This window comes from Cupressus sempervirens, chromosome 11 (assembly GCF_028749045.1).
Source record: "Cupressus sempervirens isolate cs-2001-9-10 chromosome 11, ASM2874904v1, whole genome shotgun sequence".
NCBI classification, from domain to species: domain Eukaryota; kingdom Viridiplantae; phylum Streptophyta; class Pinopsida; order Cupressales; family Cupressaceae; genus Cupressus; species Cupressus sempervirens.
Genome location: NC_143128.1, coordinates 234,140,206 through 234,212,294, shown reverse-complemented (window position 1 = coordinate 234,212,294; position 72,089 = coordinate 234,140,206). Strand labels below are relative to the sequence as shown.

At 33.3% G+C, this 72,089-nt stretch overlaps 1 protein-coding gene across 1 annotated transcript; it reads right to left on the bottom strand.

Annotated features, from left to right (window-relative positions):
- Window positions 1-13,206: 13,206 nt before the first annotated feature.
- On the bottom strand, window positions 13,207-26,542 carry LOC149529020 (uncharacterized). Its single transcript, XM_089808099.1, has 2 exons — window positions 26,459-26,542; window positions 13,207-13,572 (listed from the first exon to the last, which is right to left on the bottom strand). The coding sequence occupies exons 1-2, from the start codon at window positions 26,540-26,542 to the stop codon at window positions 13,207-13,209; spliced, it is 450 nt and encodes a 149-aa protein (XP_089664225.1).
- Window positions 26,543-72,089: the final 45,547 nt, after the last annotated feature.

Genomic DNA, 72,089 nt, shown 5'->3' with positions numbered 1-72,089 from the left:
TGTCCTTTAGAGCAGGTCACTCTTTAGAAAGGATCAAGGAGTGATAATGTCTAGATGATATTTTGGTGTAAATCATCTAACAAGATCATATTAACAATATGTATGTAACTTGTAACAAGGCTAGCTCCTAGAGAGGTTACTGTAGAAGAGTGAAAATTTTGGCTTGTCATTCCCTAGTAGTTTTTCCCTTTATAGGGTTTCTATGTTAAAAATCTTGGTGTCAAATGTGTGATTGTTGTTATATTGTAAGTTGATTTAAATGTTATTTATGTTTTACTACAACTCGATAACAACTAATTTAATGGTTGGTAATAGTTAAATTTCATTATTGTGAGTCAGTAATAACATAACTATGAATGAATTGTTTGAAGTAAAGTGAGTGTATGAGCTAATTAAGAAGTTGAATGAGTGCACTGAGTGAATACTTCTAATGTTTATTAAGTTTGTTTGGTATTGAAATTTTTGGAAGGGACCGTAGGATAATTGAACATAACTAATTCACCTTCCTCCCCAAATTATCTAACTATGGGTTATCCTTCTCTTTAGTTTCATGCTCATGATGGGGAAGGATTGGTTTGGATCCATTTGGGGATATCTTTCTCATGTAGGGGCTTACATTTAGAGGGGTTTGTCCCTAAGGCTTTTTCTAGTTCCAATGATGGTGTGGCAGCTTCTAGTCCTTGGTGGCTTCCTGAGATTTTCAAAGATTGGGGGTTTGATTATGTGGGCTCTTCTACTTCTCATATTTGGTTCCCAAAAACCCATTTGATGTGTTTGTAGCTAATGACTTATAATTTTTGGGTGGGGAGTTTTATTTATGGCTCTTGATTTCCTCTTTATGTGGTTTCTATCCATTTGGACACGACTGGGCCTAAGTCTTGGCTAGGATTTTATAGGACTACAGCCAATTGTGGTGTATTTTGGCAAGATGATTCTCATAGGTATTATGTACATATTGTTGTTTTTCCACTTTCACACTTGTTTCTAGTTATTGGAATAGGGTTGAGAAAAAGCCTATGTATGATTTTGGGGTTTTAACCTAGATCTCTACCCATGGATTTGTTTTTATTGTGGGTAACATTTCACTTTCCAAAGGGTTTACTCCCTCAGTTGTTGAGGTAAATTATTTTTTTGCTTTGATTTTATCTATGGATTCAATGGTAGTAGTATGGTGCTACTATAGGGATTATTAGTTATGCTAATTCTATTAGAGGGACTTGGAGAACCTAATTTGTTGGTTACAACTTACTCTGGTAGTGAATTGTGGACATTGCACTTTGGGATTGTGATGGAGTCTCTACCTAGAACTTTGACCAGGTCTTTAAGGTTGGCCTGGGGTACTCTCTACTTGTAGAATATGGTTGTGGTTGGGGGAGTGTTGCTTGTTTGTCCAAGAGGTTTCCCTAGAGGAAATATTGGGGATTTTGATTTTGGTTTCCTAATGTTAGATACTCTAGATGTGTTCTTTGGTTGTACACCTAGGGGTTTTCTCAACACCATATTATTTGGTGGGCCTTTGTTTCTTTAGATGGTTGTTACTCCATTTGGGGGGGGGGGGGAGTAGATGGAAGCCAAAAGAAGATTTATTTCCTTTTGTTTTTTATGTGAACACTTGTAGTTGGATCTGAAAGCAACTTGGTAGACCTTAAAAATTCTTGTAAAAAATTCCTATTTCATGTCTTTTTGCCATTTCAAAATGGACAAGTTGACCAATCAGCAAAATAGCAAAATATTAGAATATCGGGAAAGCCAAGACAAAGGTCTCCAAAATCGTGATTTTAGAAGTACCCAAACCCTTTAAGTACAAAATGTGATTTCATTGGTGACTCTAAAGAATACTTCTAAGATCAAAATTTTTGCTGGTGACTTTGAAGAATTCTTCTAAGATCACAATTTTGCTAATGATTAAAAAAAGTGCTACCAAATTTGCGATTTTGGTGATGAAAGATTTTTTTTTAAATTGAAAGTACAATTTTGATAAGGATGCAAAATCCAATCCTTGGACAATGTTAAAAGGACTTATGAAGATTTTGAAAATTACCATTGTTGAAATGAGTTTATAACAAGGATGTGAGAGGGTGAACAAGACATTATTAAAATAAAAGTGCAAAGTACAAACCAAGTACTTAGTTGATGGGACACATGGATAATTTGTGAAGTGGGTATATGCACAAAAATTTATGAGCCATAAATGTAGGATGAAAGTGAACTAATCATCTTTGCAAAAAGGGCCTTTTTTATAACTTCATAAGAGCAGAGATGCCACACAAGATAATGAGGAAAATTTAGGAACAGACTAGGAGTTTATGGAAATAGTAAGTTTGAGATATTTTTTTTCCCTGGTTACTACTCATTTGATGAAAATGCCTATCAAGAAGGATTTTGAAGATTCTAAATAAGTTTTTATTGAGAAACATATTTAGAAAATGTCGTTAGATATCATTCTTGCTTCCTTGTTCAATGGTCAAAAGTCAATCTTCCTAGATAGTTTTTAGTATTCTAGGGATTCTAACATCCCATTACATGGCTAGGATTTATTCTAGTATTTATATGTAAATAAGGATAAGAAAGAGCCTAGAGATAACCCATGGAGGTTCGATTTAGGAAAGATTATGGTCCCAAATGTTTTTGTAGACTATGAGCTGATAGAAGTTGTAGTGAATCATTAGGAGCCAGCCAATAAGATTGTAAGGAAAATAGATGGAATGCCTTTCTTAGTTATCACAAAGTCCTACATTGAGGAATGTTTCAAATTGTACACTCAAGCCCTAACAAAAATAGACAAGGAACATTTCAAATCTTATTATTAGAAGACTATGAAGTTTGGAAAGTGTAGAGAAATTGCAAATTCCATGTATAGAGGGAATAACAATATAATTATGTACGTGGATCATATGGGTCCTCACTCGATTGATACCTATATGGATTTTTTCAAATAAACATTTTATTTTTGGCTTCAATTATTTGGAAAGGATGAAAAATAGAAAATCCCTCTAGATTACATGTACATGTGCATGAAAATACAAAACCCTCTTACGTATTTGGAGTTTGATTTCGCTAGTGAGATTGAAAGGGTTCTTCACAATAAATTGATTAGGTGGAAGACAACTGAGTCTTTCAAGACCTATTCCCTATTGTGTTATTAATTATTAATCAAAATTTTAGTTAGTTTAGATATTCCATGAAGTTGGCCACAATTGATGAGGAAGGAAGTAGATAACCTATTCAACTATGGTGTCAAATGTGGTCCACACATGCTAAGGATGGGGAACCCTCACCAAGATACCACAACTATTAGAAACTATAATTGGGACAATTTTTATGTTTTCATTGATGTCAAATCTTATTGGTGAGATATTTTACTATTTGATTTGAGTGTCATATCTATTTGATTGATGAAGAGGATTTTAGAATGTGGTCATAAAAAACCACCTAGAGGGAAAGGTTGAGTTATGAAGAGGAACCTATAAATGGACACTTGATTAGTTAGACTTTGACAAGGAGTTTTATTTTTCTAGTGAGATTGAAAGGGTTCTTCACAATAAATTCATTAGGTGGAAGACAACCAAACCTTGCAAGAACTATTCCCTATTATGTTATTAATTATTCATCAAAATTTTAGTCAGCTTAGAAATTCCATGAAGTTGGCCACAATTGGTGAGAAAGGTAGTAGACAACTCATTCAACTATGGTGTCAGATGTGGGACACACATGCTAAGGATGGGGATTTCATAATTTTCAGGGATGTGTTCATTTAGTGGATAATAAGAGAACTTGGGGAACCCTCACCAAGATACCACAACTATTGGAAACTATAATTAGAACAATTTTTATGTTGTCATTAACGTCAAACTTTATTGGTGAGATAGTTTAATATCTAATTTGAGTGTCATATCTATTTGATTGATGAAGAGGATTTTAGAATTTGGTCATAAATAAACCACCTAGAGGAAAAGGTTGAGTTATGAAGAGTAACCTACAAATGGACACTTGATTAGTTAGACTTTGACAAGATAAAGTGATTGTTTAATCATACTAGAAGAGAAGAAGACGGTTACATTGAAGCCGTGAAGAATCAATCAAAGATAGATCAAATGTATAGGCTTAACCGAAAAACAAAGTAGAAGATTAAGGAACTTGTAATACATGTTGAGTGATGCTAGTGTCGACCCATCTATAATAAGTGTCGAGTAGAAATAGTGTTGACCGAGCATCAATATTGACTGAGTAATAGTTTATGTGTCAAAAAATAAATTTAGTAGTGACTGTGTAATCTAGTGATGGCTAAGTGTCAAAATGCAATGATGGTTGAGGAACAACATCTTAAAATTTAATGAGAAATTGTATTTCCAGTCAATAGAATTAATTTCTTGAGATATGGAAAGCGTGTTGAAAATGAGGATGGATGACCTAGAAAATTTAAATCAAGGGAAACTATATTTGTACGTTTCTATGTAAGAATTTAAGGAGAAGTTTGGAGAAGTTTCTAGAACAAATAAAGAGGACACTAAATGTTGGAAGGATTCAATGAATCTGACCTAACCCTAAGATCTACGATGGTGTATATGAAGCAAAAGGTTAGAAGTACCTATTTAAGGAGGTAAATGTTTAACTTTCAAGGTTACTGAAGGTTGGAGTAGTTGATGATGTTATTGATTGGTGAACTTAAGAAGAAGGTTGAGAAGATTTGAGAAGAGTTGAAGAGTGATTGCTTGAAGGGTTGCCAAATGAATTAGAGATTGAGATGACAATAAAAGCTACCTAGTGGATCAAAATTTGAGCCAAACTAAGATTGAATTTTCAAAGTGAGTTGTATTTATTAGATCAAACCTATTATTACTTTCTAACCATTATATCATTATTTAAAATCCTTTAATCAAGGTTGACCTAATAGTCATATGTAAATCCTTTAATCAAGGTGGCATTCTAATAGAATGTCCTAAAGTCCTCTAACAAGGACACTCCTAATAGGGTGATTAAATCCTTTAACAAGGTAACATTTAACAATATTTTTTGTAACCTCTAACAAGGTTGGATCCTAATAGAGCTCACCTTAGAAGAGTGAAAAGTTGGTGACATGTTACTGGTGATTTTTCCCAAATTAGGTTTCCACATTAAATCTTAGTGTCAAACTTGTGTGAATTTTATATGTGATGATTTATTGTTGATGTTTATATTCTAAAAGTCTATTATATAGTGGACTAATACTTGATGTTACTAATTAAAATTATACTATAGAAATTGAGCTAATGAATGATAAGATCTGAAGTTGTTCTAGTATTTTCTTGTTCAATTGGTACATCTAGACATTGGATAATTGATTACCCCTCCCCCTCCTCTCAATTAGTCTAAACATTCTAACAATTGGTTTTAGATCTTTGATGCTTGTAGACAAAATTTTGAAGGTGCTTCAAGCTAAAGTTCATGATGTACAAAAAGGAGGTTCCAAGATTGAACAAAGAGAATTTTCCTACATGGAAAAGTTTGATGAGGCTAGATCTTGTAGGAATTGGTGATGATGTAATACATTTTTTGGATGATGTATTCATAGAGATAACGAAAAGCCTCTAACAGCCCAACAACTAAAAGAGAAATAAGAACACAATCAAGTTATGTTGGAGATTGTGTCAACACTAAGCTATGCCAAGTTTCATGACATTAAAGACTGCAAGACTGGCAAATAAATGTGGGAAACACTAAAGAACATCTATGGAGGAGAAAAGAATGCCTTAAGAGCCAAATCATAAAAATTAAGAGGTAAGTTTGATGAAATGAGAATGGTAGAAGGTGAGAATATAGTCCAATTTGTGCAAGAATCAAAGTGGTTGTTAATGCTATAAGAGGAGAAAATAGAAATATTGATGATAAAACTGTCATTAGCAAGGTATTGAGAAATCTACTTCCTATTTATCTTATTAGGGTCTCTACAATACAAGAATTTAGATGTACTCTAGGTAATGACCTAACTCTAGAAGGTGTGATTGGTAGACTTAGTGCTTTTGAAACATCAAATTTTGATAACTTTACTCCTACTATTTTGAATCTTCTTTTAGTCACAAATGGTCCTAAGCAAGAAAGGAAAAGGAAAACATGTGAAAAGTGACAGTGATACTTCTGATAAAGAACTTGATGAGCTTGAAGCACTGATGGCTAGCAGACTCCCAAGAGGCAAAGGAAAATATAAAGGTAAACTTCCTACAACTTGTTTTTCATGTAGCAGAGTTGTTCATATTGTCGCAAGATGTCTTGACAAAGAAGACAAAGATGAAACAAATGAAAGCAAGTACAAAGGAAGAAGAAATGACTAAGACAATAGGAGAAACAAGGACTACAAAGACTAAGGCAAGAAATCTTGGTACATTGCTAAAGAAGAAACTAACAATGAATCTGAAAGTAATTATAAAATTGTCTGTGTTGCTATGAAAGAAGATTCTAATGAAGATTTTGAGAAAATTGCAATAATCTCTTATGTGAACAAAAATGATAGATGGATAATTGATAGTGGTTGTTCAAATCACATTACTAGTGATACAAGTAAATTTTAGAAAATTGGACCATACAAGGGTAGTTGTGTTAAATTTGGTAATGATGTACCATGTCTTGTGAAAGGTAAAGGGTCAATACAACTAACTGACAAGATAAAATGTGGCAATGTTTACTAGGTTTAAGGTCTTAACTATAATTTGTTGAGTGTTTGATAGTTGAAAAAATCATTTTACAGAGTTGAATTCCATCATAGAAAGGAAAAGATATTTGATGTTGATGGTGAACTGATTGGAAGTGGTGATCAAACAAGAGGTAACTTGTTCTGTCTAAATTTATCTAATGAGACATATTTTTTTGCACAATATGATGATATATGGTTATGGCACAAGAGGTTATGTCATGTAATTTTTTACAATTTGGTTAGCATTAGTAAGATGAAAAGAGTGACAGGTTTGTGAAAACTAAAGAAGCTTGACAATGTTATGTGTAAACAATGTCAATTGGAAAAAATGACAAAGTCTACTTTCAAGAACAAGATATATTCATCCAAAGATATTTTGGAATTGCTTCATACTGATCTTTGTGGACCTATTGGTATTCAAATCTATTATGGAGACAAATATTTCATTCTATTTTTTGTTGACTACTCTAGAAAGATGATTGTGATGTTACTTAAAGAGAAACATATTGTTTTTCCATTATTTAAGTGGCTTTTAGCCAGAGTTGAAAAGGAGACATGAAATTTTTTGAAATGCTTGAGATTTGATAGAGGTGGTGAATTCATTTCCAATGAATTAAAGATATTTTGCAATGATAGAGAACTCAAAAGGTAGATATTAGCACCTAAGACCCCTCCTCAAAATAGAATAGTTTAAAGAAGAAATATATCGATCATGGATTGTGCTAGAACATTGATGATGGAGAGATATATGTCACATAAATATTGGAGAGAAGTTGTAAGTACAGTTGTCTATACATTGAATAAAGTGCAAGTCAATAAATGTACAAATGTTACACCTTTTGAATTATGGTATGGATATGCACCTAATGTAAAATATTTTAAATTTTTTGGAAGAAAAAGCTATATACTTAAGGATAATAGAAATGGAAAACATGATGCTAAAAGTGATGAAGGCATATTCCTAGGTTACTCCACTAAGACCGAATCTTATAAGTGTTTTAACTCTAACACTAACAAAGTTGTGGATAGTGAAAATGTGAAAGTTGATGAATATGTAGAAAAGAATGAAGTTGAATGCAAGATAGAACTTGAAGAAAATAATACATTCATATATGTGAATGAAGGTGTTGCCTACACCCCACCTGAACAAGAGAACAAAGCTCCAAGTTAACAAAAAACTAGGAATGTCGAGTTGAAATAGCTAGTTGCTTAACAACAAATTATGGATGCCAATAAATAGAAAAATGATGTCAAGTCATAGATAAAGGCAACCAAACATCATGAAGATAATACCAAGAAAGTTGAACGTAAACTTGAAACTAAACAAGAGAGAAAATGAACTTGAAATCATTTTTCAAGATGACCCTATAGAAATACAAAGAAGAAAATAACATGTACTAGAAAAATATGTAAGAACATTGTTAGAAATGTTTCGAATTGTTAAGTTTCAGGATTTGCACCAAGTACTGAACTAATAAAAGTTCAGTAATCCTTACTTAATATGGGATTCATTTCACTATGTGAGACCTGCTAATGAAATGAAACCTCTGAGTTCTAGGCCGGCTCCTATTGGATCTTTCAGTGAAAATCTCTAAAATACTTAATGAAAACTTGTAGCAGAAAAGGTAAGAAACTGCTGAAAGTAAAGCTAAACCTAAAGCTTAAACTAAGAAAAGGAGGTGATACACCAAAAGTGATTATGAAGACTTAAAAAAAACTTGACAGAGAGGATTATATAGCTATATGAAATAAAAATAAAGCACAACTTCCTGTAAAGACTTGCACAAATAATTTATGATAAGGTTCTAGTACTGAAACAACAAAAGGAGGTCAAAATAACACCTCTCTTTAATTAATTTCATCTTTAAACACATATCATAACCTATAAATAAACTTACTTTCCTATAAACAGGTGCTGGAATGAGATAGAAAGACAAGGAATAGTGAAACATTCTCAAGTTAACCCATCAAATCATTCAAAAGGATGCACACAGAATTTGCAGAAAGGAAAAAGGCTCAACAATGAACTCCACAAAGCATTATCACACTGCTGTCACTGGTATTAAGTCTCCAAAATGATGAATTATAGACTCTGTAACAAATCTTAAGACTTAGATAAGAAGTCTCCAAAACTCTATCATCAAATTAGAACCCTCTAAAAAATGAGTTAAAAAACCCACTAAGTACAATGCCTCGCTTCTTGGGTCATGTGCAGAATAATAGCCTCTAAATCAGGGCTTAGAAACTTCTAAAATGATGATTTTTTTCTCAAAAAAGCTCCTCAAGTCATAAAGAACCTTATGACTCACTCAAAACATCTCTAAAAATGCTCTAACAGTTAGCAAATATCTCTTAACTATCATGGTAAAGCCAAACTTGACTTCAAAAACCCTATATTTCCTCTAGATGTTCCCAATTGATTTTCCTCTTTAAGGCCATTACATGGGAATATAATGACTCATTTTCTTTTTGCATTTGTAAAAATAAGACTTAACACTTAATGATTTATAATTTATCATTAAATTTTGATTCTTTACAATATTTATAATTTATCATTAAATGTTGATTCTTTACAATATTGGATTTATTGCAAAGAAGAAAATAAAATCCTTTATTTTGCAGAATACAATCATTAAAAATGGTTAATCATTTTAATGGTTTATATTTAAAACCTATTCAAAACTAATAAAGGATTATCAAAGTTTCAAAGACATACATAATACATTTATACCCTCCACTTCAAATGTTAAAATGAGATAAAAATCCCATTTCCCGCGGACTTCAAATGATCTTTCCAAAATAGCAAAGGGCATAACATGTTGAAGAAAACCTAACTTATCTTATTTTCTCATTCTGGAGGTTTCGAATGAGGGTTCCTAGGAGTTTTGTTGAGACTTTTTTGGAAGTGTTCGCATGATATTACTGGTTGTTTTCATCATTATGAAAGAGATCTTTTGGTGTAAATTGATAGTTGCCATTATTGTAGCTTGAAGTAAAGAAGATCTATTATTTCCTTTTTAATAGCTTCTTTCTCCTTGTAATTGCCAAAGTTGTCATGCTTCTTAAAAAAAAATGTGTATTTGTTGCATATTGCATTTGTTGCTTGTGGACGTTCCATGTGCAAAGTTGAAGTTCAACTTACTTGTTTTACTTTGCCACTATGTCAAAACCCGAGTAAGGTTTACTTACTTTGCTGAAAGGTCTTCAAATCATTATAATTTTCTCTTCTGTTGTTTGAGATCATGCACCATGAGAAGGTGTTGAAGTTGTTATTTTTGCAAATACCTAGATGGGGTTTCTATGCATACCTTTATGCTATCTTTATCACCTGTTACTATGGTGTTTGTTAGTAGTAATCTGACTCTTCATACTCGAGCTTGTTGTTGGATTTTCTTTTGTTCTAGTTTCTAGTAATGTGCTTTTTTTCTAACTTGTATGCCACTGTAGAAGACCATTTTTGAATGGATTTGTAAGAAAACTCAGATGGGTTTATTATTTTTTGCCATGTGACCATTTTATCTCTACTGGTACTGGTAAAGGAACTTGTTCTGGGTTTTCTGTTTGGATTTTATTCATTGGAAGTGTTCTTTACCCATCTTGCACAAATCTTAAAACATTTCATGAGGGTCACTGGTAGTCGATGCTTCCAATTAACTATTGTGTGTATGAGTTTTTACAAGCTGTAGCTATTAATGTACCACCTGTGGCTCTATCAAGTTGTTCACATATAGTTACTAGAAATTGTACAAGGAGTTTCATTCATTGTTTATATATGAAATTGAACTAAACTGTTACAAGTTTCATGGCTTCCTTTTTTTGTTTGGGTTTCTAACATATTAAAACATGTATGTTTTAGTTCTTCTACACCTTCTTACACATGGGCTCAATTCCAGATTTAAGCTCCCATCGAGCCTCATAAAAGATACTAGATGTTTTCATTTCTATTTATTGAACTTGCTGCTTTGATCTTTGATTAAAAAGATTCATTATATAGGGAGCTAAATAAATAACTACATACACCAAGTACTGTCATATTCCTGTATCAAGCCAAGAAAATACCCAACCTAGCCAGTTGAAGTCAGAAATAAAGTTTATAATTCCCATTGCTGCATATCACATCCTCCATACTTTCTCCATCTTGATCATTGGGCTTATCCCGAGGATGGCTATTGCAAAGGGTGCTAACTGAAACTGAATATGCTCATCATCCATTATAGAATTGCTCATTTTCTTGAGTAGAACATACGAGGTTTCCATTTTATACACATTAAAGGTTGTAAGTCTGAGATGTAAGATCAACTGGGTCTTCATACAGTTGTTGCTTATGATTAATTTGTTATTACCTGTTCTTAAACATGTATTTTTCGCTACTTCAACATATTGTTGAAACCCCATACTGATAACACTTACAAGTGCATTTTGTATTTGTTCTGCATCTCATCTTCAAGGTAATAATGATGGAAGCCTCATCATTTCAGCATATAAAGCTCACTCAAATGCTTATTTGGCAACTTAATATGATAAGTTGCAACCTTTACATCAAACTTTCAAAGACAATTTACTAGCCTCATTGGTTCCTTTCTTGTGGGTGTGTATATGATACTCGGACCCAATCTTAGTACAGTGTTTTCTTCCTTCAAAATTGAATGTTCAACTGCTTTGTCTAGCCATGAATTCTTGTTTTTCTTCAAGTGAAGCTTTATGTAAATCTTCATCCATCTGCTCATCTTTGAGGTATTTAGCTGTCATCACTGATTTTCCTAAGAATCTTATTTATCTCCGCAAGTTACAGTATAATGAACATGATGATAATGGCTATGAGTTTTTTCTATATAAATCAGATTCATTAGGAGAGGATGTATCTGAATTGGAAGCATTTTCTCTTGCGAGTCCTTGTTTCTTTTCAAGAACATGTTGCACATTTTCAAGATGAAATCCTATTTTGTTTTTTGCTTCATTAAGTTCAGCACCTTTATTTTCTTTAACTTCAAATTTATTGGAATCTCTTTTAAATCAGCAATAAAGTTAAGATATGCACATCTTCTTTCTTCTTTTGCCATGTTATAGTTGAATTTCTTTTTTTTGCACTTTTCCATATGGATACTCTCTGTCTTTGCATGTTGAAATGATGCTCTCCTGACTGTTAGGATGCTCTAATTTTTTGATGATGTATAAACTGTATTTCATGAGGTTCAAGCATGGGCTTGCGATACTCATAAATAAAATTTATTTCTATTTCAACATTTCATTTCAATGTCATTGTTAATTTTCTTTTATGATGAAATGCATCGACAAATAGAGTATGTATAGAGTTATGCAGTCACTGCTTCAATCCTTCGGGATCTAACATCAATTTTCCCTCTTTTTTGTAGTTGTTGGAGAACGTGGAACTCAAAGTTGGATGAGTATGCCAAGGAAAGAGTTCATAACCAGTCAAAGGAATAGGCAATGATTGGTTATCTCTATTCCTATTTCTTTCATGCATATAAATTTCTCTGTTGATGTATTTCTTTATGAAAGAAAATTAGCTAGCTATACTCATGGCTTGTGTGAGATCTTTTCAGCATATCAATCATTTCATTTTTTTGAAAACATCAATGTATATTTGAAAGTAAATAATACAAAGACATTTCTATTTGTTTTTTAAAATGAAATGAATTGCACTTATGTACTTTCATTACATGTATACTTAAATTTTACACGTGCAAAATTTTAGTAACATTTTTTGGTGACCTCTGCTATTTGTCTACCTGCTTGACATTTGACTAGTTGTTCTTATTCATTGGGCATAGAGTTTTATTATGCATTCCTAGCACCTAGACCTGACACAAAGTGACTTCTAAAGTTGTTGGTTCAGTTTTGAATGTATGCTCGTGAGTTTGGTAAGATCAAAAACTCGTATTAAATTGATGCATATGCAGGGTCAGAACACAAGTGTCAACTTTAGGAGTCAAAACCATCATAGTTGACCATTTGGTTTGTGTATGGGTAAATGTATGGGCTTAAATAAATGCATGTATGTAGCATATGCATGGCTATGCAAATATGTATGGCTAGCAGCTAGACATATTTATTTGTAGCGATATGTATGTGTGTATGTATGTGTGTGTTGGATATGTGTATGTGTTTAAGCACACATATTTATGCATGCATGGATGAAATGGATGGATATGACTACATAACAAGATAAACCAACAACTTGACTAACTAAACTACAAAACAAAATAGGAGGCTAACCTAAAACAAAAACTAAACTAAACTAAATGCAGATGCATTTATTGAAAACAAGGGAAACTAACCTAGTATGTACAAGGTAGGATTGAAACTCATACCTCAAAGCATTTTTTGAGGTGGATCTAATTCATAGGGATCAGTAGTATGTCTCCTTCCATGGTAGCCAATTGGTAAGCATTATGTTGTTTACACTTAGAAATCTGAAATGGCCTAGCCCACATATGATCAAACTTACTGTGTTGCTCGGGCCTACTCTTGAGAACATCCCACTTTAGTACCATGTCACCAACATGGAATTTTCAGGCTCAAGCTCTTCTATCAATGCTCTTATTTATCTGCATTTGCTGATACTCCATAGTTTCCATGGCTTTTTTCCTAGTTTCTTCTAACTCCATCAACTGGGCACACTGCACTAGCATAGGGTCACCTTCCTCAAACAAAACCAGCTGTGTAGCAAGATCAAGAGCTAGTAATTCTATCTCAATTGAAAATCTGGCTTCTTTCCCATAGACAAGCTTATAAGGCAAGTTCCCAATGACTTTCTTTGGGGTGATCTTGTCAACACATAAGGTAGCCTTCAATTTTGAATGCCAATCTCTCTGATTCTCTTGAAAATTATGCTTGATGATCCTTATGAGGTTCTTATTGGAAGACTCAACTAATCCATTACCCTGTGGGTAATAATTAGAGCTTATGTTAAGTTATATCCCATGTTTAAAGGCCTAATCAATTACTTTCATTCCAATGAAAGAAAGAGCATTATTAAAAATAATGGAATCAGGCACTCCAAACCTGTTTACAATGTCGTCATAAAAATTTAGGACTGCTATTTCATTTACATCCTTTAATGCTACTGCCTCAGTCCAACGCATGAAATAATCAGTGGCTGTAATGATCCACTTGTGATCCGTACTTGATGGAGGGTTAATGGGCCCTATAAAATCAATGCCCCATTTCTGAAAGGGTTGTTCGGTCTTAATTGGCTACAAAGGCAAAGCTGGTAGCCTCTCTTTTCCTGCAAACATGGCGCATTTAGTGCATTTTCTGACATGTGCATGATAGTCAAACAAATCAGGCCAATAATAGCCAACTCGAAGAATCTTATAAGCTATTGTCCTAGGAGAAAAATGTCCTCCTAAATGTCCATCATGAAATTCATGCAATATTTGAGCAATTTGATCTGAATCTATGCATCTGAGAAGGACTCCATTGAAGTCTTTATAGTACAAAATGTCATTAATTAACACAAAAGGGACTAAATGCAAGCGATAATATCTTCACTTTTCTCGATCTAAAGTGGTTGGATATTGACTAGTTTTCAAAAAATGTATCATACATTTTAACCAGCTTGTTGTTCTGTCATTGTTTCCAGCAACATGAATCAGCAAAATTGTATTTGCTTGCTCTTCAAGTTCTGAAATGTCTTTATTTGCAATTTTTTCACACAATCCCTTTCCTCTAACCAACTTTGTTATCTGAATATCCACATCATACTCCACGACATGTGTGATCTGGCTAGCTCTCTTCTTATTTAGATCTTTACTTAGGAGGAACTCCTTGACACTTGGGTGTGTGACATGCAAAATGAGCTTGTTATGTGTCAACAAGTGTCTTAATTTCTTAAGGCTTTTTACAACTACAAGGACATGTTTTTCAACAAAACTATACTGTTGTTCATACTCTTTGAGTCCTTTGCTAAAGAATGATTGGTTGTTGCAATCCCTCTGCATTTTTTTGTACCAGCGTAACTGAAATCATGTCATAACCACCATATGCAAAAAGAATAAAATCCTTACTAAGATTAGGATTGATTAGGATGGGTGTTGCTACTAATGCATCTATAATAGCCTAAAAATTCTCTTTGGCTTCTTTTGTCCATGCAAAAATTGCATTCTTCTTCAGCATGTCTATTAATGGCTTGACAAGAGCTACAATATTAAGTAGAAATCTTTGCACAAAATTTATGTGGCCAATGAAACTTTGAAGGCCTTTTTTGTGCTATGGTAAAGACAGCTCTAGAATTGCTACAACTCGTTCAGGGTCCACCATGGTTCTTGACTTAGATACAATGTATCCAAGTAATTTCCCCTCGTGCATAGAAAATATACTCTTTTTTGGGTTTAATGAGATGCCAAATTCTCTACAGTGCTCAAAAATTTTCCTTAAGTGATCAATATGATCTACTATTTTTTGTGAATAAATAGTGACATCATCCAAATCAACCAAGACAAACCTATAGATCAAATTGTTGAAAGCCATTTCCATGGCTTTCTAAAAGGTAGCTCTAGTGTTGGACAATCCAAATGGCATTCTTTTATATGCCATTGTCCCCCATTTTGTTGTAAACGTTGTTTTAAATTGGTCCTCTTCATTTACCAGTATTTGATTATAAACTAATTAACCATCCAATAAAGAGAACCTTTCAGCCCCTGATACACTTTGCAAAATTTGTTCCATGGATGGAAGCGGGTGCCTATCCTTTAATGAGACTTGATTCAAGTCTCTAAAATCCACACACAGCCACAACTCTCCATTTTTCTTCCTTACTGGGACCAATTTAGCAACCTAACTTATGTGTTTAATAGGGAAAATATTTTTTCTCTCGATCAACCTGAGAATTCCTTTTTGCATCAAGGGTTCCAGCTTTGGATTGATTGGCCTTTGCCTTTGCCAAACTAGTTTAGCTATTGGTTCTAGCTCTATTGTATGTTGTGTAAGTCTTGCATTAAATCCTTTCAAATTGTTGTATTGCCAAGCGAAAACATCACTCAATTCTTAGAAAAAATGAAGAAAAGCTTCTTTTTCTTCAATTGAATTTATTTTGCCAAATCTAAGGCATTAACCCAGTGCAATTTCCAGATCTGCATATTGGTTTTCTTTGACCAGCAAGTTAGCCTTTCCAAGTTTTAGCTAATCATCCGAATTGAAAATGCTTTCTAGCATTACTAAACCTTTAGGAAACTTGTTATTTTTTAACTATATCACCTAATTATCGTACTGATCTTTATACCTCTACTGGTTAGAATTGGAAAAAACATCTTCTTCTAGTCAAAATTGCAAAATTTGTTCATCGCTATCAAAAACTTTCCAATTAATGTCATTATCAAGGATTGAAGGCCTAGTAATGATTATGAATGCTACTGATCAGTATGTGTAGACACGTTATTAACAATATCATACTAAGCTCCTACAACTACTAGCCTATCAACATGTTGGTTTTTGCTTCTAGGAACAGCCAGTATATTAAATGCATCAAAATTTTCTAGTAAATCCCAAAACGATGTCTATAAGACTTTAGAATGTCATTTTTCATAGCATTTACACACCTGATTTGATTTACTACCAATTCACTATCACCAAATACTTTTAAACACTTGATACCAAATTTTCTTGCCCATTTTAATCCCTGAATTAAACCTTCATACTCTATTGTATTATTGGTACAAGAAAAATTGAATCTGAAAGAAGCATAGTATTTCTCATTTTTAGGTGAGACTAACATGACACCCCCACTAGCACCTTGTTTACCTCTCGAACCATCAAAAAACATGCTCCATAGCTAATCTTGGGACTTTCCCAACTAATTCTATGGTTTGACTAGATTGGGAATGCTTTCATTTTGCTCATGTATAATATAGGTCCCTAGGTCAATATTTGTCGTATGATAAAACTAGTTTTCATAGGTTTGACTTGATGCCCATTCATCAAGAAGAATATCTGGGACATTGTCTAGCTGGGTTCAATTTTTAGCAACTATATGATATTATTCCTTGTCAAATGCAAGCATATTTGCATTGACAACACTGGGTACATAGGGTTCTATGTGATTTTTTGCAAGTAACTTAGACTTTATTGTTACTTTAGTGCCATATCTAGTCCTAAAAAAAATGTGGGACCAATTAGATGACAAATAACCATAGATCTTTGCAGTGAAATCCCCAGATAAATAGATGGCAAAGTACGGAGGTAAATCTATCTCATAGATATCCTGTTGAATGGAAAAATTAGGACATGCATGAAGGGTGACACTTGCATCTTTAATCATGCCTATAGTACCCACAGACATCCCATCAAGTTGGATAGTGCCTCTTTCAATGGGCTGGTATTTTAGTCCTAACTAGTCAGCTATCTTTTTAAGCATGACTAAGCTTGTAGCTCCACTATCAACCATACAATTATGGACCAATTTATCACCAATGATTAAGGAAAGGTAGAAAGGAGGCAGTTTTATTACCTTGTTTGATTCTTTGGTATTTTATTGTTGTCCTCCTTCTTCTCTTCCGCATTTGTTAACACAACCTTTGCTAGTTCATTCATCACCTTCATAGGATTTGCTTCATCCAAGAGAGCTTTTTGCAAGATATCTGTTTGACCAGGAATAGCCAAAGTCTCCCACATTTACATAGACATGTTCATCTTCTTCATATTCTCCATGATATTAAATGGCACAGTAAAGTGTGATTTCTAATGTGCTTTAACAGCACCATGTTCTGTTGGCTTGTGAATAGTTTCCTTGGTGACAGGGACGTGAGTGTCTCCCACCGTGTTTGTAGCACTTGATGATGGTTCAGCAGTATTAGGTGCTTTACCCTTATTTTTTGTTTGCTCTATTTCAAGGGCTCTCTTCTTAGCTCATGAATGTGCTGATATTTGTGAGTCATTATTGACTACACAAAACTCATCTCTTTTCCAATTAAAGAAAGCAATTTTAGGAGTAGGTGCATCATGCTACAGTTTAGGTGCATCATTTGTGACATTTTGTTGTCTCACTACTATACTTTGTACCATTAATGCCTGACTTATGACTCCATTTGTACACATGGCCTGATTATGTGGTTCATTACAGGGATAACACCACTCAAAGTCCACTGCAACATCATTTTGCATGGGCACAATGTTTCTGACTGGATTAGTAGAGTTAAAAGGAACTGGATTGTATGGCCAAAAAGGTCTTTGATTAATATTTTTCCTATAACCCATCACATTTCCCTGAAATGGCTACCTATTTCCTTGAGGTTGGCCTTGACTTTGATGCTGGTAAGGTAGATTTATAGCTAGATTCTATTGTTGGTAAGATGGCCTAGGCTGAAATTGATGTTTTTTAAGATTAACCAGCTCATTGCTAAAGGTTTGCATCATATTTTCAATTTTGAGCTTAGTATTCTTAATTTCCTATAGCTCTGGTGAAGGACCTATAGTACTTGAAGGGCCTTCCATGGTAATTTCTTGGCTAGGAATAGCAAGTAATGGGTTAAATGGTGGAATTGTTAATGGTATATTTGGATGAATGTCTAGAAAAATGGGCATTGGAGGCCTCGGGGCTATTTTACCAGCTTGAATAAGACTATTTTCATCTCTAATGGTGATATCATAAGCTTGAGGCAATGAAACATCTCCCATAGACTGAATCATTACTAAAATATCACTATTTAAGCTTTTCAAATAATAAAGAAAAACATGGTCTGTTGAAGGTCTTATCGTAATCTGTATTCTAGTCTAGGTCCTTTGAAACCGGTTGTTAAAATCCATCATTTGTTCTTGTAGTGCATACTTTATGGTTGTGAGCTACTCTACAAGTGACAAGAAATCTAATTTAACCTCAAAGTGTCTTGTCAAAGCATCCCATGAGTCTATGGAACCAACAGTTAGGCTTCTGAACAATTGAAGTGCCTTCCCCTTTAAAGATGTTGCAAGTAGTTTAGTAGCAACATCTCCTTCTCTAACAAGATGTACATTGCACAAAGTAGCAACATCCCTTATATGCTCATAAGCTATAGTCTAATTTTTTCTAGCAAAATCTAGCAACTCTTCAATGCAGCAAGTGGTATGTCATGATGTTGAGCGAAATTCAAGGGACTCCCTTGATTAAAAGGCACAAAAACATATGCCCTTGCCATTGGTGGAGGTTGTTGTACTTTCTGTTGTACAAGTACACTTTGTTGAAAGCTTGTATTTGCTATACTGGCTAGTATAAAACTAGTACTTGCTGAATTTTTAGTTCAGTTAGCTAATATGTCAAATGATTCAGCCCTTACTAATGGACTTGTTGAAAGTCTGACTTTCCTTTGATGTGTTCTACTATACACACGAAGACCAGGGGCTAAAAGTTGCCTTCTTGATGTTGGCTTCATTCTAGCAATATTCCTTCCACGTCTTTTTGGAGCTTCTAATTGTAGATATTCAAAAGAATCAGAACTTCATGTTTGAATCTTTCTCATAAATTCATCATACCCATGCTAGCTAGTTGAAAAATGACTTTCAGTTGTACCAACATAGTTGGAAAATGTGCTCGGGTCCCACCTAGCGTGCCAACACTATTAAGTTTTAGGATTTGCACCCAACACTAAACTGATAAAAGTTTAGTAATCCTTACTTAACATGGGAGTCATTTCACTATGTGAGACTTGCTAATGAAATGAAACCTTCGGGTTCTAGGTCGGCTCCTATTGGATCTTTCAGTGAAAATCTCTAAAATACTTAATGAAAACTTGTAGGGGAAAAGGTAAGTAAACCTAAACATAAAACTTAAACTAAGAACAGGAGGTGATACACCAAAAGTGATTATGAAGACTTGAAAAACACTTGATAGGGAGGATTATATAGCTATATAAAATGCAAATAAAACACAACTTCCTGTAAAGACTTGCACAAATATTTTAAGATAAGGTTCCAGTATTGAAACAACAAAAGGAGGTCAAACTAACACCTCTCTTTAATTAATTTCATCTTTAAACTCATATCATAACCTGCAAATAAACTTACTTTCCTACAAACAACTACTGGAATGAGATAGAAAGATAAGGAATAGTGAAACATTCTCAAGTTAACCCATCAAATCATTCAAAAAGCTGCACACGGAATTTGCAAAAAGGAAAAAGGCTCAACAATGAACTCCACAAAGCATTATCACACTGTTGTCACTTGTATTAAGTCTCCAAAATAATGAATTACACACTCTGTAACAAAGCTTAGGACTCAGAGAAGAAGTTTCCAAAACTCTATCATCAAATTAGAACCCTCTAAAAAATGAGTTAAAAAACTCATTAAGTACAATGCCCAGCTTCTTGTGTTGTATGTAGAATAATAGCCTCTAAATTAGGGCTTAGAAACTTCTAAAATGATGATTTTTTGCTCAAAAAAGCTCCATCAAGTCATAGAGAACCTTATGACTCACTCAAAACATCTCTAAAAATGCTCTAATAGTTAGCAAATATCTCTTAACTATCCTGGTAAAGACAAACTTGACCTCAAAAAGCCTATATTTCCTCCAGATGTTCCCAATTGATTTTCCTCTTTAAGGCCATGACATGGGAATATAATGACTCATATTTTCTTTTTGCATTTGTAAAAATAATAATTAACATTTAATGATTTATAATTTATCATTAAATGTTGATTCTTTACAATATTGGATTTCTTGCAAAGAAGAAAATAAAATCCTTTATTTTGCATAATAAAATCATTAAAAATGGTTAATCATTTTAATAGTTTATATTTAAAACCTATGTAAAACTAATAAATGATTATCAAAGTTTCAAAGACATACATAATACATTTATACCCTCCACTTCAAATGCCAAAATTAGATAAAAATCCCATTGCCCACAGACTTCAAATGATCTTTCCAAAATAGCAAAGGGCATAACATGTTGAAGAAAACCTAACTTATCTTATTTTCTCATTCTAGAGGTTTCGAATGAGGGTTTTTAGGAGTTTTGTTGAGACTTTGTTGGAAGTGTTTGCATGATCTTACTGGTTGTTTTCATCATTATGAAAGAGATCTTTTGGTGTAAATTGATAGCCTCCATTCTTGTAGCTTGAGGTAAAGCTCTGCTATTATTTCCTTTTTAATATCTTCTTTCTCCTTGTAATTTCCAAAGCTATCATGCTTCTTGACATCTTTGTTGTATTTGTTGCATACTATATTTGTTGCCTGTGGACATTCCATGTGCAAAGTTGAAGTTCAACTTACTTGTTTTACTTTGCCACTACGTCAAAACCTGAGTAGGGTTTACTTACTTTCCTAAAAGGTCTTCAAATCATTATAATTTTCTCTTTTGTTATTTGAGATCGTGCACCATTAGATGAATCCACCATGAGAAGGTGTTGAAGTTGTCATTTTTACAAATACCCAGATGGGGTTTCTATGCATACCTTTATGTTGTCTTTATCACCTGTTACTATGGTGTTTGTTAGTAGTAATATGACTCTTCATACTCAAGCTTGCTGTTGGATTTTCTTTTGCTTCTAGTTTCTAGCAATGTGCTTTTTTTTCTAACCTGTATGCGACTGTAGAAGACCATTTCTGAATGGATTTGCAAGAAAACCCAGATGGGTTTATTATTTTCTGCCATGTGACCATTTTATCTCTATTGGTATTGGTAAAAAGAACTCATTTTGGGTTTTGTGCTCAGATTTTATTCATTGGGAGTGTTTTTTACCCATCTTGCACAAATCTTAAAACATTTCATGAGGATCACTAGCAATCGATGCTTCCAATTAACTATTGTGTGTATGACTTTTTAATAGTTGTAGCTATTAATGTATCACCTATGGCTCTATCAAGTTGTTCACATACAATTACTGGAAATTGTACAAGAAGTTTCCTTCATTGTTCATATATGAAATTGAACTAAATTGTTACAAGTTTCATGGCTTCCTTATGTTGTTTGAATTTCTAACATATTAAAACATGTATGTTTTAGTTCTTCTACACCTTCTTACCCAGGGGCTCAATTCAAGATTTTAAGCTACCATCGAGCCTCATAAAAGATACTAGATGTTTTCATTTCTATTTATTGAACTTGCTGCTCTGATCTTTGATTAAAAACATTCAGTATATAGGGAGCTAAATAAATAACTACATACACCAAGTACTATTGTCTTCTTTTATCAAGCCAAGAAAATACCCAACCCAGCCAGTTGAAGTAGGGAATAAAGCTTATAATTCCCATTGTTGCATATCACATCGTCCATACTTTCTCCATCTTGATCATTGGGCTTATCCCGAGGATGGCTATTGCAAAGGGTGCTAACTGAAACTGAATATGCTCATCATCCATAATAGAATTGCTCATTTTCTTGAATAGCACATACATGGTTTCCATTTTATACACATTAAAGGCTGTCTATCTAAGATGTAAGATCAACTGGGTCTTCATACAATTGTTTCTTATGATTAATTTGTTATTACCTATTCTTAAACATGTATTTTTTGTTGCTTCAACATATTGTTGAAACCCCATACTGATAACACTTACAAGTGCATTTTGTATTTGTTCTGCATCTCTTCTTCAAGGTAATAATGATGGAAGCCTCATCATTTCAGCATATAAAACTCACTCAGATGCTTATTTGGCAACTTAATATGATAAGTTGCAGCCTTTACATCAAACTTGCAAAGACAATTTACTAGCCTCATTGCTTCATTTCTTGCGGGTGTGTATATGATGCTCGGACCCAATCCTAGTACAGTGTTTTCTTCCTTCAAGATTGAATAATCAGCTGCTTTGTCTAGCCATGAATTCTTGTTTTTCCTCAAGTGAAGCTTTAAGTAAATCTTCATCCATCTGCTCATCTTTGAGGTATTCAGTTGTCATCACTGATTTTCCTAAGAATCTTATTTATCTCCACAAGTTACAGTATAATGAACATGATGATAATGGCTATGAGTTTTTTCCATATAAATTAGATTCGTTAGGAGAGGATGTATCTGAATTGGAAGCATTTTCTATTGCAACTCCTTGTTTCTTTCCAAGAACATGTTGCACATTTTCAAGATGAAATCCTATTTTTTTATTTGTTTCACTAAGATCAGCACCTTTATTTTCTTTAACTTCAAATTTACTGGAATCTCTTTTAAATCAGCAATAAAGTTAAGATATGCACATCTTCTTTCTATTCCTTCCATGTTATAGTTGAATCTCTTTTTTTTGCACTTTTCCATTTGGATACTCTCTGTCTTTGCATGTTGAAATGATGCTCTCCTGACTATTAGGATGTGCTAATTTTTTGATGATGTATAAATTGTATTTCATGAGGTTCGAGCATGGGCTCGTGACACTCATAAATAACATTTATTTCTATTTCAACATTTCATTTCAATGTCATTGTTAATTTTCTTGTATGATGAAATGCATTGACAGATAGAGTATGTATAGAGATATGCAGTCATTGCATAGATCCTTCGGGATCTAACATCGATTTTCCCTCTTTTTTGCAGTTGTTGGAGAACATGGAACTCGGAGCTAGATAAGTACTCCAAGGAAAGAGTTCATAACTAGTCAAAGCAATAGGCAATGATGGTTTATCTCTATTCCTATTTCTTTCATGCATATGAATTTCTCTATTTATGTATTTCTTTATGAAAGAAAATTAGCTAGCTATACTCATGGCTTGTGTGAGATCTTTTCAGCATATCAATCATTTCATTGTTTTGAAAACATCAATGTATATTTGAAAGTAAATAATACAAGGGCATTATTTTTAAAAATGAAATGAATGGCACTTATGTACTTTCATTGCATGTATACTTAAATTTTACACATGCACAAAATTTTAGTAATGAGAATAACTAAGGAGGGGTGAATTACTTACTTAATGTCAATATGTACCACTTGAACAATTAAATATTAAACATTTCATTGTTCTTCTTATCTTGTAGTTGATCAGCATTTACTATAAAACTATCATAAACATAACTTGCATTGCATAATGGAAACATTATCAAATGTAAACATTCATAAAATGTTCATCATAGTTCGACACTAGGATTTTACATGGAAACTGAATTTGCGAAAAAACCACTAGCAACATGTCACTCTTTTTCACTCTTTCAAAGTGATCTCTATCAGGAGACAACCCTAGTAAAGGTTATAATACACACTGTTAAATGTGACTTCATTAGAGGATTTAATCCACCTATTAGGAGTGGCCTTGTAAGAGGACTTTGATCATTCCATTTAGAATGTCACCCAATTAAAGGATCTACACAAACTATTTAGTCTTCCAACAGCTGTTAGGTCAACTTTTTTTAAAAGGATTCCAATGCAAACTATTTACAATGATAAGAAAGAAAATAGTAGGTTTGATCTATGTGATTAAAACTCACTTTTTCTAGTTTAGATCTCTATTTGTTCCTTATATTGGTTCATTGATAATCCTTTCACTGTCATCTATAACCTTGATCTGCTTGGACACCTTTTAAGGAATCAATCCACTCTTCTCATCAACACTTAAGCCTTCTGCTCTAATTCACTTATCAATAATAGCATCATATCTACAAGCTTTCTTATTTAGCTTTGCATTCACACACTTGTGTATTTCTGATAAACCTTACTCTATATGCCTTTTTTCCCATACAAACTCGCTCATACACACACTGGTTGGGCTCGGATGGGCTTGACTAGATGCGGCACAAAACGTTCAATTATGTATCTCTTTAAAAAGGAAATTTATGCTTTTCCATTTTCTACATCCACTGTAGATATTAGGGTTTACGATCATATTAAATTTGATTCAATGTATCTATTCATTTTCTTGATCATCCTCTAGAAACTTCTCCAGAATCCATCTCTTAGGTCTTTAACTAATTACCTCCTATAATTTAATGATCCAAATCATCAATCTTATCTTCAACACATTTTACATCTCCCAACTTGATCTTATGATTTATTTGAATTTTGTTCTCTTACTCTCTCTCTGCAATCTCTAAGTTCTTATACTCAGTCAACATTCAAATTCTTGGTCGTTGTAAATATTTTTGGCTCAACATCAACTAATTTTCTCAGCCAATGCTAATGCTTGGTCGACACTAGTTCCCTTAATACTAACTGTAGCTTGGTTGACACTAGCATTACTCAACACTCCTTAGTATTTTACACTTTTTCTTGGCTTAGCTTAGCTTTCTTGACATAAACAATTACTTTTTTTTATCAAAGTCTATCTAATCAAATTTTCATAACTTCAATCTTTCTTCTAGGTGTTATAGTTATGAGTAACTTCTCAAATCCTCTACATCAATCAAATATATATGACATTTAGATTAGGTAGCGATATGTCTCATCTATAGATTTTACATCAATGACAAAACAATAATTATTCCAATTGTAAGTTTCCAACAATCTCCCTCTTTGGCATTGATGGCAACATCTCAAACATTTGAATACTAGAAGTAGCTAGGTTACCATATAGTCCAAAACATTTCACTACCATGAGTGACCAATATCCTTAGTTTCATTATGATTCTCATCCATGCAAAATCCCTCTATCAGTTAATTTCTCTTTAGAAGATGGGATTTGTTAGAAGATTATGATGCCATAAATCTGATTTTAATTCCAAGAAATCAGAACAAACATGCTGACAAGTTGGCTGCCATAGGGGCAAAATTTGATGTTCCCAAGGAAGTTAGTAGCAAGGACTGGAATAAAGAAATTAAGTTGGTTGTCAAACCGTTTATACCTGATAATAGCATACACTGGCAAGTTTTTGACAGTGGCTAGCAAATTATAAATCTTATCAGAGAAGAGGCAGAATTCTCCCTGATGAATGAAGATAAAGTTCAGCATCTCTTTGATGATCAGATTATCTAGCTAAAAAACAACAAAGTTTGAAAGGGACTGGTTACCCTTGAATCAACATTTAATACTGATGATGAAGCTAAAAAGCCAAAATCTAGCATTCAAGTATAGCAAGATCATTATGAAGAGGTTGAGGTTTCAGTAAGGAAGAAGCTTAAGCTGGGAACAGTGTGTACAGCAGAGGAGAAAGTGTCTTTTGTGCAATTTTTCAATGAGTTTAGTGATTTTTTTGCCTAGGAGTATGGAGACTTGAAAGGCTTTGATCCAAAATTAGCACAACATACCATCGAATTGGAAGCTAGTGCCAAACCTGTCAGGCAAAAATAGAGGCCTGTGAATCCCAAATTGGAGCCTTTAATGCAAAAAGAACTTAACAAACTGATTGAGAGCAACATAATTTTTCCAATCAAACATACTTCCTGGGTTTCAAATCTAGTCCCAGTGAGGAAAAAGAATGGCGATCTTAGGCTTTGTGTAGATTTTAGAGACCTTAATAGGTCCTCATTGAAGGATCGTCACCCTCTTCCCTCAATGGAACAAATTCTGCAATTTATTTCAGGAGTTGAGTGCTTTTCATTGCTAGATGGTTATAGCGGATACAATCAAGTTCTAGTTAAGGATGAGGATCAGTATAAAACAATGTTTACAATAAAGTGGGGGACTATGGCCTATAAAAAGATTCCTTTTGGGTTGTCTAATGCTGGGACAACATCCCAAAAAGCTATGAATATGGATTTTGAAACACTAATGTACAAGATAGTGTTGGTATATCTTGATGATATAATAGTATTTTCAAAAGAAGCAAAGGATCATCTTGGCCATTTGAAGCATATTTTTGAACCTGTAGAGAATTTAGGATATCCTTGAATCCTAAAAAAAGTGTGTTTGTTGTTCACCAAGGACAATTGTTAGGTTATATTGTGTCAAAAGAAGGAACCACCATTGATCCTGAGAGGGTTTCTACTATTTTGGAGCTACCTTTGACTCATCATTAGGAAGGATCAATTTTGTTCGAAGGTTCATTCTTAACATTGCAGATTTGCTCAAACCATTAACAGCCATGCTCAAGAAACATGCAATTTTCAGGTGGACAAAAGAGGGAAAGCATAGTTTTGAAGAAATCAAGAAAGCTCTAAGTGAAGCTCCAACTTTAGAAAATTCAAATTTTGATAAGGATTTTATCCTTTATGCTTACGGGAGCTATGATTGTATTTCTACAATTTTTGTACAAGAAAATGAAGATGACTTTGAGCAGCCAATAGCCTTTTTCAGTCAAGGGCTTCATGATTATGAGCAGCATTACTCCTTTGTGGAGAAACATGTGTTGGCTATTATCAGAAGTTTAAAAAATTTTAAACCTCTAGTGTCTAACAGCAGGATTAATCTTATGGTTTCTCATCCTAGTGTGAAGGATTTTCTCTTAAACAAAGATTTAAATGAAAAGAGGGCAGGATGAATCACCAAAGTCATGGAATATGACATGCATATCAAGATTACCAAGCTTGTTAGAGGTAAAGGTTTATGTGAACAGTTAGTTGAAGGCCCTATTTTAACTGAGATGGACAATGTTTTGATGCTGCAAACTGGACAACAGTAGGAGGCTAAGATTTTAGAAGGTGATTGGATGGCTGAAATGATAAGTTTTTTGCAGCATGGCACATATCCAGCTGATATGAATAAAGCTAAAAGAAGGTACTTCAGGTTGAAGTCAATTCCATTTGTACTGCTGGGAGGTGTACTATTCAGAAAAGATCATAGTGGTGTGTTGCTGTGTTGTGTAGCTTCTCATCGGGTTGAGAAAATTTTGCATGAGTTCCATGACAGAGCAACAGGAGGACATTTTGCACCTAGGACTACAGCTTGGAAAATCCTAAGGGTTGGTTATTATTGGTTGAGTTTTTTTAAGGATGCCCATGCTTGGGTCAGAAAATGTACCAAGTGTGTTGTTTTTGCTGGGAAAGACAAGTTGTCGGCTTTACCCCTTCAGCCAATTGAAGTGGATCAGCCCTTCATCAGGTGGGGGTTGGATTTTATAGGACCTATTAGTCCTCCATCCAATTTAGGACATAAATGGATCCTTACTGCTACTGATTATTTTACAAGGTGGACAGAGGCAGTGGCATTAAAGGAGGCTAATGAAACATCAGTTCTAAATTTTTATGAGGATTTGGTAGCCAGGTTTGGAGTCTCGAAATCAATTATATCCGATAATGCATTGGCATTCTTGGGATTAAGAGTCATCGATTGGAGTGTCAGGCATGGTATTCATTTGAATACATCCTCAAACTATTACCCTCAAGGTAATGGTTTATCTGAATCCACAAATAAAAATCTAATAAGGGTTATTAAGAGAACATTGGAAGATAACTAGCGAAATTGGCATAGTAAGTTGAAATCTGTATTGTGGGTAGATTGTATCACACCAAAGAGATCAATTGGAAATTCCCCTTTTATGCTGGTTTATGGGAAGGAAGCCAGATTACCCTTATCTATAGAGATTCCAGCTTTCGAGATTGTGTGTCAGTTGGAAATTTTAGAGGATCAAGACCCAATGGCAGTCAGATATGCTGAGCTCATGGAGTTAGAAGAGATGTGGGACAAAGCAATGAAAGATATGGAATACCACCAACTCCAAATGAAAAGAAGTTTTGATAAGAAGTCAACTGTCAAAGTGTTCAAAGAAGGTGATGTTGTCTTGAGGTGGGATGTTCTGAAAAGCAAACTAGGGTAGCATACTAAGTTTGACAAAATGTGGAGTGGTCCCTTCATCATTATAGAGTGCAAGGAGCACAATGCTTTTCAGTTATCAAAGATGAATGGGGAAAGGCTGCATATTCCTGTCAACGGGATCCACCTCAAACCATGTTTTGAGTTATGAGCTTCAGTCCTACTTTGTACATACTAGGATAGTTTCCCTTGTTTTCAATAAATGCATCTGCTTTTTGTTTTGTTTTGTTTTCTATTCTATTTTGGTTTGGTAGTCTAGGTTAGTTAAGTTGCTGGTTTACGTTGTTTTGCAATCATATCTGTTCATTTCATCCACACATGCATAGATATGTGTGCCTAAATGCATGCATATATCCAACATACACACACATACACACATACATATCACTAACATTAAATATGTCTGGTTGTTAGCCATACATATCTGCATACCCATGCATATGTTGCATACATACATTCACATAAGTCCATAAATCCACACATACATCAACCAAATGGTCGACTATGATAGTTCAACTCCTAAAGTTGATACTTGAGTTATGACCCTACATACCTGTCAATTTAATAAGAATTTACAGTCTTATTAAATTCATGAGCATACATTCAAAACTGAACCAGCAACTTTAGAGGTCACTTTGTGTCAAGTTTAGGTGCTAGGAATGCATAACCAGAATCTATAGCCCAATGGACTTGTAAGACAATTGGTCACCTGTATAGCAGGCATACATCCAATGGAAGTCACCAAAAAATGTTATCAAAATTTCATTACCTACGAAATTTTTCTTTAACATTCACTATTGTTTATCAATTGCATTCATTTGCCAATGTTCACATGAATGGAAAAAAGTGCATTACATTGATAAAATGAGAAAACTCTTTAGTTTTATTAAACAATGACAAATTTCAATTTGAAGTTTATACATTGAAGAATTAAAGAACATTACTGAATGAAAAAGTGATCAATATCTCTCACACAAGGCCGTGAGAGTAACCTAGTATTCATTATTCTTGTACAAATAAGGAACATGTAAAAAATAGAATAAATGATACAAATAAATATGCAAGAGTATGAGAAAGGGAACCAGCCATTGCCTGGAGGTATATGGCTTGTTTGAGTCCGATTCCCGAGGTTTCCTTGCTAAAATTGAGTTCTTCCTGATTCCCAAGCATCCAACTCCTGCCAAAAGTGAAAGGAAGGTACAAGTTAGATCCATATGGATCTAAGAAATGTTTGGTTCTGCAAAAATATACATATACACTTGTACCATTTACCAATGATCCTAATTTGAACAAGAACAGTGAACTCAATCAATCATGGAGCAGTAATATCAGAGTCTGAAAATCAAAACCATGTATACAATTAATTTTATTGCTAACATGTTTGTGTCATGTGCAGAAGGCAAGGACATTGATATTTAGGTGACAAGCTAAATTGTTGATGAAGTTGTTTATAAGTGTCATGAGCCCATGCTCAAACCCTATAAGTCAACTCAATCAACAATTTTTATCCAGATGCAAAGAAAGCAAACAAGCAACAAACAGTATTTAAGGGACATGTTAACCGAATATGAAACCTTATGCTGTAGCTAAAAAAGGAGATTGGGAAATTGGTTTTGGTCTGCCTCAATATCATAACTGAATGTGCCCAACCATGTTCGATGCCTCTTTCATGGATCTCTAATATCTGCAATGAAGAAGCTTGAACGCCTTTTTCTTACTTCTTTGTAATGGCATTGTGTGTTGGTAGCATGTGTACTGGATCGGCCTTGAAGGGAACACATTGTAAACATAAGGAAGAAGAAAGAAAAATGATGAAAATGGCACAGTGAAAGTGGTTGTAACATGTGCATGCAAACAATATGTATTATTGGTGACATTGAAACTATGAATAGTGACAAATTTCTCAAAATATGTTGATTATTTAAGTGTGTCAGAGTATCTTCCTTAATCAATAGTGTGACTACACAGGCTAGCTGATATAACAAATATCTTCTTATATTTTGGAGGTTGAGGAGAGCATTTTTATCAAGAGTCGAGTTCATTTGCTATGTGGAAGGGAAGGTCAAGAGACACAAACCTCAAAATAGGAGAATAATTTATATGATAAACTTGTTCTTCACTTAACATGAATGCAATGAAACTGAGTTAAAAACATCGTGTTCTCAATAAGGTAGAAGTCCTCCCAGCTTCAAAGATGTGGTAGGTCACACAAAATTTACAAGGTCGGCATGAGCATTTGGATAGTTTCTGTCAGAGATCTTAACCGATGATGTGTTAGTGACTGTGTAGTTTCAAGCAATGTGTCAAGATCTTCAGAATGTGTACACTACACAAGAATAGTTCTATGAAAAGCTATGATCATTGAAAAAGATATTTACAGAATAACATGCATAATTTTAGCAGAAACGTGACTAGAAAACTAGGCAGATTGAAGCACAAGTAATACATTTGGGTTCTCTCAAAATACGACTTGCAAATTCCTTTAAAGAAAAAGAAACCCTCAATAATTTTAAATGCAAGCGCTATGTATTGCAAATGAAATGAATATTATAGTAATATTTTCATAGTGGCCACCAAAAAACCAAAAGGAAACTCCATATGTTGTTTTAAAGTGTACAAAATTGAGATATATGTAGCAAACCCGTGTATCATGGTGACTGTTGATCCAAAGGGAAAAGCTCCCACAAAACCCTCATTTGAAATAAATTGCAATTCATAGAATACTAGTAAATAATGCCATCATACAAGAGCAATGGAGGAAAAAAGAGCAATAGAATAGCTTACAATAGTGTTGTACCTCCAATCTTAGTAACAAAAATGAAGATAGAGAACAATCCAGATGTGGTGGCTTAGCTAGCAAAACTTTATCTTCTTCAAACCCTCACTCCTCTTCCATATGCGAAAGCTCTAGAATGAGAAATCAAGATAACTTAGGTTTTCTTTAACATGTTATGCCCTTTGCCATTTTGAAAAGTCATTTGAAGTCTGCAGGCAATGGGATTTTATCTCATTTTAGCATGTTAAGTGAAGGGTGTAAATATGTTGTGTATGTTGTTTAAACTTTGATAATTATTTTTTTATTTTGCATAAGTTTTAAATATGAATCATTAAAATGAGCAACCATTTTTAATGATTTTGTTATGTACAATAAAGGATTTTATTTTCTTTTTGCAATAAATCCACTATTGTAAAAAAGTTAACATTTAATGATGAACTATAAATCATTGACTATTAATTTTTATTTTTAAAAATGCAAAAAGAAAATATGAGTCATCTTTTTCCCATAATGGTCTTTAAGTTACAAGTCAGTTGGGAAACATATGGAAAGAATATCGGGGGTCAAATTTAACTTTGCCATGTTAGTTTGTGACTCTTTATGACTTGTTAGAGCATTTTTAGGTAGTTTTAATGAGTCATGGGGGGCAATTATGAGTTAATGGAGTCTTAGACATTATGGGACTTCATTTTGGAAGTTTCTAAGCCCTGTTTTGGAGGCTATCTTTCTGCATATGACCCAAAGAGTTGGGCATTGTACTTATGGGGTTTGGTAACTCATTGGTAGAGAGTTCTGAGTTATGCAAAAAATAGTATTGAGTGATATTTTTATCCTGAGTATTGTTATGCATTTTTCTGTAACTTTTTTGGAGAAAACTTGAATATATGATAAGATTTTACAGGTTCATTGTGGGAAGATTCTCAAGCCTTAATCTTTTTCTATGGTGTTGTGTAATGTTATGATTTGATAGATTAATCTGTGAATTCAAGGGTTCCTTGTTAATCTGTCTCAGTTTTTGCCCCATCACTGAAGTCTATTTTGTTTGCAAGTCACCTTTTGTGTTTGTTTCATTTTCATCTTATTAAGTGAAATTTCTATTTCCTTAATGAGTGAGAATCAAGGTCTTAATGTGAAATATTGTTGCAGGCCAATATAAAGTTTGAGTGCTTACTAGTGTTTTCCAATATATTGATGGTAAAAGGCTATTATTTGTTGAAATTTTTATTTAAACATCTTTGGTGCATCACCTTCTAGAAAGTAGTTTTAATTTTCAGTTTGTGATCTTCCTTAACCCTTTTCTCAGCAAGAAAGTAGTGTTAGGAGAATTAATCGGGTGATTTTCCATAGAGGAGTCAGCCTAGAATCCAAAGGTTCAGCCATTGATAGGTTACCCACAGCCTTTGGTTGTCCCAATGTTGGCCTAAATTTTCAAGTTTTTCTTGTAATTTGATAGGGTGCAAATTTAGGTGACAACAAATATAATAATATAAATATTCCTTGTTAAAGGATGGACCCTATTAGGAGTCTATAACAACATTCAATACAAATCAGTCCCTATTAGGAGACTTTGAATCTCTATTAGGAGATTCCAACTTTATTAGGAGTTGTGTCAACCCTATGAGGAGTTGTGCAAGATAGATGGACCCACTATCCAAATAGCTTCAAGGAAAGACCAATGAACCCACTGTCTAAATGATCTCTATATTATTCCTTGCAAAATAATAGAAATGAAATACTACTCCTTCCTCTTTCTTTGTCCTATCAACCAAACTTCTAATCCTTCTAATCTTGTAGCTAGGTCACAAATCTCGCATCCAATAATCCCTTGGATCACTTACTCACATTCACCAAACACTTTTCTCCTTTTTGCACTTCACACTCAATACAATTATCACAATACATCTTACAAACAAGGAAAACATCTTTCCTTTATACCATATCTTCAAAATAATTCCTTGAGTTGGCCTTGAGGCTTTACCAATTAATTATAAGATAATTAATTAATTCACAGTTACAATAGCATTGTTAGCTCACAATCTATACAAATTCTCACATGTGCAACACTAGGGCTTGTGTATTCTCTGACATCATCATCAGGCTATCTTATGTCACTAGTTGACTGTGCATCTTCAGATTATATCTCTGTTAGAAGATATAATAAAAACATCATAAACCACTTCTCAAGTACTCTATTTGTGTATTGCTCTTTGTAAATCAGGCATATCTTCTATACATCTTCAACTTAGGTACTACGTCTTAAACCTTAACATCAAAACATTGTATTAAACATGTCCATGAAGATGCATCACTAGACAATCAAAACATTATCTATACAACTAAGATCTATGTTTGTTGCTCTATCAGTCTTCACAAATTTATTGCTATGTTGTCATTAGTAACAAACACAGTCATGAATGCAACATATCAGTACTCTACAATGCTTAGGATACTCCCTCAAAGGAATACCATCAAAATTCATCCTATAAATCTCCCCCTTTGGCATTGATGGAAACATAAATGAAAAACATCTAGGTTCCAAGAATACCGAATAGTACTTTGTTGCTAGTGTTCTTGAACTCATCTTTTCAAATCCTCTTCATTGGTCAAATCTAAAATCCTTTGGAACACTACTCTATTCTACACCTTCTTTAGGATTGACAATATTTGTTCATAGTAAACAACTCACTATACATTATAATTTATCATGTTGCTTATCTCCCCCATAGAGATAGTCCTTCTTCTTTCTTATATGAGTCTTTCTAAATTTTCCTTATAAATTAGAAATTTTCATGCACTCTTCTCTTTATACACACTTAGGAGATGTTATTTTTTTCATGCACTCTTCTCCCCCATTGACATCAAGGACAAAAGCCTCATTATGTCAATTTACTACTCCAAGTCTTCAGCCATCTCAAGTGTCCAAAGACATTGTTTCAGACCAAATATAAAGAGTTCTTAATGACTTAGCTCATAACAGATACTCCCCCATATAGGAAGCATCAACATTCAGTCCAGTCTAATAATATTGCTTTGTACCATTGGATTGATGCAATCTCTATATCATCTACTCTAAAGTAGGTAGGGGCATAACCCCAACCATACATCTCAAGTAGTCAAATTTATCTTTAGGTAAGGGCTTCATAAAGATATCTGTCATCTGATCTTTAGTACTCACATATTCCAATCTAATCTTTTTTCCTATTGCCTTCTCTCTCAAGACATGATACTTAATAGACATATTCTTAGTCTTAGAATGCAACACAAAATTATTAGAAATATTTATTGTACTTGTTTTATCATAGTATATGATAATAGGTTCTGTAAACTCAATCCTAATATCCTTTAGCATCTATTTCATCTACATAACTTGATTACAATTATTTGTTGTTTCTACATACTCTATCTCAACTATACTCTGTGAAATACAACCTTGTTTCTTGCTTAGCCAGGAAACCGATCTTCCTCCAAGAAAAAAAGCTCCACCACTAGTGCTTCTTTTTTCATCCATATTTCCTACCCAATTTGCATCATTATATGCACATAGAGTGAAATCACTCAATCTGTCATACCATATTCCATAGTCAGATGTTCCTTTCAAATATCTAAATATCCTTTTTATTGTTGCATAATGATACTCTTTAGGATTAGCTTGAGATCTAGCTATAATTCCAACAAAATTTTCTATATTTGGTCTAGTGTGAGTCAGATACTACAAACCTCCAATCATGGATATGTACTTCTTCTTCTCAATTGTAGGTGTCTCATCCTTGCTAGATAATGTGTGACCAATTATCGTAGGTGTACCAACAAGCTAACAACTTTCCAATCCAAACCTCTTCAAAAAATCTTCCAAATACTTAGCTTGTGAAATAAAAATGTCATCACTATTCTGTATAATTTGAAAACCTAGGAAAAACTTCATTTCTCCTATCATGCTCATCTCAAACTCATTTTTCATCTCTTCAGCAAACTTATCACTTTCTTCATCATTACCTCAAAATATTATGTCATCAACAAATATTACTATTATCAATAAACCATTCTCAATTTCTTTTAAATACAAGTTACTATCTGTTGTACCTTTAGAAAATCTAATCTTTGCCAAATAGTTGTCCAAGCTTGCATACCAGGTTCTACGTGCTTGCTTTAGACCATACATAGTTTTCTTTATTTTATATACCATATGTTTGTCTTCTGACAGAGGGAAACCTTCAGGCTTCTCAATGTATACCTCTTCTTCAATTTCTCCATTTAGGAAAGTTGATTTAACATCCATCTAATATACTTTGAACTTCTTATTCGTTGCATAAGACAAGAACATTCTTACTGCTTCTATTCTGGCTATAGGGGCATATATCTCCTCATAGTCTATTCCTTCTTGTTGTAAATATCCTTTTCACACAAGTCTATCTTTTTTCTTACAACTTCTCCTTTCTCATTTATCTTATTTCTAAATATCCATTTGTTTCCTATAACATTCTTGTCCTTATGTCTAGGAACTAATTCCCATGTTTCATTCTTCACAATCTGATCTAGTTCTTCCTTCTTTTCTTGAATCCAATGATCATATTTACATGCTTCATTTGTACTCTTAAGTTCAACTTGAGAAATTAGACATAATTCCTCATTAACTCTTTTTCTTGTCAAAACACCTTTGTCTTTTCTTCCTATTATCTACTCTAGAGGGTGATTCTTTGTCATGTTTCTATTAGAAGTAGTCATTGCTAACTCAACTCTTATCGCATCTCTTGGTTCACATCTTTGTTCTCCTCTTTTATGAATAGTATTTACATCATTCTACAGATCATTGTTAGTCTAAAATAAAACTTCTACATTCTATCTAAGAATTCTAGTATCTAGATTATAATCATCAATAATAGTTGCTAGAGCTAGCTCTTCTTTTACTTCCTCTTCCTTAATAATTTCAGGCTTAATAACTTCATCAAAAAGTGAACCCTTTATATATTTCTCTCGTAGGACATCTTGATGAAAAGTGACCAAGCTCTTTACATGTCCAACAAATGAAAGTTTTCATACCTTCTGTATCTCTTTTCATAAGTGAATCAATTCCTTCTTAGATCTTCATGTCTTCTTTAGATAAGGATTTTCTTGTGCTTCTATTCTTTTATATGTAATAAAAGGATTTTGGATCAGGAAACTCAATGTTCACATCATTACACATATCTAATATCTCACCAAGAATCTCCATCTTCTGGGTGACGAAATTTTCTCTAACTAACTTTGGACTATCTCTTCTTGCCATGGTCTCCCAAAGTTGTTAAGCTTTTCCTTAAAGGACCTGATGCTCTGATACCAATTCTTAGAATATATATTCCACTAATATAATTGAGAGGGGGGGTGAATCAGTTATCCAACTAATATCACTATTATCAACCTTTTTATACTTTAATCATATGAGCAATCTAATTAGGAACCACAACAAGATACTCATACACAATAACACCAAATATGTTAACTAGGGAAAACCTTGATGGGGATGGTACCCACAAGATGATGTACTAATATATTCATTGTTAGAGGATGGACCCTATTAAGAGTCTGTAACAAAATTCAATACATATCAATCTTTGTTAGGAGACTTTGAATGTATGTTAGGAGATTCCAACCCTATTAGGAGTTGTGCCAACCCTGTTAGGAGTTTTGGAAGATAGATGGACCCATTATCCAAATAGCTTCAAGGAAAGACCAATGAACCCACTGTCTCAATGATCTCTATATTATTCCTTGTAGAATAATAGAAATGAATAGTACTACTCCTTCCTCTTTCTCTGTCATGTCAACTAGACTTCTACTCCTTTTGATGTTGTAACCTAATCACAAATCTTGCATCCAATAGTCTCTTGGATCGCTTACTCACATTCACCAAACACTTTGCTCATTTTCACACTTCACACTCAATACAATGATCACAACATAGCTTACAAATAAGGAAAATTTCTTTCCTTCATACCATATCTTCCAAATAATTCTTTGAGTTGTCCTTGAGGCTTTCCCAATTAGCTATAATAAGATAATTAATTCATAATTACAATAGCACTATTGGCTCACACTCTATACAACTTCTCACACATGCAACACTAGGACTTGCACATTCTTTGACATCATCATCAAATTGTCTTATGTCATTGGCTAACCATGCATCTTCAAATTATATCTCCATTAGAAGATATAATACAAACATCAGAAATTGCTTCTCAAGTACATTGCTCTCTATAAATCAAGCATATCTTCCATACATCTTCAACTCAGGTACTGTGCATTGAACCTTAACATTTGGACATTGTATCAAACATGTCCATGAATGTGCATCACCACACAATCAAAATATTGTCCCCACAACTAAGATCTCTATATGTTGCTTTGTCAATCTTCACATATTTACATTTATGTTGTCATCAATGACAAACATAGTCATGAATGCAACATATCAATACTCTACAATGCTCAGGATACTCCCCCAAAGGAATACCATTAGCATTCATGTTAACACCTTAGGCATCTCCCAAAGTAGAGTTGTATTGCACCATTGTGTAGAATGTTATGATTAGCACATGTGATGCAATGCACCTTATCTTCTTAAGTAGCCTTAGTTAAGGGAATCACCCCTAGTTTATGTCTAAGATATTCATGAGCATCTTTGGGTAATGGTTTTGTGAATATGTCAGGAATTTTTTTCCTTTGTATTCACATATTCTAGCTTCACTTCTTTTTCTTGAACTAATTCTCTCAAGTAGTGATACTTGATACAAATGTGCTTTATCTTAGTATACATCACTAGATTCTTTGAAATGTTGATAGCACTTGTGTTATCACAATAGATAACTACTAGATCTATAATCTCTTCTTTCATACCTTTCAACAATTGCTTAATTCACATTATGTTTGAAAAATTCACTACAGTTGCCACATACTCAGCTTTAGCTATTGATTGGGAAATACAATTATGTTTCTTTCTTTTCCATGACACCAATCATTTTTGTAGAAAGAATGCACCTCCACTAGTGTTTTTTTTGTCATCAATATTTCCAACCCAATCTAATTCAATGAAAAACTTCAATTCAAATCTATCACTTCTTTTGTAATATAATCCATAGTCTTTTTTACCTTTTAGATATCTCAATATCCTTTTTACAGCCATCATGCGATTCTCTTTAGGATTTGTTGAAAATCTAGCAACTATCGCAACTGCCAAAGCAATGTCTAGCCTATTGTGAACAACATATTGCAATTTTCCTATCATGGATATGTATAGGGTTTGGGTCACATCAGTAGAATCATCAATCTTAAATAGCTTATGTCTTATAGACATAGGTGTACTCACTGTCGTTAAATCTTCCATACCAAAAGTCTTCAATATTTCTTTGATGTATTTGTATTGTGAAATGAAAATACCAAACTTCATTTGACATACTTGTAATCCAACAAAGAATTTGATTTCACCAAACATAGATATTTCAAATTCCTTTTCATTTCATTGGCAAATTATTTACATAATTCTTCTCTTCCTCCAAATATAATATCACCAACAAATATCCTAAATAATAGTACTTCATTGTTCTTACCATTCTTCAAATATAAGTTTTTGTTATCATTTGTCCTTTCAAAACTAATTTCTACTAAGTAGTTATGTAGTCTTTAATACCATGTTGTTGGAGCTTGCTTTAATCCATAAAGAGCTTTGTTTGGTTTACATACTATATTCCTTTTCTCTAGATCTACAAATACTCCAAGTTGTTCAATGTATACTTCTTCCTCCAGTATACCATTTAAAAATACAAATTTGACATCCATTCGATATACCTTGAAATTCTTGGAAGTTGAGTATGAAAGTAGTGTTTTGAATCGTTCAAGTCTAGCCACAGGAGAAAATTTTTCTCCATAATCAACTTCTTCTTCTTTTACATAACCTTTTCATACTAGTCTTGTTGGAAAGGATTGAAGAGATCATGAATGAAGAATTATGGAACTGGTAAAGAATATTTTTTCATTGGTGTCAAACTTGCTAGCTGCAGGAATGACAATCGCTTTAGTGATCCCAATACTATCAATTTGTTGATTGACAAGGAGGTGGCAATCAATAAGATGTAACTAGAACACCTAGAGAAAGGTTGAAGTTATGATGTTGTAATGAAGTACAAGGATCTGCTAAGCCATTGATGAAATAGTGTATTGATGACATATTCTAAGACATAGAGAATGGACACACTTAAACACATCAAAGATGTAAGGTTTAGCGAAGTCATTTGTAAAGCCTAACTAAGTTCATAAGAGAGTGTCAAGCAAGCTAGTTAGTGTCGAACAGATTCTTAGTTGAAGTCGAGCAAGTTCACCTTTAGAGTGTGTCGAGCGAAGATCAGGTGTCGAGCGAAGATCAAGTGTCGAGCAAAGATCAGGTGCCAAGCGAAGATCAAATGTCGAGCAGAATATAGGAGTCGAGTAATACAAAGGGTGTCGAGCATCAGTAAACCAATAGTGCCGAGGTGCTACATTATTTTAAAAGTCAAAGATTCACCAGATCTGAGCCAACAAGGTTGTTATCTAGAATTCTGTGAATCAAATAGAAGATAAGAATGATGAGCTGGTGGCATAGAACTCTATGTAAAATGTTTTCTAGATGAAGATGAGATATGGGATAGATACATTGTATCCTACCTAATCTATTGAAACCTTAATGTTGGAGAGGGAGAATCGAGTAGGAAAGGTATTCCAGATTTCTATTTAAGGAGTCATAAGGTCACGAAACAAGTAGTTGGTCAAGCATGAAAGCATGAAGTGCTGAAGAAGGTACTAAGGAGAAAGAAAGCACAGAAACTCTGTTTTGATAGATAACCACAAGGATGATTGCATTGGTATAATGAGCAAGAAGACTCAAGGAGACAAAGCTTGAGAGGAAGACAAGCTATCAAGAGCTGCAGTGACTAAAGCCAAGAAAAGGATTGAACTGAAGAGTGATCTGTAATCTGTAAGATATGTTGTAAGTTGTATCAGATCAAAAATTATTATTGTTACTCTCTAGCAATTGTAATAGTTAGTCTAAATCCTATGGACTTAGGTTGGTTTAATAGCCATGTTATAAATCTTTTAATAGGGTGACATTCCAAGTGAATGTTTCAAAGTCCTTTGACAGGCCCATTCCTAACAGTATGGTAAAATCCTCTAACAAGGTCGCATTTAACAGTGTTTTGTAAGCCTTTAATAGGGTAGGCCTTTAACAGGGCATCACTTCAAAAAATTGAGAATTGAGTAGCATGTTACTGGTGGCTTTTCGCAAATTGGGTTTCCACGTAAATCATTGTGTCATGTGTTAATCTTGCATTTTTTATTCCTGCATGTTGATTTGCTGTAACTTGCTAAGATGGATGTTTTAAACTTGGATGGATGAATAGTTCAATGGCTCACTACAATTTGTGAAAAAGTACTATTAGGGCATTTAGATTTTGGATAACTGATTTAACTCCCCCCCCCCCCCCCCCCCCCTCCCCTCCTCTTAGTTATTCTAAAGAATTCTAACAATTGGTATCAGTGCCTTGCTGTTGATTTAGTTTAAAGGGACTAGAAGCAAAAAAGATCAAAATGCCTAAAAGAGAAGTTCCCAAGCTCAACAAAGACAACTTTTTTTCATGGCAAAGCTTGATGAAGATACATCTTGGATCCATAGGAGATTATGCCCAAAATTCAATTGTTACTGAACATGTTGACCCAACTGGTACTCTTACTGCAGAAGATTTGAAAAATAAACAAGAACACAATCAGACAATGCTGGAAATTGCTTATGCACTCAACTATGCTGAATTCGATGATATCAACAGATGTAACACTAAATTCAAGATGTGGAAAGCCTTATCAGACATTTATGGAGGAGATCAGAATGTCCAAAGAGCAAAAAGAGAAAGCCTCAAAGGAAATTTCAATGACATGAAAATGGAAGAAAGTGAGAATACTGCTCAGTATGCCTCTAGAATAAAGGAAGTGGTAAGTGCAATAAGATGTTTGAGTGGTCAATTAGATGAAGATACTATTAATAGTAAGTTCTTAAGAACCTTGCTCCCTATATATGCTATTAGAGTATCTGCTATACAAGAGCTAAGATGTATACCAGGAAACAATCTAAGTTTTGAAGGAATAGTGGGTAGACTCACTACATTTGAGTTATCTAACTTTGACAATTACAGACCTGAGAATGTTGAATCTGCTTTCAAGGCCATGGTATCACTGAAAGATGCTAAATAGGTGAAATCAAAGAAGGGGAGAAAGATGAAATATGTATCTAGTGACAGTAACACTAATGAGGAAGATGTGGATCAATTAGAAGCTTTACTAGCAAGAAGATTTCACAGAGGCAAAGGAAAATTCAAAGGTAAGCTACCTATCATTTGTTTCAATTGCAATGAAGTAGGACATATTGCTGCAAGGTGTACACAGAAAAAGGAATACAAGGAAGGCAACAAGTGCAAATACAACAAAGAAGATGATAAGAGAGATTACAAAGACAAAGGCAAGAAGTGTTATATTGCTGAAGAGGATTCTGATGAAAAGGATGATGAAGTTGTTTACATGGCCATGAAGGACCAATCTGATGAAGAAGAGCCTACAGCACTGGTAACATGTATGAACAAGAATGACAGATGGATTATAGAAAGCGGATGCTCACATCACATGACATGGGACAAAAGTAAGTTTGTTAAATTTACTCAGTATGAGGGAAATAGTGTTAGATTTGGTAATGATGCTCCATGTCAAATCAAAGGAAAAGGTTCCATTAAACTTACAGAGCAAATTTCATGTGACAATGCATACTATGTTGAAGGCCTAAACTACAATTTGCTAAGTGTCTCACAATTGGGCAATGTAGGATGCAAAGTAGAATTTGGAAACAAAACTGCAAAAATCTATGATACTGATGGTAAATTGATAGGAAAAGGAGATCAAACAAGAAGTAATCTATTTTACCTTGATATGGAAAATACTTCTTGTCTTGTTGCAAAATTTGATGATGTGTGGTTATGGCATAGAAGTCTATGTCATGTCAACTTTGATAATCTGGTCAATATTAGTAAAATGAAGAAAATCAAAGGTTTACCTAAACTGAAGAAACCTGACAATACCATGTGCAAACAATGTTAGCTAGGAAAGATGACCAAGTCAAGTTTCAAGAGTAAAAACTATACATCTAAAGAAGTACTTGAATTAGTCCATACTGACTTATGTGGTCCAATAGAAGTACAAAGCTACAAAGGAGATAAAAATATAATGTTGTTTGTTGATGATTATTACAGGATGATGACTGTTATGTTCTTAAAACAAAAATTTGATGCTTTTCAAATGTTTAAGTGGTATGTGGCTAGAGTTGAAAAGGAAACAAGAAAGATTTTAAAATGCTTAAGATCAGATAGAGGTGGTGAAGTCACATCAAATGAATTTGAGATACTTTGCAAATACAAAGGAATTAAGAGACAAACATCAGCCCCTAGAACTCCCCCACAAAATAGAATTGTTGAGAGAAGAAATAGATCTGTGATTGACTATGCCAGAACACTAATGATGGAAAAGACTGTTGCTCTAAAATATTGGAGAGAAGTTGTAAGTGTGGTTGTTTATACATTGAACTGAGTACAAATCAAGAAAGGTACAAGTGCAACACCTTTTGAATTATGGTATGGTCACTCACCCAATGTAAAGTGTTTCAAAGTATTTGGTTGCAAATGTTTTATCCTTAAAGATGCTAGAAATGGAAAATTTGATGCAAAAAGTGATGAAGGTATATTCCTTGGTTACTCTACTAGAAGTAAAGCTTATAAGTGTTTAAATACTAACACTAACAAAATTGTGGAAAGTACAAATGTAAACTTTGATGAGCATACAGAAGTCCAAGTTGAAGAACCAAAGAGAATGGATGAATACAAAACCTTTGTGTATTCTTATGAAGGAATGTCTATTGAAGAGATTGATGTCAATCAAATTGGGATTCAACAGCAAGTTTCAGTTTCAGCTGAATCACAACCAGTGAATGCCAAGTTGCATTCAGAAGCTGAGCTGCAGAATGAAGCAAATGCACATTCTAGCTCTGAAGCCAATACACATGAAAGAGATGTAGAACTACCAGACAATGAAGTACATAGTGACCTTGAATCTGAAAGATCAAACATGGAAACAAGGACAGAACCAAGATTATCCAAATATGTAAAGAGACATCACCCAGCTGAACAGATAATTGGTGACAAAGATGCAAGACCAATGACAAGGAACAGACTAAGAAATGAATCATGTCTATTAAGAAAAATTGAACCTAAGACAGTGTTTGATGCATTGCAAGATGGTGACTGGTATAAATCTATGGAAGAAGAGATTGATCAAATAAAGAAAAACAAAACCTGGAGTTTAGTTCCCAGACCAGCTGAGAAGAATGTAATTGACACTAAGTGGGTATTCAGAAACAAGCTAGATGAGAATGGTGAGATTACTAGAAACAAAGCTAGACTAGTATGTAAGGGTTATGCTCAAGAAGAAGGATTAGACTATGGGGAAACATTTTCCCCTGTTGCAAGAATGGAAGGAGTAAGAAATTTACTTGCATATGCTGCATATAAAGGTTTGAAAGTCTATTAGATGGATGTAAAGTCTGCTTTTCTGAATGGTATATTGGAAGAGGAAGTCTATATTGAACAACCAAAGGGATTTGTTGATGAGAACAACAGGGATATGGTTTGTAAACTACATAAAGCACTCTATGGTCTAAAACAAGCACCTAGAGCATGGTATGAAAGACTTCACAAGTATCTAGTGCAAATAGGATTTGAAAGAACTGATGATAATAGAAACATGCACATCAAATCAGAAGAAGGTAAGGATATTATTATATCTGAAATCTTTGTGGGTGACATAGTGTTTGGAGGAAAGGAAGTGATTTGCAAAAGTTTTGCTGACAAAATGAAACATGAGTTTGAAATGTCAATGTTTGGAGAGATCAAATTTTTTGTTGGTTTGCAAGTACATCAACTAAAACATGGTATATTTATGACACAATCAAAGTACATCAAAGAGATACTAAAAATGTTTGCATTGAAAGACTCCAAACCAATCAGCACACCAATGGCAACAGGACATAAGCTATCCAGAAATGATGTATCAGCTGAAGTTAATCAAAAAATGTACAGATCCATGATTGGAAAACTATAATATGTTGTACATAGCAGACCAGACATAGCATTAGCAGTTGGAATAGTGGCTAGATTCTCTGCTAATCCTAAAGAGAATCATCTCATAGCAATAAAGAGAATAATGAGGTATCTCAAAGGAACTGATGAATTTGGCCTATATTATAAAAAGAATGAAAAGTTTGAGCTCAATGCATACACAGATCCAGATTGGGGAGGCAACATTCATGATAGAAAGAGCACAAGTGGAGAAGCACTATTTTTAGGAAAAAGACTAGTTACTTGGACTAGCAAGAAACAAACATGCACATCTCAGTCCATTGCAGAATCAGAATATGTGGCAGCAGCAGTCAATTGCACAAATATTGTGTGGCTCACACATCTATTGAACGGAATGAAAGAAGAGTTAACCAAACCTGTGACATTGTACTGTGATAATACAAGTGCTATAAACATATCCAAGAATCCAGTAATGCATGCAAAAACCAAGCATATTGCAATCAAATATCACTATGTCAGAGAATTGGTAGAAGACAAACAAGTGAAGATGGAGTACATTCACACAAAGGAACAAACTGCAGATATCTTCACCAAACCATTTCCCAAGGATGCTTATGAATATCTAAGAGGAAAGTTGGGGGTAATCCCCCTAACTCAAGTAGCTTAAAAGCAAAGAAGTTGCCCTGTATCCACGGGAACAAATCAATAAAATATTAGAAGAATGATGCAAAAAATAACAGTAGGAGAAAGAACTCCAAATCATTCACAAGCATGGTGATAGAAGGAGAAAACATGAGATGCAAAGCTTATATTTCACATGTTAAAGATGTTACATCTTTGGCATTTATGTCAAAGAGGGAGATATATGCAAAAAATTGATCAATACAAAGCAAGAGTTAGATATATATGAAAGAGAGAGAGATATGAGATCAGTAGTAAGGATGCAGCAGTAAAGAGGGAGAAGCAGAAAGTAGCAGAAAACATATGTAATTTTGGTGGTAACTAAGTTGATCAATTGATCAGTCTGGTTTTCCATCAATGCTAAAGAGGGAGATTGTTGGAAATGATTGAAGAGATCATGAATGAAGAATGATGGAACTGGTAAACAATTTTTTCAATCATTTTTTTGTCATTGATGTCAAACTTGCTACTTGCAAGAATGACAATCGCTTCAGTGATCCCAATACTATCAATTAGTTGATTGACAAGGAGGTGGCAATCAATAAGATGTAACTAGAACACCTAGAGAAAGGTTGAAGTTATGATGTTGTAATGAAGTACAAAGATCTACTAAGTCATTGATGAAATAATGTATTGATGACATATTCCAAGACATAAAGAATGGACACACTTAAACACATCAAAGATGTAAGGTTTAGCAAAGTCATTTGTAAAGACTAAATAAGTTCATAAGAGAGTGTCAAGAAAAATAGTTAGTGCCAAACAGATTCTTAGTTGAAGTCGAGCAAGTTCACCTTTAGAGTGTGTCGAGTGATCTTTAGGTGCCGAGTGAAGATCAGGTGTCGAGCGAAGATCAGATGCTGAGCAGAATATAGGAGCTGAGTAATACAGAGGGTGTCAAGCATCAATAAACCAATAGTGCTGAGGTGCTACATTATTTTAAAAGTCAAAGATTCGCCAAATCTGAGCCGAAAAGGTTGTTATCTAGAATTCTGTGAATCAACTAGAAGATAAGAATGATGAGCTAGTGGCACAGAATTCTATGTAAAATGTTTTCTAGATGAAGATGAGATATGAGACAGATAAATTGTATCCTACCTAATATATTGAAACCCTAATGTTGGAGAGGGAGAATTGAGTGAGAAAGGTATTCCAGATTTCTATTTAAGGAGTCATAAGGTCACGAAACAAGTAGTTGGTCAAGCATGAAAGCATGAAGTGCTGAAGAAGGTACTAAGGAGAAAGAAAGCATAGAAACTCTGTTTTGATAGATGACCACAAGGATGATTGCATTGGTATAATGAGCAAGAAGACTCAAGGAGACAAAGCTTGAGAGGAAGACAAGCTGTCAAGAGTCATAGTGATTAAAGCCAAGAAAAGGATTGAACTGAAGAATAATCTGTAATCTACAAGATATGTTGTAAGTTGTATCAGATCAAAAGTCATTATTGTTACTCTCTAGCAATTATAACAGTTAGTCTAAATCCTATGGACTTAGGTTGGTTTAATAGCCATGTTATAAATCCTTTAATAGGGTGACATTCCAAGTGAATGTTCCAAAGTCCTTTGACCAGGTCCATTCCTAACAGTATGGTAAAATCCTCTAACACGGTCACATTTAACTGTGTGTTGTAAGCCTTTAATAGGGTAGGCCTTTAACAGGGCATCACTTCAGAAAAGTGAGAATTGAGTAGCATGTTACTAGTGGTTTTTCCCAAATTGGATTTCCACGTAAATCATTGTGTCATGTGTTAATCTTGCATGTTTTATTCCTGCATGTTGATTTTTTGTAACTTGTTAAGATGGATGTTTTAAGTTGGGATGGATGAATAGTTCAATGGGCTCACTATAATTTGTGAAAAAGTACTATTAGGGCATTTAGACTTTGGATAACTGATTCACACACCCCCCCCCCCCTCAGTTATTCTAAATAATTCTAACAAGTCTTGCCTTGTTTCTTGTTACTTCACCATTTTCGTTGAGCTTTTTCCTAAAAGCCCACTTTGTCCCAATGACATTTTTGTCTTTACATCTTGGTACTAAATTCCAAGTATTGTTCTTCTCAATCTAGTCAATTTTTTCATTCATCACCTAAATCCAATCTTTATTTTCTAAGGCATCCTTTATTGTCTTGGGCTCAAACTCACAAAATAAGCATGTATTGTCTTTTGAGTCTTCTTCTTGTCATTACACTTGATTCAGCATCTCCAATGATTTGATCAGGTTTATGATGTTTTCTCACATATTTTGGTAATACAGGTAGTTTCCTTCTTGGTTCTTCTTTATGTTGATCTAGAAAAATAATTGCAAGCTCATTTCCTCTTCATTTTTCAAGTTCTGAATGCTTGGCATACACTATCTAATGGTCACCATTGCCTTTCTATGACTCAGCATCTTCAATTTCTTGGTCGGCACCCACTCTCTATTGTTTGGCAATTTGCATTTTCACTCCATCATTTCCTATCTAATGGGAACTTGCAACTTCACTTGTCTGTTCACTTTGAGTGTTGAGAGTATCATCATCCACATAGTTGAATGTACTATAGTCTTCAGGTTCTTCATTACATGAAGTATCATCTCTTTTTGTAAACTCATCAACTCTCACATTTTCACTTTTCACAACTTTGTTAGTGTTAGAATTTAAACACTTATAAGCTTTTCTTTTAGTGGAATAACCTAGGAATATGCCTTCATCAATTTTTGTGTCAAGCTTTCTATTCCTATCATCTTTCAATATATAGCATCTATTACCAAAGATTTTGAAATATTTAACATTGGAAGCATAGCCATACAATAGTTTAAAAGGTGTAGCATGTGTACCATTCTTGACTTGTACTCTATTAAGGGTATAGATAGTAGTACTAACCAATTCTCTCCAATATTTTTGTGACACTTTATTCTCCATCATTAGTGTTCTTGCACAGTCCATTATTGATATGTTTCTCCTTTTAGCTATATCATTCTGAGGAGGGGTCCTTGGTGCTGACATCTATCTTTTGATTCACCTATCATTGCAAAATGTATTGAACTCATGTGAGATGAATTCACCACCTCTGTCAGATCTCAAACACTTCAAACTCTTCCCTATTTCTTTTTCAACTCTGGCTAAATACCACTTCAATAACTAAAAAGCATCAGATTTAGCTTTAAGAAACATCACAGTCATCATTCTAGAATAGTCACCAACAAAAAGAATGAAATATTGATCTCCATAGTAACTTTTAACAGCAATGGGTTCACATATATTAGTATGAACCAATTCCAAAATATCACTGGCAGTATATGTTTTGCTCTTGAAACTAGACTTTTTCATCTTTCCTAATTGACATTGTTTACACATAGCATTGCCAGGCTTCTTTATTTTAGGAAATTCTCTTACTTTCTTCATCTTGTTGATATTCACCAAATTTTCAAAGTTCACATGACATAATCTTTTGCATCATAACCAAATATCTTCTTGTTGTGCAAACATACATGTCTCACTTGATAGGTCTAGATAGAATAATTTACGTCTAGTATGTTCACTAGTTCTAATTATCTTACCATCACCATCATGTATCTTGGCCTTTTTGTTTTAAAATTCAACTCTATAACCTATTTTGTTTAGCTGTGAAACACTCAACAAATTACAGTTAAGTCTTTCAACCCAGTAAACATTGTCACATGTTATCTTGTCAATCAATTGAATAGTGTCTTTACCTTATATAACACATGGGATACCAATTGTTAGAAATGTTTAGAATAACTGAGAGGGAGCATGAATTAGTTACTCAAGGTCTATATGTACCACTTAAACAATTAAACATTAAACACTACACTATTCTTCTTATCCTGTTGTTGCTCAGACTCTACTATAAAATTGTTGTAAACATGACTTGAATTGAATAATGGAAACATTATCAAATGTAAACATTCATCACAGTTTGACACTAGGATTTTACATGGAAGCCTAATTTGGGGAAAACTGCCAGCAACATGTCACTCTTTTTCACTCTTTTGAACTGAGATTTGTTAGGATCCAACCCTATTAAAGGTTACAATACACACTATTAAATGTGACCTAGTTAGAGGATTTAATCACCCTATTAGGAGTGGCCTTGTAAGAGGAATTTGATCATTCCATTTATAATATCACCCAATTCAAGGATTTACACAGGCTGTTAAGTCTTCAAATGACTGTTAGGTCAACCTCTATTAAAAGGATTTCAAAACAAAAAATTTACAATGATAAGAAAGAAAAAAAAATGTTTGATCTATGTTATTACAACTCAATTTTGCTGCTTTAGATCTCTTTTTGGTCCTTATGTTGGTTCACTAATAAGCCTTTCACTTTCATCTATGATCTTGATTTTGTTAGACACCTTTCAAGAAATTAGTCCACTCTTCTCATCAACATTTGAGCCTTCTTCTCTAATTCACTTATCAATAATGGTATCATATCTATAAGCTTTCTCTTTAGTTTTGCATTCACACACTTGTGTGTTTCTGATCAACCTTTCTCTATATTTCTTTCTTCATATACAAGCTCTCTCATACATACACTAGTTGGGCTTAGTTGGGCTTGACTAGACAGGACACCAAATGTTCAATTTTGCATCTCTTTAAATAGGAAATTTGTGCTTTATTATTTTCTACATCCACCATAGATCTTAGGGTTTACAATCAAATTCAATTCGATTCAATTTGATTCAATGTATATGTTCATCTTCATGACCATCCTCTAGAAGCTTTTCTAGAATCTGCTCATTAGGTCTTTACTTAATTACCTCCTTGAATTTAATGATCCAACGCATCAATCTTATCTTCAACACATTTTACATATCTGAAGAAATCAACTGAGTCAGCTTGATCTTATGATTTTGTTAAATTTTGTTCTCTTACGGCCACTCAAAAATCTCTAAATTTTGATACTCGATCAACACTAAAATACTTGCTCATTGTAAAGCTTTTTGGCTCGGCATCAACTAACTTTCTTAGTCGATGCTAATGCTCAGTCAACAGTAGATTTCCTTGGCACTAATTGTAGCTTGGTTGACACTAGCATTACTCAACACTCCTTAGTAGTTTACTCTTTTGCTTGGCTTCTTCACATAAATAATTACTTTTCTTTATCAAAGTCTATCTAATGAAATGTCCATTGTAGATTTCTTTTCATAGCTTTAACCTTTCCTCTAGGTGCTATAGTTATGAGTAACTTCTCAAATCCTCTTCATTAATTAAATGGATATGACATTTAGATTAGGTAGCAATATGTCTCATCAATAAATTTTACATCATTGACAAAACAATAATTTCCAACAATATGATGTACCTGAGAAAATTATTGGAGATAAAGAATCTCATATTATGACAAGAAAGAGACTCAGAATTAAGACATGCTTACTTAGTGATTTTGAGCCCAAATCAATGAAAGATGCATTGGAGAATGAGGATTGGATATAAGAAATGAATGAAGAAATCGAGCAGATAGAAAAGAATAAAACATGGACACTAGTACCTAGACCTAAAGATAAAAATGTTATTGGAACAAAGTGGGTATTCAAGAACAAGCTAAATGAAGACGGTGAAGTACAATGAACAAGGATAGAGTGGTATGCAAAGGATATACACAAGAAGAACGAATTAAAAATGGGGAGGAATTTGCACCTATTGTAAGACTATAAGGAATTAGAACACTACTTGCATATTCTTCTTACAAAGAATTTAAGGTATATCAGATGGATGTCAAATCTACATTTCTGAATGGGATACTTGAAGAAGAAGTGTAGTTTAGTTTGAAGGATTTTTTGATCTCAAAAAGAAGAATATGGTGTGCAAGTTGTACAAGGCTTTATATAGTTTAAAGAAATCCCCTAGAGCATGGTATGAAATACTACATAGTTATTTGGTGAAGATTTTTTTTGCAAGAATAAATGATAACAACAATCTATACTTAAAGATTGGTAAGAATGATGAGGTACTACTATCTAAAATCTTTGTTGATGATATCATATTTGGAGGCAAGGAAACATTATGCAAATAATTTATTGATTAAATGAAGAAAAAAATTGAAATGTCAATATTTGGTGAGATTAAATTCTTTGTTGGTTTACAAGTATATCAAATGGAGCAAGGTATCTTCATTACTCAATCCAAATACATCAAGGAGATATTGAATACTTTTGGAATAGAAGATTCAAGACTATTTATTACACCTATATCCACTGGACATAAGTTATCTAAGAATGATGATTCTACTAATGTGAACTAGACATTGTACAGATCAATGATTGGAAAATGATAATATGTTGTTCACAACAGACCTGATATTGCATTAGTAGTTGGGATAGTTGCACGATTTTCAGCAAGTCCTAAGGAGAATCATATGATGGTTGTGAAAAGAATCTAAGATATTTAAAAGGAACATAAGACTATGGATTATTATAAAAATAATGATAAGTTTGATCTAAAGGTATTTACTAACTCAGATTGGGAAGGAAATGTTGATGACAGAAAGAGCACAAGTGGAGGTGCATTATTTCTAGGAAACAGACTAATTTCATGGATAGGATAGAAGCATAACTACATTTCTCAATCAACATCTAAAGTTGAATATGTAGCAAAAATAGTGAATTGTTCAAATATCATATGGATCAAGAAATTGTTGAAAGTTATGAAGGAAGATATTATTGATCTAGTTGTTATCTATTGCGATAACACTAGTGTTATTAACATAGCAAAGAATCATGTAATGCACACAAAGACTAAGCATATTGTTGTCAAGTATTATTACTTGAGAGAGCTATTTCAAGACAAAGAAGTGAAATTGGAATATGTGACACTAAGGATAAAATAGCTAATATATTCACTAAAGCTTTACCTAAGGATGCTCATAAATATCTTAGAGGTAAATTAGGGGTAATTCTCCTAGACAAGGCTACTTAAGATAAGACGGCACCCTGCATCAAATGTGTTGATCAGAATACTTTACAAATTGATGTAGACAAACCTACTTTAGGAGTTGCCTAAGGTAGAAATGACGAAGAAGGACAAAATGTTGTATCAATCATATGCAGATGATAGAGAATGAATTCACAACTAACATGAAGACATTTACATGGAAAATATGCATGAGATAGATCAAGTTTCTTTGGCATTGTTGTCAAAGAGGGAGATAAGGAGATGAGAAATAGTTACCCATGCAAAAAGAGGGAGAGATTATTATAATATAGCCAAAAAAAAATTTTAAAAAGGGAGTTATTGATCAATAAAGAGGGAGAAGATGAAAGGATTTCTTGATGGAGTTCATAGAACTAAAGGAGTTGCATGGATGAGAATCAGAATGAAACTAAGGATATTAATAAAGATTTGATACTTTACATAGAGGGGGTTTGTTGAATTCAATACAAGTTTAAATTTTGGATTTCATGGTAACTAGAGGTGTTTCCATCAATGTCAAAGAGGGAGATTCTTAGAAACTAAAATTGGAGCAATTGTTATGTTGTCATTAATGTCAAAGGTTATTGGTGAGACAGTTTGCTATCTGATTTTAGTGTCATATCTATTTGATTGATGAAGAGGATTTGATAAGTTGGTCATAACAAAAGAACCTAGAGGAAAGGTTGAGTTATGAAGAGGAAACTAAAAATGGACACTTGATTAATTAGGCTTTGACAAGATAAAGTGGTTGTTTAATCATATTAAAAGAGAAGAAGATAGTTACATTGAAGCCCTAAAGAAGCAATCAAAGATAGACCAAATGCATAAGCTTGATTGAGAAACAAAGTAGAAGATTAAGGAACTTGTAATACATGTTGAGTGATGCTAGTGTTGACTAAGCCATAGTAAGTGCCAATCACAAATAGTGTTAACCAAGTATCAGTATTGATTGAGTGATAGTATATGTGCCAAAAAAGAAAATTTAGTAGCGAACAAGTAATCCAGTGATGACCAAGTGTTGGAACACCATGATGGTTGAGGGACATCATTTTAAAAGTTTATGAAAAATTGTAATTTCTAGCTAACAAAGTTGATTTCTTGGGATATGAAAAGTGTACGTGTTGAAGATAAGGATGGATGACCTAGAACATTTAAATCAAGGGAAACCATATTTGTGTGTTTCTATTAAATAATTCAAGAGAAATTTGGAGAAGTTTCTAGAATAGAAAAGAGAAGATGAGATGTTGGAAGGATTAGATGAATATGACCTAACCCTAAGAGCTACATTGATGTTTAAGTGGAAAATGATTAGAACTACCTATTTAAGGAGGTACAAGGGATAGTTTTCAAGGTTGTTGAAGGTTGGAGCATGTTTTTATGCTATTGATTGGCAAACTTAAGAAGAAGACTAAGAAGAGTTGAGAAGAGATGAAGAGTGATTGCTTGAAGGGTTTCCAAATAAATTAGAGATTGAGATGACAATGAAGGCCAGTTAGTGGATCAACATTTGAGCTAAACTGAGATCTGAATTTGCAAAGTGAGTTGTATTTATCAGATCAAACTTTTTGTTACTTTCTAAGCATTACATCAGTATCTAAAATCCCTTAATCAAGGTTGACCTAATAGTCATATGTAAATCCTTTAATCAAGGTGGCATTCTAATGGAATGTTCTAAAGTCCTCTAACAAGGTCACTCCTAAAAGGGTGATTAAATTCTTTAAAAATGTCACATTTAACAATGTATTTTGTAACCTTTAATAGGATTGGCTCCTAATAGAGCTCACTTCAGAAGACTCAAAATTTGGTGACATGTTACTAGTGGTTTTTCCCAAATTGGGTTTCCACAATAAATCCTAGTGTCAAACTTGTGTGAATTTTGTATGTGATGATTTACTGTTGACGTTTGTATTATGCAAGTTCGTAATATTTAGGACAGTGGACTATTAGTTGATGTTACTGAAAGTATACTATAGAGTCTCAACTAATGAATGATAAGATCTGAAGTTGTATAAGTGTTTTCTTGTTAAATTGGTACATATGGACCTTGGATAATTGATTCACACCCCCCACCCTCCACCTCATTATTACTCTAAATGTTCTAACAACAACCAACCAAGAAAATCTTGAGACCTAAGGAATTTTTTAGCTAGCATGGATTGTGCATAGAACCTAGGTGACTAGATTCTTAAGCCAAATTATTCTTTGATAAGGTTATATGGATGTAGACAGCCACCTCACAGGCTCCTTGTATTTCTCTCAGACATATTGGGTTTATTGGAATTCATATGGAAATTTTTGTGTGTTGAGAAGGAATACATTCAACCAAGAAAGAAGGGAAACATGTTCCTTGACCTTTAAAGCTTTATGGGTTGGTGATTGGAGCTCATAATATTCAAGAAGTACAAGAACTCCTTATGAATAAATTGGTTGGCTAGTAATAAAAGTGTAGATTATGATCCTAATGGACATTTTAGGGCTATAGAGGCCAAATATTCTCATCAATTAAATATGGATGAATATGTTATAAGGAATTGCAATGATGTGTGAAAGATAACTCAAATAATTAAGAAATGGAATATTTTGAGCCAAATAGAAAATTAAAGATTAAGCAAATGCTTGTTGTGCTTTCATACTAAAGAGGACATTGAAGTTTTGAGAATTGAAAAATGTATACATGATTTTGAATTTTTTTATAATGAATATGTTGAGTAATATGTAGGTAAGATGTCAGAACACACATCTCCTTCACCTCCTTAAGAAAAGAAAAGGGGGGTGAGTCAAGCAGGTTCAAGTGCTACTCAATCAACTGTAACTCCTCAAAAGAAGGATGGAGCAAGTACTCCCTTGGTGACTTATGAGGATTCAAAAGATGAGGGCTCAAAAGGAGTTGTAAATGTTCCTAGGAAGATGAAAGAGACTTTTGAGACATCTAAGACACCTCCTTGATATTTTGAGGAGCAATATGGTTATTATGCTCACACTATGCCAAATGATGATCTGATAGATACCTAATGATGAGAGGGAGGTCATATCCCTTATATTTATTGAACAAGATAATTTTAACTAGATATAGAGTTTAGATATTTTTGGATCAAATATAAAATGAACGATTTTGAAGATAAAGAAGCAGAGGCTTGAGGGCATTGATGAATCTCAAAATGTCTCAGTTGTGTAGTAAATGATGAATGATTTAAACTTGGATAACATTGCATGTGTTGAAGAAGAAGAAAAAGAGATGGTAAAAAATAGTGATTTATTGACACTTCAAGGTTTGACATTGAAGGAATTGTTCCTACTCGATCAAGTAAGAAAGCAAGAGGATTCCACACTTGTGTAAGATTTCAAATCTTTGGAAAAAGTGGAAGGAATGGGATATGACCCTAAGAAATAAACTCTCACCGCCTAGGTAACATTCAAAGAAAGTAAGACAAAGATAATGTATATATCGAAGGGGGTAGAGTGAATGGCTTTGATATAGACAGTGGACAATATTGACCCCATGCTTGTTGTAGCCAAGTTGACACATGAGTCAATTTTTAATCAGGTCTAGATTAAACACATGAAAGAAATGACTGTAGAACTACAAAGAAGAGAAATGGAAATAAATTTGATTATAAGAAAGATTTATGTTGAAAAAAGAAGGTTAGAGAGTGAATTACATGGCTCAAATTATGACAAATCTCAAGCTATTGTGGTTTGTAAGACTACAAATGTACATACTAAAAACAAGAACATTAAGGAGGCTACAAGTGTTGATCATAAGGAATGTACCTTCAAAATTCTAGAAGAGATTATTATTTATAGGGTGAATATAACTTTAGCTAAGTGTGATGAAGTGTACGAAGAATTCAATTACATTGGGAATATGTTAGAGTTCTTTTAGAAAGGAAAAGATAAGATTTCTGAGATAGAGAGAAAATGAGGACTTTCCAAATATAAATTAAGAAAACTCTTTGAAGTCACAAAGAGAGATCATAATGCCCCTACACAAATAAAGGCCACTATTGATAGTATTGATGCTAATTCAAAGAATTTAAACTACATAAGACATGAAAATTCAAAATTAGAAGAAAAGTTGAATCGACTTGCCTATGTTGATCATTCCTTCCTACCTTCTATTAAGAATGAGGATGGAAAAGTTAAACGATTGGAGGAATGGAGGTCAAAATTTCCAACTTGCCTCAGTGAGTGATAGCCAGATTCAAATAAGAATAAAATTTTCAAATTGATTTATTCCACATGTTATTAAATAAAATAATCACAACAAAAGTGTCAAAATTTGGAAAAATTTTAATAGAGGTGAAGATAGCACTAGGGAAAAGGTGGGTGGACCTGCAAGCATTCACTCCAACAATATCAAAGTTTGTATGGCCAACTCACACTCAGATGGATCGATCACTATCTCAAAGTTCCTAAGGAAATCACTAAAGAAGTTGTGGCCACTAATAAAGTAGGAGATGATTAGTATTATTTCTTGTTTATGCTTTAAATACTAGTTATTTATATTAATGAAGGGGTTTGAATCTTTGTGCACGTTTTTATTTTGTAAGAAAAGTACCAAAATCCCTATTTAAGAATCTATAATTTATGAAGAAGAAAAAATATATATAAGCGATGATTTTCTAAAAGGTAGTTTTTTATGAAAAATACATTATGAAGTAACTCTTGTTTTGTGCAATTAATTATTGGATGTCTATTGAAACTAATCTTCTATATTTCCTTTTGATGATGTCAATATGATGATGCATTCTCTTTCAACTGGCCTATAAATTAATCTTTCATACTCTTTATTGTCCCTCTGGATTATGTTGGTGTTTTGATATATGAGAATAATACATGAACTTTATTTATCAGATACTTTCATAGTAATTTATGGTATCTATCTAATTGGTCTTCTTCAATTGGAGTTTTAAAAAAATTTAGACTAGGGATTGTACTTACATCTTATCTATCCAATGGTTGATGGGGTGCACATTGTCTCTTGAAGTTCTTGATGATATGGATATGTGGAAGATTGACTCTATTGCCCATTGGATTAAGGGACTGATTTATGTATATTCATTTTAAATTGATATGTATGGTTGTAGACTAGTGAAATTATATCAAACATTATTGCATGGATCTATTCTATATATTTTCATCCATTCTCTTTTATCTACTTTTTGATTTCTCCTTCAGTAAAAATTTTCCTATTCAAGAGAATCAGTTTTAAGTATGCATTGGTGATTCTTTTTCCTCCATATAATTTGAGATATAAGGTACAATCACCTAGATCTTGTAAAGCCTGAAGAATGGAAGTTGAGTAAGTGTGTTCTAGCCTTCTTTGTTGACCAAAATTTTGTTGATTTCCCAACGTCAAGTAGGAAAGACTTGTATGTCTTCAACCAACAATTTTGAGAACTAATAGATTGGTGACTCTAGTGGGGAGAGTTTCTCACAATTCACATTCAGAAGTTACCCAGAAGTTTTTAGTTTCATAGATCAAAAAAGAAGTAGGACTTTGTACAAAGTGCACTCTACTAGAAGGAGAACCTAGAAGGTCAAATAAAAAATCCTCTAAAGAGAGGTGGTGACATTATTTAAATTCAATAACTAAAAAGGAATAAATTTGTTTTTAATATCTACACGCTGCAAAGGAAACCATTAATACCTAATGGTGTCAAACTATTAGATCTTAGAAGATTTTTTCATAAACCTTAAACAATGTGTTGAACTTTGATTAAAAATGTACCAAAGTTCTATGGAAGGTAGCAAAAATCAGTAGAGAATCATTTGAATTCTTTCTATGAATTCATAAATAGTAATCAAAAAATTTTGGGATTATCAAAAGTATTCCTTAGATGATTATCAACCTAATCAAACGCATCAGAGGTTCATGGGAGACAAGGATCAAAATCTCCATAAAGATGAAATTTCAAACTTGTTAGAGGCAGAATATGAGAAGAATGTCTTGAAAAATAACACTATTTTTTCTTAATGGTTTTGTAACGCCCTGCCAAGTAACCCAAAAGAAAATAACCTAAAGTTTCACTAAGTTTGCAAAACAATTTTTTTTTGAAAGATTAAAACAACAAGAGATAATATAGCAGAAGCAATAACTCATATACATACAACAATCCATTAACAAATTATATCACTTAAGGGATCCATGATGTTGAATCACACACACACACATACACATAAGTTTTATTAATACTAAATTTGATACACAAAAAATCCACATCAAAGAATTATTACAAGTATAATTTCAATTTAATAATATATAATTACATAAGATGCCACTTGGCAAAATCAGAATGCATAATCATCCACTACACAAGTCACGGAGTAGGAAAAGCTCAAAGAATATACATCATCTCATAAGATTTTTGATAAATCAAGTACAGTATAATAGAATAAAACCATCCAATAGAAACACAAGATCCAAAAGAAAGGAACAATTGCACAAGAACATCCAGCAATGATATCTAGTTGTTGGATCTCAATGGTATAAGAAAAAGCACTACCACTTGACTTCATGGAACCTAAATGGCCCACTCCCACTATGCTGAGGAGATAGTCTCAATTTCCAAATGAATATCAACCCACAAGTCATAACCAACATCTAGGTCAAAGAAATCTTGATAGCAATCTATCTCAAAGGTACCAAGACACAAGTATCATCTAATCCTAGAGGAAAACAAAGACATGTAGGAGATATACTATGCAAGTGGGCAAGTTTCATTGCATGAGCCAACTCTAAGGTTACCCCAATAGCCTCTCTAGACTCCAGCCACCCAGTGTCTCTATGCAACATCAGTATCCTTTTGTACAAACAAGGCATACTAATGAAGCAAGGTCACAGCCAAACATCCTCTCTGCTACCATCCTAGCATGTACTAGCAATCAAGGCATGGGTAAGGAAAAATATTGACTCTTATTAATTAATTTTACTCTCATTTAATGAAATGTTATCACTTATTAAAACAACTTACAATGGGTTACCCAAGCAGTCTCTTTAGGGCTCTGGCCTCCATTGCAAGCCACTTCCCAATAGATTACCTACCCTAAGCTCATGAAAAATACAACTAATATAATCACAATTTTCACCTCAGTCCTTTACAAGCAACTGAAAGCACTAATAGGTAAAATACAGTATTCACTTCAGTCCTTTACAAGAAACTGGAAAGCACCTAAAGATAAAACATAATATTCACCTCAGTCCTTTTCGAGAAACTGGAAAGTGCCTAAAGATAAATCAAAATATTCACCTCAGTCATATACAAGAAACTAGAAAGCATTAAAAGACAAATGATTGAAAACTCAAAAGGTTACACCAAGAAAATCACACCATTCACCTCAATTCTACACAAGCAACTGGAAAGCACTAACAAACATCTTATCAAAACTCATCATAGAAATACATGAATACATCACCATGGTCAAGTATAAAAGATCGTATACATAACATCATCATAGAACAAAACCCAAGCCTCTAGTAAACATCCAAAACTGGTCAACACACTAAGTTAATCCCAAACCCAAAACAAAGTAAAACATACATCTAGTAAGTATAGTTTCATAATTTTGTTTGGTTTTGAAAACATAAGATTTTGTTTAAACAATAGGGTTCAAGTTTTTATTTCGCTTTAAGTCTCAGATTTACCAAAGTTTACAAATTTCCCCTTTTTTACAGATCAATGATCATTTAATCAAATCAACATTAGAATTAAAATAAATAATTCAATTATAACTGGTTTATTTAAAACTAGAATCTATTTTCTAAATCTTGTAATCCATTAACTAAAAATGTTTTAACTAAATATTATTAAAATTAAATAATTATTACAATCATAACTATTCATTATTAATAAATAATAATAATTTCTATTAATAATAATATAATACTAATTATTTAATACTTATTAATAATATTAAATATTAATAAATTTAATTATTATTAAACAAAATATATATAATATATACTAAAATAATAATAAAATTCAACTTCCAATTCCATACGTTTAAGGTTCATCGGTCATAGTTGCAACAATAGCATTGGCTACTTAGTCAGCCTTGGCTACTATTGTAGTGCTTACCCCTAGTTTACATTTTTGCTATTATTGTTGAACTCTTTTAGGCTAGTATTATGCTTGATGATTAGTAGCATTGTTTAGAGATTATTAGATATTGTTTCAAATTTAGTTGATTTATGATTAGATTACTCGGTACTCTATACTTCATGTATGCATGATGATTATTCAATGATTTCAGTTATTAATGATGATTAGTTAGATGGATTATCATGTGTTTTCTTATGGATACTTACCCCATACTGCATGTGTATGGTGTGTGTGTATGTTTTCTTTATGTATGGCATTTCTGATGTGGTTAAGGAAGGGATTCATAGTCACCTACTAGTTGGCATCTACACGATGCACCACTTCCTGCCATTATCTATTTAGCTTAGTATATATGTGTTTGTACATGCATGAATTTTATGCAGATTGCAGGTACCAAGTATCAACTTCCCTGAATTGCCAAGATGAGTGTACCCTATCGCATTATCTCAATGGCAAGAGAGAGGAGATAAATTCTTAAGTCCAAATCCTAAACCTTTTAGCCATTTGTCCTAGAAAATTAGGACAAGTATTTGAGTTGTTTATCTTCTAAATGTGTCAGATGACATTAATTTGTGATTATAAGCCCTTTAGTTTGATCTTGTATGTGTTTTTCTATGATGGGTTTTCATTTTTTTTTTTATGAGCCTTTGGTGATTTTTCTATTAATTAAGTCAAATTAAATGATTTAATATAATGAAAAAATATTATGGTATTTTAATATTTAATTATATTAAATTAATTGGAAGATTAATTAAATATAAAGAATTAAATTTAAAGATAAAACTTATAAGTTTAATTTTAGAACATGATAATATTTATTTAATTTAATAATAATATATTTAGAGTTTATTTTTAAATAAATGTTAAATATTATTATTATTTAAGTTAATAAATATTTTATCAATTAACGTTTTGAGAATTAATTAATGCATGAAAAGATATTAATTTATTAATAGTTTTAAAATTGCATAAGTATGCATGAGATTAAAATATAACAAATAAATTAAAAAGATATTAATTTATTAAAAGTTTTAAGATTGCATAATGTGTGCATGAGATTAAAATGTAATAAATTAATTAAAAAGAGAAATCAAGTGAAATTAATTAAAGTTATTTTATAATTCATTAAATGTGCATGGAAAAGATAAAGGAAAGTTAATAAAGAGTTAAAATTTGTGAGCAAGGAGTCCTCTCGCATGAACGCACAATTAGTGCCCCGATTTTAGGAGAGAACTCCTTATCACCAATTGAGGGTTCATTTTTGAAGGACCGCAAATTTTGGAGGAGAAAAGGATTTCAGAAGAGAGAAGGTTTTGAGAGAAGAAATTTCTCTCACAATATTCTTAGGTGTAGTGATTAGCATAAGAGTCCAGGTAGATTCTTGTGGTTATTCGCATAGTTTATTATGTTCTTTCTTTTCATGTCTTCTTTGCAACTATGGATTGTAAATCTGAATTTCTCTGTGAAGAACTTGTGAATATTTCAATATTGTAAATTACTGAATGTATGTCAATATCTTCTGTATATGTGGAGGTTTAAAATATAGTAAAACAAACCTCGTTCTGTAGATTTGGAGTCTTAATTTTATTCGAAAAGGGTTTGAAATGATATGGAAATTTTATATTAAAAAGTCAATTGGTTCATTGAATTTTCCCTATCAGCGTGTGGTTGTAATTCTATTAAAAATATATAATTTTTTAAATTTTTTTTTTTTTCGGGGGGGGGGGGTTCGTTATTTTGTTTTGTAATGGTATATATATATATATTAAAAAAATATTGGGAGGGACAGGTTTTGCCCACCCCCTACACCCTCACCGCTTAAAAGTGATGGTACCTCTGCTTCGCAAGTACTGTGACAGCAGTGATACCATGTACCACTGCTATCGCAGGCCCTGCGATAGCAAGGTAGCTGCTTACTAAAAGGCCAGCGGGCCTTAAAAATAAATGCATTTTTTTTATTTAAATATTATAAAATTTATTTTATTACTAATTTTAATTAATAAATTTTATTATTAAGTTAATTTTAATATTAATAAATTATATTTATTTATTTATTTATTTATTTCATTTTTATTAATTCATTTTATTATTAAATTTTTTAACTATTAATAAAGGATATTAATATAATTAATTCATTTCTATGGGTATTAATTAATTTAATTTAATACAATTTAATTAAGTTTAATTATTACACAAGAAGTATCTAATAGATTTAAATCTATTTTATTCTATAATGATAATGACTTTAATAAAATGAAAATTATTTTATTGAAAGATCATTAGTTATTATTTTAATAATTTAAATAAATAATTACCCTTACGTTATTTTAAGAAATTGACTTAAGATATGATGGGGTAATTCTATATTTTATTCGAATAAATGAATGGGTTGACTTGTCGGGTAAACTAAGAATTTTCTTACTTAAAACATACATTAAAACAAAAATTGAAACCTTACATTTAACTCAAACTATATGTTTTCAAAATCAAACCAAATTGTGAGAGTATTCTATTATGTATGTTGTCTATGTTTTGGGTTTGGGTTGACTAGAGTGTTGACCAATTTTAGGACATCTACCAAAGGCTTGGGAGTTTTGTGAATGTGGTATTATGTTGAACTGGTCTTGATCTTTTTAACTCAACTATGGTAATGTGTTGGTATGCTCTATGATTAGTGTGATTCTATTGTTGGTTACTATTTTCGTGTTCATTGTAGGATAGTGAGATGAATGCTATGATATATTTGACTTAACCATTTTGAATCTTCGATCAGTTATTTTTGGGATGCTTTCCAGTTGCTCATAGAGAATTGATGTGTTATTATGAATTATATTTTGATGCTTTCCAATCACTTGTATAGAAATGAGGTGATTTTTACTATGAGTCTCTGATTTGTGTTTTTATGAGCCTAGGGTAGGTTATCTATATGTAATGTCAGGATGTGGCTTGCAATGGTGGTCGGGGCCCTAAGTGGTTGCCAGGGTAACCCATTGTAAGTTGTTTAATAAGTGAAAACACTACACTAAATGAGAGTAAAATGAACCTAATAAGATTTTTTGTATGTTCTTGCCCATGCCTCAAGTGCTAGTACAGACTAGGATGGGAGTAGAGAGAATGCTTGGTTGTGACCATGCATCGTTAGTATGCCTTGTCAGTATGAGAGGATACTAGCACCGCATAGGGATCACTAGGGGGTCAGGGTCCTGAGAGACTACTAGGGTAACTCTAGCATGATTCGTGCAATGACACTTGCCTACTTACATAGTAGATTTTCTATGTGTCTTTGTGTGCCTCTAGGTCTAGATGTCAATTTATCTTGGTACCTTTGGGTTAGATTACTTTTAGGATTTCTTAGACTTAGAGAGTACTTTTGATATTTGGGTTGTTATCCTATTTGGGACCTGAGACTATCTCCTCAGCACGGTGGGAGTGGGCCATTTAGGTTCCACACGGTTGGGTGGTAGTGCTTTTTACTCTTAGCATTGAGATCTGTCTATTGCTACTATGGCTAGAGTTTCCTTGTCTGCATTTCCTTTCATTCTATCTTTGTATCATTATGATGGATGATTATATATTACGATGGATGTTTATATCTTTTATGATGGATGGTTTTAGTTATGGTATTGTACTTGGTATCATGGATTTGAGGAGGATGATGTAATTATATTTTATAAATGTATATTCTTTTAGCCTTTCATACCCTGTGACATGTACAGTGGATGATTGAGCATTCTAAATTTTATTGCCAAGTGGCATTCGAAACAAATGTATATTATTTAAATGGACATTGGAATTTTAATTATTCTTTCATGTGGATGTGTTATTTATTAGACTTAGTATTAATTTAAATTTAAATGTGACTCAACGCCTTGGGATCCTTAAGGAATGTAATATGTTATGTTTGCTTATGTATAATTATATGTTATTGCTTTCGCCACTTTGTATTTGACGTGTATGTTATTCTTGCTTTTTAAAAAATTGTTTGGCAAACTTAGTAAAACTTTAGGTTAATTCTTTTGGATCCCTTCGTAGGCATTACAACTACAATAACTGTGGTTGTTGTCAACAGCCAATAGTCATAGCAACACGGAAAGGGAGGAAGGGTAAGTCATGACCTCGATTCCTTCTTTCAAATTTTTATTATTATCTTTATAATTAAAAATCACAGCTCCCCCCCACTAAAAAAGCAATATTCATCGAATTCTAGAATATAATATGTGATAAAATTTATCACAATAAAATTATTTATTGTGTTGAATTTAATTAACATATTTTTTTAATAAAAATTTATGTAATTGATATGATAGGAAAAACACAAACAACCAATCGAATTTTGTATATCAAATTTTGATCTCTTTTCCAAAACCTACCCAAATTCTAATCAATCAAATTACGAATCTCTAAAATTTACCAAGGGTTACAATATTCAATTCATTTACAAATCTTTTCAAAATGAAGAACAATAAATTCACAAACAAGGGTTTCAACCCAATTAAATTCTGAATACATATCCACAAACACAGAGAAGACAGAGATTTTAAAATAAGAGTTATTATACAAAACTTCAACAAGATCCTACCTAGATCTGATGCTAAACGATCAAATGCTCAAATTTGCAAGCTAATTCCCTTTTTTTTGAAAACCCTCTTCCTGAAAATTGGCTCCTCCAAACCTATTTGTGGAGAAATGAGCTCTAATTTCTTAATAAAAGGCTTTCTCCAATTAGGGTTTCGTTTTGCAATCACATGAAACCTTTTCCTTTATTATTTTAATTTCATGTGCAAACTTTTTGCAATTTATTAAAATAGACTTTATGAAATTAATTCTTTCTCTCTCTTATTAAATCACAAGACGTCTTTAATAAAATATTTATTAATTTAACTAATAATAATAATTAGAGTTTATTATGAAAAAGGAACTCATAAATATATTATTATTAAATTAAATTAATATGATTATGCCAAAATTAGAACTTTAATCAAATCTTTAAATTTAATTCTTTATTTAATTAATTTCTTAATTAATTAAATATTAATTTTTCCTTATAAATTTTTCATTAAATTATCTTGTAATTTGATTTAATTACAATTAAAAATCACAACAAACCCACAAAACTAAATATGAAAACCCATTATAAAGAACAGAGTAATAGATCAAACTCAAGGGTCAAATCACAAATTCAAATCACTTAACGAGTTGGGAAGGGTAAATAACTCAGATACTTGCCCTACTTTCTAAGACAATTGGCTTAGGGTTAGGATTTGGACTCTAACTATCTCCCCTCTTTTACCATTGAGATACTGTGATAGGGCATGCTCATCCTAGCAATTCAAGGAAGTCGATGTCTAGTATCTACAATCTACATAAATACGAGCATGTACATACACATATAATCTAAACTAAATAGAGAATGGTAGGAAGTGGTGCATCATGTAGATCCCAACTAGCAGGTGACTATGACTCCCTCCCTCAACCACATCAAAAACATCAAACATAAATTAAAACATACAAGTACACCATACACTTGCAAGTATGGGGCAAGTAACCATAGAAACTGCATATAAAACATCAATCTATCTATCATCATGAAATAATTGAACTTTTTGTATACAAACATCATCATCAAAAGAATAATCATCTACACATGAAATAACTAAGTATCAAGTAGCTCCTCCCATAAATCATCTAAGTATGAAATGGCATCCAAACAATTCGAGAAATCAAGTACTCCTAATCATTAAACATAACCATAAAACTGGCCTAAAAGAATTCAGCAATATAATATGAAAAGTAAACTAGGAGTAGGCATTACAAGTTGATCCAATATATGATGAGATAATCTCTCACAGTGAAAAGGAAGATGATTTTTTTTTACAGGTTGATGATCAAGTGTATGATGAGATTAAATCAGATAATGATAGCCCAGATCAACATATAGAAGAAGATAAGTTTTTCAATTTCAAGAGGATTCAGATTCCAAATCAGATGGTAATCATGGAAGATCATTGCATTAATCAGAATGACCAGAAGCAAAAGTATAAGAAAATATGTGTAAAACAATCTAAGGATGATATCAAGAAGATTGTTCCTTCCTACAAACAATACCTAGAATATCTTTCATATCTGAAGTACATTTTTTATGGAGAGAATATTGAAGTAAAAAAAATTATCAAAAGAAGATATAAAGATGTTGAAATTTCTTCAAATGCATTAATTATATGATGAAATAGGCTATGATTATTTTCTTGACAATCAAACCTTACCCATGAAATATATCAAGAAAAGACACACACATATTATATTTAAAGAAAGAATGATGTTACAGAAACAACACACAAAAATTGATAGAGGTAGAAATTAAAAGATTATGGTCTACTCATTTAGATGATAACTAGGATCTCATCATGCCTCACATAGACATATGTCCCTAGAAAGAGCCACTTGTGGACCTTAAAAAATACTTGTACAAATACCAATTTCATGTGTCTTTTCATCATTTCAGAATGGACAAGTTGAGTAGTCAACGAAATAGAAAAATATTAAAATATTAGGTAAGCCAAGACAAAGGGTCTTTAAAATCATGATTTTGGAAGTACCCAAACCCTTGAAGTTTGAAAGCATGATTTTTATGGTCACTTTGAAGAATGCTTCTAAGATTACGATTTTGCTAATGATTAAAAGAAGTGCCATGGAATTTGTGATTTTGGTGATGAAAAATTTAAAAGTTGTTGAAAGTGTGATTTTGATAAAGATGTAGAATCCAATCCTTGGACAAGGTGAAAAGGACTTATGAAGATTGTGAAAATCACAATTACAGAAATAATTTTATAATAAGGATGCGAGCGGGGAAAAAAATTATTAAATTAATAGTGCAAAGTATGAACCAAGTGTAAAATTTGATGAAATCCAACTTCACAGTACACCAAGATCACCTACATGCAAATAGCTTGCTAAAGAGAAACTGAAGGAGCAAGAGCTTGAAGCAATTGAACAAAGCAAGAAAAGATTTCACAATAAGAAAATGAAATTGCTATGTGAATGATGTGAATTTATAATGAGAGAGATTGAATATAAAGGGCTCAAGGAAGCTTGTAGAACAAGCTGGAAAGTGCTAGAAGATAAGTTTAACAACTAAGCATATGTCCACAAAAGGTGGAATATCCTCGATCAAGGTGAGAGGATAAGTATGATTAGATAGGAACAAAATCTCATGTTGTCAACAACTTACCAACTACAACTATTAAATAAATGCATTAACCTAAGCAAACTTAAGTAAAAGAATAAATAATTAATAAATAATCATTTACTCTAACACCCCCCCTTAAGTGTAACTTAGGGGAATGCCTTAAGCTCACAAAAACTAAGATGAAATGCAGAATGGGTCCTGGCAACAAGGCCATGTTAGGTACCCATATACAATGCAAAGAAATGCAACCTCTGAAAATGGGGAAAGAGGGAAAACCTCATGGGAAAAACCCTCCCCCAAAAAGAGGTAAGTACAAACATGTTGAAAAAATGAAGGAAGGAAGGAAGGAAGGCCTCAATAAGTACCATAAGTACAACCAGCCGCCCCATGAGAGATAGAAAAGATGCCAAAGCCCCCCCATAATAATGGAACCCCTGGAGAAAGAATCGAACCAATAAAACTGCAATGTGGAGAAAACAAAGGAACAAAATAAGGGAACCCCTGAATGAGAGGAAAAACTAAAAGGCCTAGTTGATGCTCAAAGGATAAAATATGAGGATCCTAAAAGGGAATCCCCAAGGCAAGTATGATGACACTGTCATGAATTTCCATTGTAGAATCTGCAACAGGTGCACCTAGAGGTTCAATGAATGGAGCTGGAGGATCAGGCAGAGCAGAAGAAGAATCCTACAGAAGAGAAAATCCCTCAACTAGATGTGGTATGGAAGTCAAAATAGGGATCTTAGGAATAATACAAAGGTTCAAGTATCCTAATTGCACCACATAATGCTCATGTGAAAGAGAAGAGTTGTGCTCTGAAAATGGAGATGGTGTGAAGAAGTGCGAGAAGGTGTAGAGACGAGTGGAAGAATCAACTATCCCTATAGCAATAAGGCCTCCTGTAGCATGATCCTAAATGAAGAATGAATCTATAGTGAACTCAACTATCTTACCTAATCCACTGTGTGTAATCTGAGAAATTGAGAGAAGGTTGGCAGACAAAGATGGAGGATATAATACATCATTGAATATACCATCTTGGACATGAATTGAACCTTTCCCACAAACTGGTAGGGTAGTGTTATTCCCCGTGAGAATATGAGGAATGGGAGAAGCCTCAATAATGGAGAAGACACCTTGAGAAGACATCATATGGTGAGAAGCACCTGAATCCAATATCTAAGGGACCTGTGAAGAGGATGCAAAGGAAGCATGTAATGCATGACCCTTTCCAAGATCTGGTGTAGATGTCAAAGATGTGGAAGAAGACTAAAAGGAAAACCCTTGTGAGGTAGAAGGGGATGGAGAGGAAATAGTTCTCTTCTAAAGAAGAGTTTGCAAATCGGCAATTTGTTTCTCATAGCCATCAAATCTCTTCTGAAAACAATGTGTCTCATCATGAGATCCTTTCCAAAAATAGGAACAAGTAGGAGTCTCAATATTCTTTTTCTCCTTCTTCTTAGAAGAAGATGATGAATCAGTAGAAGAGGAATCTAATATCTACTTCGGCTTCTGCTCCTATGTATCTTTGACAAGCAATGCCTACGATTGTGAACCTGAAAGTAAATCCATCTAAGTGATCTTGGACTGTTCATGAGTTAACTAATCTCAAATGAAGGCATCTTGTTTCTTTCACCCAAGGCATCCATAGTGGAGTATAAGGTGGAAGAGAAAATCTGATACTGTCCCCTCAACTAAAGATAAACTCATCATCTGTCTTATTTTTTCCACATCCCTGCAAAACTCCATGCAAAGATTTGAACTTCATCAATAAGTCTTCAATGGTGGGAAAGCTAGCTAGTGATAATGAAGTCAACTTTACATCAAACTGAAGTGTTCATAACTCATTCACTGTACCAAACAAAGTCTAAAATTTGAGCCAATAAACTCGTGGAGTGGTCAAACCATCCAAGTGAAACAGTAGACTATCTGAAATGTTCAGTACAATTAATTACATGGCTTCATCCATTTTATTCTAGTGCTCAAGAACCTCAAAAGGGCACGTTAGAGTAATTTGGTTCTCATCCAGACATGAGAAGCCTAGTCATTTGTGCCTTCTAAGTGTGATAGTTGTGTGGCACGAGTTGGGTCACAAATGGATCTGACATTGAGAGAAGAAGACAAAAGTAGAAGGGTCTTATTCTGAATTAAATTATAGAAAATAAAATTCCCCCCCACAAAAAATAATGATATTCCTCAAATACCAAAGAAAACAACTATAGAAAGCACAAAAATTGAGAAAAGAACCTAGATTCTAGATGCCGAGAAGGAGGAAACATAAGCCTCTACTTTGATGCCAAAAATAGGAGCTTGGAATGCAATGACACTAGCACCATTGTCTCTATCTCTAAGTCAGCTTTCCAGCACTTCTTTTGGATCGAAAAAAGACCTCTGTATGCTCAAGTTATGGCCAAAAAACTAATTGTAGCTCCAAAAGACTAGCTCACTGGAAAAATACAGTCATTGCAAAAAAATTGATGGCTATACGACCATCAGGAGGATTTCGTAAAAAAAAAATTGGTAGCTGGATTGCTGACATCAGCACATCAAAAAGTGACATCAGCAAGTTGGATAGGGCTGATGACATCAACTTGATGTCACACTAGAATGTGATGGCATGGCACTAAGAAATCTTGATGTGTTATCAAAATTCTAACATAGTTGGACCAAAGAGTGACATCATCATCAGAGCAGTGACAAGTGATGGTCTCGCTAGCAGAGGTGGTGCTCAGGAGGACAGCCTGACGGTGTTGTTGCATCATCACTAGTAGTGGTGGTGGGTTGGTGGCCCATCGATGGCATGGTCGGTTGTGATGATGTTAGGGTTGAGCGCGAGTGGTGTGGGGGTGGCACCACAGTAGTGCAAGGGTGTTGTTGTGGCAGCGGGATTTTTTAAATTTTTTTTCTTTAAAAATTTGTACAATCCGTACGGTCGCTTATAGTGGGCCAAAAAAAATTTCCAAACACTCGAAAGCCAAAATTGAAAAGTTTTATATGAATCTTGACTATAACCGGCCTTTTGAACTCAATGGAAGCATCTGTTTAGGCCCAAAGTGCTCCAAAAAATTGCTCTTCCCCTCGATTGAAGAAAAGTGCACAAACAAATTAGGGTTTGTGTCTTTGAATCGCGGCTTCAAAAATCCTTCAATCAAGAAGCAACAGGGGGGCTCTAACACTGTGTAAAAGTTGATGAAATCCAACTTCACAATGCGCTAAGATCACCTGCATGCAAATAGCTTGTTGAAGAGAAATCGAGAGAGCAAGAGCTTGAAGCAATTCAACAAAGCGAGAAAAGATTTCACAATAAAAAATGAAATTGCTATGTGAATGATGTGAATTTACAATGAGAGAGACTAAATATAAAGGCCTCAAGGAAGCTTGTAGAACAAGTTGGAAAGTGCTAGAAGATAAGGTTGACAACTAAGCATACGTCCACAAAAGGTGGAATACCCTCAATCAAGGTGAGAGGATAAGTATGACTAGATAGGAACAAACTCCTGTGTTGTCAATAACTCATCAACTACAACTATTAAATAAATCCATTAACCTAAGTAAACTTAAGTAAAATAATAAATTATTATTTACTCTAACACCAAGTACTTAGTTGATGGGACACATGGACAATTTGTGAAATGGGTATGTGTGTGAAAATCAATGAGCCATAAATGTGGAATGAAAGTGAACTAATCATCTTTACAAAAAGGGTCTTTTTCATAACTTCATATGAGTGGAGCTAGAATAGAAGCTAGTGAGGAGAATTCAAGAGCACACTGGGAGTTTATGGAAACCATAAGTTTGAGCTCTTTTCTTTCCCTGGTTACTACTCGTTTGACAAAAATGTATGTCAAGAAGGATATTAAAGAGTCTAAAGAAGTTGTTGTTGAGAAACATATTTAGAAAATATTGTTAGATATCTTTCTTGATTCCTCATTCAGTTGTCAAAAGTTGGTCTTCCTACATCAATTTCAGGATTGTAGGGATTCTAACATTCAATTACATGGTCAACATTTTTTATGGTGTTTTTATGCAAATAATTATAAGAAAGAGCCTAGATATAACACATGGAAGCTTGATTTAGGAAAGATTGTGGTCCCAAAATGTTTTTGTGGATATTGAATTAATAGATGTTGTAGTGAATCATTATGAGCCAGCCATTAGGGCTGTAAGGAAAATGGATGGAATGCCTTTGCTAGTTATCACAAAGTCCTGCATTGAGGAATGTTTCAAACTAAACACTCAAGCCCTAACAAAGATTGATAGCAAACATTCCAAATCTTAGTATCAAAAGACTATGAAGTTTCAAAATTTTAGAGAAATTGTACATTTCATTTATAGAGGTTTAGAGAGTGAAAACAAGAAGATTAGAGAGTGAATTACATTGCTCAAAATTTGAAAAATCTCAAGCTATTGTGGTTCATAATCTTGCAAATGTAAATACTAAAAATAAGAACATTGAAGAGGTTGCAAGTGTTGATCGTAAGGAATGTACCTTAAAAATTCTAAAAGAGATTCTTGATTATAGTGTGAATATCATTTTAGCCAAGTGTGATGAAGTGTTCAAAGGATTTAATAACATTGGGAATATGTTAGCTTTCTTTTAGAAAGAAAAAGATAGGCTTTGTAAGATAGAAAATGGGAACTCTCCAAATATGAATCAAGCATACTCTTTGAAGTCACAAAGAGAGATTCTAATGCCTCTACACAAATAAAGGTCACTATTGATCTTATTGATGCTATTTTAAATAATTTAAGTTACATAAGATAGGAACAACAAAAATTAGAAGAAAAGATGAATCAAGTTGCCTTTGTTGATCATTCCTTAGTACCTCTTACTAAGAATGAGGATGGAAAAGTTAAACAATTGGAGGAATGGAGGTCAAAATTTACAAGGTTGCCTTAATGAGAAATAGCCATATTCAAATAAGAAAAGAATTTTCAAATTGATTTATTCCACATGTTATTAAATAAAATAATCACAATAGAAGCAAAATTTGGAAAATTCATAACAGAGGTGAAGATAGCACGAGGGAAAAGGTGGGTAGAC

Bases quoted from the DNA above. Each gene is read 5' to 3' on its own strand.
- LOC149529020 (XM_089808099.1), bottom strand. From the start codon at position 26,542: ATGGCTGTTAATGGTTTGAGCAAATCTGCAATGTTAAGAATGAACCTT. The intron at 13,573-26,458 runs GTAGCTCCAAAA...TATTACCCACAG, and splicing joins TTCCTAATGATGAGTCAAAG to GGTAATGGATTAGTTGAGTC.